Consider the following 72,089-nt stretch of genomic DNA (forward strand, 5'->3'; position numbering starts at 1 on the left):
GGAAATTTCCCACGAATTTTTTCAATTCGTTGTAAATTTTCACGAATTTTTGGAAATTTCCCACTAATTTGAATTTCGTGGGAAATTTTGGTGGGAAATTTCCAATGAATTTGAATTTCGTTGGAAATTTCCCACCAAAATTTCCCACGAAATTCAAATTAGTGGGAAATTTCCTAAAATTGTACCCGTTCGCGGGAAAATTGGTGGAAAATTTCCAACGAATTTGTAATTCGTTGGAAATTCGTACGATTTTAAAATATTTCGATGTAATTCAAGGCAAATTTCCAACGAATTTTAATTCGTTGGAAATGTCGCACGAAATTTCCAACGAAATTGAAGTTAGTGGGAAATTTCCAAAAATTTGAAATTCGTGAGAAAATTGGTGGAAAATTTCCCACGAATTTCAATTTTGTGGGAAATTTCCAACGACTTTGGACGTCGTTGGAAATTTCCTACGGTTTCTCCCACAAATTTCATATTCGTGGCAAAATATTTGCTTATATATTTTTTTGCGGGAAAATTATTTTGAGATTTCCAACGAATTTATAGTTCGTTGGAAATTTTTCCAACAAAATGGAAATTGGTTGGAAATCTTTCCAACAAAATGCAAATTCGTTGGAAATGTTTCCAACGAATTGGGATGTTGTTGGAAACTTTTCCAACGAAAATATAATTCGTTGGAAATTATTCCAACGAATTTCGATTTCGTTGGAAACGGTTCCAACGAATGAAAATTCGTTGGAAATATTTCCAACGAAATTAAAATTCGTTGGAAATTTTTCCAATGAAATACAAAGTCGTTGGCAATTTTTCCAACGAATGAAAATTCGTTGGAATTTTTTCCAACAAATGAAAATTCATTGGAAATGTTTCCAACGAATTTGGATTTCGTTGGAAATGGTTTCCAACGAATGCAAATTCGTTGGAAACCAACAAATGAAAATTCGTTGGAAATGTTTTCCAACGAATGCAAATTCGTTGGAATTTTTTCCAACGAAATGCAATGTCGTTGGAAATGTTTCCAACGAAATGCAATGTCGTTGGAAAACATTTCCAACGAATTTTTACATTTCGTTGGAAATTTCCAACGACATTGCATTTCGTTGGAAATTTTTCCAACGAAATGATAATTCGTTGGAAATTTTTCCAACGAAATGCAAATTCGTTGCAAAATTCTAATATTTTTCCCTACTATTTTAATTCTGTGGCGAAATCTAAGGCTAATTAGTCATGATTCTAATTATAACAACAACGACGACAACAACAATAACAAAAATTTATGAGAAAAAAAAGTACATGTCGCAATAATAATAATAATAATTGCACATAAATAGTGAAAAGTATCAAAAATCATATTCTTCATCTTCATCTTCATCTTCATCTTCATCTGCAGCTTCGTCTTCGTCTTCATCTTCGTCTTCATCTACTTCATGCGCATCATCTTCATCATCTGTCTCATAATCAAGTTCTATACCAACTTCAAAATTTGATTCGCGAATTTCAGTTGGATCCACATCGATCATCGCTCCACATGGATCTCGTAAAGTTGGAATGGTATATTCATCAGTTTCAATCGTGTGACAAACTTTCTCTTGTTGATATGCTGTGTCCTTCCAGTGTTCCTCGATTTTTTTCCGTGCTTTGGTTTTACATACAGCCCACCAATCGGCTTTGTCACGTTTCAAACTAGGATATGATGCATAATATACTTGAATTGCTTGTTGTGCTAAGACAAATGGTTCATATTTCATATATCTTTTCTTGTGATTTACTTCAACCAAATTAAACTTCGTATGCACATTCATTCCTTTGACGGGGTCGAACCATATGCACTTAAATAACACAACCCGCAAAATTAATGGTCCATGGTACTCTATCTCTACGATTTCATCCAACAATCCATAAAAATCATCTTTCGAACTGCCACCATTGGATGACTGAACACACACACCACTATTCATTGTTGCTTTACCCATTCCATATGTTCGAGTGTGAAAATTGTACCCGTTTATGAAAAATGCTGGCCAAGTTCGTACTCTGGACTTTGGACCCCACGCCAGATGATATAGCAATCCTTGCTCCGTCGCATGATCATGATTACTGTGAATCTAAGGTCACATACGTAATGTCAATAATATATATTTTAATATATGATGTATAAAAAATTCGAATAACTTGCATTTCTTCCACATACAACTTACATATGTTGTGAACCATGTTGCAAATTGTTCCTGGCACAAACGGTCGAACTCATTCGGTGGTAGTCCAAACATTGAATTTTGGAAAATCCTATTAACAAATACCATTTATATATTAGCAAATGTTTGACACACAATACATATACTTACAAATGTACACTTACTTGAAGTATGGCTCAACTTCTGGACAGTTCAGTAAAATATATGTATGGGCTGCCTGCTTTTCTTCACCTGTTAAGTGCCGAAACTTACTTGCGCCGCTTGGTTGACCCAAATAATTGAAAATAGAGAATGATTTGCAATTGGGATCAATGGGGCCCTCATCATTTCTTCCTGCTCTCCGCCTCTTGCACTGCACGTGCGGCTCAAAATAGTATAATGCAAATGTTGTCACTTCTTCCACAATATATGCATTACAAATTGAAGCTTCGACACATGCCTTATTCTTCACTTTTTTCTTCAAATGATATAAGAACCTAGTTGCAATACAAAAAAATTTATCGGAACATAATATATAATGAAGTACTTTAAAATTTATTTAACAAAAAACTTACCTCTCAAATGGATACATCCATCGAAATTGGACGGGACCTGCAACTTTGGCCTCATAAGGCAAGTGAACTAAGAGATGCTCCATTGAATCAAAGAACGATGGAGGAAATATCCTTTCTAAGTTGCAAAGAATAATTGGAATATCTCTCTCTAGTTTCTCCATATGTGATGCTTTCAACGCTGTTGAGCAAATATCGTGCGGAAATTACTTAACTCGTAATGGCGCCCCAAACAAAGTTTGGTAAAAGTTCCTTGAAGGCTATTGGAATTAGTCTTTCCATAAATACGTGACAATCATGACTCTTCGGACCTATCAACTTGCATTCATTCAAATCAACGCATCTCCCTAAATTCGAAGCATATCCATCGGAAATCGCACCGATTTCAACCATTGACAAACGACCCGTCTCTGCTCCTTGTCCAATGTATAAACTGCTTTTGGTTTTGGTCCCTTTGCTTGCATCCACATCTAGTGTTGGCCGATCGCAAATATCCCTCATATCTTTTCTTGCGTTCAAGTTGTCTTTTGTTTTTCCGGTGACATCCATCACAGTATTTATGACATTATCGAAAACGTTCTTCTCTATGTGCATGACGTCAAGATTATGATGAATAAGATGGGCCTTCCAATATGGTAGATCCCAAAATATCTTGCGCTTAGTCCATTTATGTACTTCCGTACCCAATAGTTGTGCCGTGAGGGTTTTCAACAACCGTTGGAAACTCCTGCACTCGCTCCCAAATTTGATCACCGGTCAACCTCAATGGTGGATGTGTTCTTTCGATCCTATTCTTGATAAACTCTTTTTTATTCCTTCTGAATGTATGCTTTAGCAGCAAAAATTGCCTATGACAGTCAAAATAGCTGGCCTTCTTACCGTGCTTTAATCTGAATGACTTCGATATCTCCATACATATCGGACATCCTAAGATCCCAGCTGTACTCCATCCAGATAACATTCCATAAGCTGGAAAGTCATTTATCGTCCAAAGAAGAGCAGCCTTCATTACAAATGTTTGATCGGTAGAAACGTCATACGTAGGGACACCTTCATCCCATAGCCGTTGTAACTCTTCAATCAATGGTTACATATAAACATCTATCAACTTTTTCGGATTTTGCGGGCCAGTCACGATCAATGTCAAAAACATATAAGGTGTCTTCATGCACATACCGGGTGGAAGATTGTACGGAGTTAAGATAACTGGCCAACATGAATAACTTTTTCCTGATTTCCCAAATGGGGCAAAACCATCAGCACACAGACCTAACCTGATATTTCGAGGCTCTATCGCAAACTCGGGATATGTTCTATCAAAATGTCTCCATGCCTCTGCATCTGAAGGATGACACATTAGATCCTCTTCTGTTTCATGATTTGCATGCCAAGTCATGTGTTCAGCAGTAGCTTGAGACGCATAAAGCCTTTGCAACCTAGGGATTAAGGGCAAGTAGAATATTTGTTTACATGGTCTACGCTTCTGATTACGACCTTGCCGCCTGTTAATCTTGTACCTAGGTTGGCTGCAGAATTTGCAAGATTCTGCATTTTCATCATCTCTCCAATATAACATACAACCCATACTACATACATCAATCCTTACAACTGGAAGACCTAAATTATCCACTAGCTTTTTCATATCGTAAAAGTCACTTGGCATGATGTTATCACGAGGCATTGTTTCCCGCATTACTTCAACAAAAGAGTTGAAGCAATCCACAGACACATTATGCTCCGCCTTAATATTTAACATCTTCTTGTCACATCGATACCTTCGTGTGGTTGTCACAACCCGCCCATAAAGGTTCATCCGCTGTTTTCAACTCTTCCCATAACCGATTAGATTGAAAAGTTCCATCACACACATTCTCATCAAAACCTGTAACTCCTGCCTCTTCCAATTGTGATGCATGACTAGTTCCCACTTGTTCAAGTGGAGGAGTTGAACTAGTACTTACATGATTCAATTCTGGAAAAAAATTATGGCCTGCTTCATCAAACACCATCCCCTGATATGGATTCAATTGGTCATAATAGCTACATTCTTCCCTAACAAACATTTGGTCGCTTCTTCGATATCCGTCATCAGATATAAATGGTTCACTGTGGTAAGTCCAATTATAATAGTTCGGAGTAAACCCAAATCTACAAAGATGTTCTCTAACTATGTCAATGTCTTGAAATTTTCCATTACTGCACTTTCTACATGGACACCTTAACTTATTTCCATCCATGAACTCATATTTATTACTAGCAAAGTCCAAAAATAGTTCCACCCCGATTCGAAACTCATCGGTCAATCCTTGACGTCCAGGTAGGTTCTTATTATACATCCAACCCCTGTCTCTTTGCATTGTGTCTGTATAAAAATAAAAAAATTCTCGTACAATATTAAAAATATCATATCTATTGTTTAATATTATTAATTAAAACCATAAAATTCTAACAATTACAATTTTCTTTTTTACGAAATAATTACTTTCAACTTGAAAAAAATGAAAAAATTACCATGTCAAGAAAACTTACCAAGTATTTGACTGAAACTTTTGTAGTAGAAAGTGGTCTATATGATGAGAATTGCAACGTTCACTTGGATTGCGAGACCTTCAAATAGACACGTACCTGAAATAAAAACAAATGACTTAAAATTAATTTTTTAATTATCTTTTATATTTTTCTCTTTTTTTTTCTTTTTCTTTTTTTTTTGTCCTTTCTTCTTGGCCGGTCGCCGGTCCGGCGACCGGCAAGCTCGCCTGGGCAAGTTCTGGGCGACATCGAGCTCGCCGGCGGCGAGGCTAGCCCTGGCCGGAACCGACGAGGGCCGAGCTCGCCATGGCCGGCGAGCTCGCCCAGAACTCGCCCAGATCTGGGCGAGCTCGAGCTCGCCGGCCATGGCGAGCTCGGCCCTCGCCCGATCCGGCGAGGGCCAGCCGGTAAGCCGCGGGCGAGCATTAGCTCGCCCGGATCCGGGCGAGCTCGGCCCTCGCCGATCTGCGGCGAGGGCCGGCCAAGCCGCCGGCGAGCTCGAGGTCGCCCGGATCTCGCCGAGGTCTGGGCGAGCTGGAGTTCACCGGCCATGGCGAGCTCGGCCCTCGCCAGTGCCAGCGATGGCCAGCCAAGCCGCCGGCGAGCTCGAGGTCGCCCAGATCTCGCCGAGGTCTGGGTGAGTTGGAGCTTGCCGGCCATGGCGAGCTCCGCCCTCCCCGCCGGCGAGCTCGCCCGGATCTCGCCCGGATCCGGGCGACCTCGAGCTCGCCGGCCATGGCGAGCTCGGCCCTCGCCCGATCTCCGGCGAGGGCCGCCAAGCCGCCGCGAGCTCGGCCCTCGCCGGTCTCGGCGGGCCGGCCAAGCCGCCGGCGAGCTCGAGCTCGCCATGGCCGACGAGGCCCGGATCTCGCCCACATCCGGGCGAGCTCGAGCTCGCCGGTGCCGGCGAGCCGGCCCGCGCCGCTGGCCGGGGCTGAGCTCGCCATGGCCGGCGAGCTTGACCGGCGAGGCTAGCCCGCCTGTGCGTCGGCGAGGTTGACCGACGGCCATGGCCAGGCCACCGGACCTCGCCCCATGGCCGGCGATCGGCCAAACCAGTGAGGAAAGGAAAAAAAAAATTTTAATAACACCAACAAATACAAATCCAGCGAAGAATAATTTTGCGACGAACCGTTTTCGTCGCCAATTATTCATGAAATTAGCCACGACACTTACCGGCGAAAAAGCTTTACCGAGATTGATTTGCGCGTGCACCGATAAGTAAATCGAGAGAAATTAAAGAGAGAGACGGAGAGAGAACAGCGAGGGGATAAGAGGAATCAGTCGACAGAGAGAAATTAGGGGTCGGGACAGATATCAAATACATCATTTTTCGTATTGCAAATTTGCCACGAATAAAATTCGTCGGAAATTTCCGACGAAAATTTTTTCGTCGCAAAAATTCGTTGGAAATTTGTGACGAAAAAAATTTCGTCGCAAAAATTCGTTGGAAATTTGCGACGAAAAAATTTTCGTTGGAAATTTGCAACAAAAAGTTCCACGAAAAATAAAATCGTCGGAAATTTCTGACGAAAATTTTTTCGTCGGAAAATTTCGTCGGAGATTTCCGACGAAAAGTGCTTCGTCGGAAAATTTCGTCGGAAATTTCCGACGAAAAGTGCTCCGTCGGAAATTTCCGACGAAATTTTCCGACGAAAAACGAAATTTCCGACGAAACATTTTTCGTCGGAAATTTCCGATGAAATTTCCGACGAAGCACTTTTCGTCGGAAATTTCCGACGAATTTATTTTTCGTTGGAATTTTCGTTGCAAATTTCCAACGAAAATTTTTTCGTCGGAAATTTTCGTCGGAAAAACCCGGTTTTTTTGTAGTGCACGTCGCGAGACAAAAGCAAATATCAATACTTTGCCACTATTTTTTTTTTGGAGAGAGTAAAAAGCAAAATCATGGATCAAGATAATTTTTTGCTTAAAATCACAAAGATCTATATGCTTTCCTAAAAAAAAGTAGTATGTAAAACCTTCTTCACCTCTCGTAAGTTCGCAATTATATCTTTTCTGACCTTGCTTTATTTTGAGATTGAACAACAGAGTTTGGACCCTTGTAGAAATAGACTACTTCTCTTTCATCGATTGTGAGGATCAATGCCAAGGAACGTTTGGAAACTAATGTAACCGTCATTTCTCAATTTGTGAAAATCAATGCATTTCTTGAAGTTGTTTGCAACATAAATTATGTATACACAATTTTAAGTATCTTGTACCAAAACTTTAAAAACGATCACTTCAATTTTAAAAACATTAAGAACGATCACTTCAGTATTAAAAACTTCATGAACAATTAATTTAGTGTCAAACCATTTTAATAGTGTGCATTTAAGTGAATCCTGTGAGCCGCATTTGATTTTTCATCACTAGAATTACTTAAGTGATCGTTCTTTAAAGTTATGGCCCTTAAATGATTTTTGAAAATTTTTGGAAATAAAATTGGCGTTGTACAATATTTATGGGATGATGCCGTCCTTATCCTCAAGAACTTGAGTCCACTTCAAATTGATGAAGAGATGGATCTTCCCACCAGGATCGTAGAGACTCGTATATAAAACTTTTTATAATAAAAGCATGTACTGCTTCCGCAAAACAGTCCTTCCAAACTTCTCACAAATTTTCGTTATATGGTCCGTTGACTTTTTGCAAATAGGTTCTTCTGAGCAAATTTACGTCATCATATTCTATAGACATTAACTTTCTCTTGGTCCATTGAAGCTTTTAACGGATCCTTGTTCAACAACTTGTTCTCCTTTTACAAAGGTCGTTTCAGATTTAGACACATTTCCTATCCAATAGCTTGTTCTCCTCGTAAAGATCCGAAGCCTTTCCATGTTTTAGATGTCCTGTTGTTGACACGTTTTGTATATGCCTTGCACAATTGAAAGTTATTTATTCTACCTTCTCAAATGCACATATTGGCAATCTTTGATTATTTGTCATTGTCAAAAATCATAAGGGGATTTTCTCAACAGATAATTATCGAAAGACGCTAAGAATAGTTGCGCAAAGAGTTTATAAAAATGATGCTCCATGTAAAATACTTTTGTTTCTTCCAAATTTTGCTTAGCTCTAACTCCAAAAATATCTAATGAAAATAGACGTGATTTGTCTTTACATCTGGCATTGACTGACATTATTTTGTGTCTATATATTTTAAGACTTGTAGATTCATCTTTTTATGTCAATATTATTGATTTTATTGCTACATCGAAGCAAAACCTTTACTTATTCTCAATGCGTATGTTTATTGTTTCGAAAGGATCTTCCATTCCAAATTGAATATGGAGGAACGAAATCACTACAAAAAAACTAGGATTTTGCCACGAAAACTAAATTCGTCGGAAATTAGCGACGAAAAATTTTTCGTCGCAAATTTCCGACGAATTTTGGCACGGAAAGTTATTCGTGGCAAATTTCCCACGAATTTTGCCACGAAAATAGTATTGTACATTGTACAATATTTTCGCCGAGACTTGACTTTTGTGGCAAAATTCGTGGCAAATTTGCCACGAAAATAGAAACACACAAAAAAAAGGGTAAAAATTCTCGAATTTTGCCAGAAAATTTTTCTGGATGTTGATCTTGCTTGTGGGTATAGCTTTCATCATTTTGTATATTAGAGAGAAACTTGCCTGGCCAAGAATTATTATATCCGTGCCATTTAAATATCATATTATATGGTCGACAAAATCAACAAAATTATATAATAAAGGGCAAAAAAAAAAGCGAATTGAAACGTGTTTCCCGAAATACACACAAAAACAAAATCCACGAGCCGAAAAAGAAAATGCTGCTGCTTCTCTTCAGTCCTCTCTTCCTTCTTCTTCTTCACTCGATGTCGCTCGCGACGAAAAACGGGTGAAGTGCGGCAGAAGATAACGACACAGTTCTCTACTTCTCGCCTCGCGCCGAGAGCTCGACATTTTCCTCCCTTCCCCCTGCTGCTACGGGAGCTTCGAGGCGCGCCGGCTCGGCTCGGCTCGGCTCGGCCCGGCCGCTGAGGATGCTGGTCTCCCGGCGAGCCTCGCCGCGGTTCTTCTGCTCTCGCCGTGCCGCCTCCGCCGCCGGATCGTCCTTCGATTAACTCCCCCTGGGCGGAGCTCGTGGTGCCGCTTCTCGCCGTTGCCGCCGTTGCCGTCGCGGCTGCTGCTGCTCGGCGCGCGATCTCGCCCGCTGGTGGAATCCTCGCAGATCTGGCGCCGTCGGTGATGTCGGTGCTCCAGCGGTTCTTCGCCGGAGGTAATAGAGATTTGCTCCGATTTCTTAGTTTCGCCTGTTGCTTTGATTCTGACGAGACTGTAGTCTCCTCGAGTGGCTTGATTCGATGCTGAATGTTTCGGGTCATTGGGAGTTCGCGCTCGGGAGAGGCAATGGACCGTGTTGGTTTTTCAATGCCTAGCATTTGACTTTGCTCTGGTTCTTCAGAGGAACGAGAGCGGAAGCAGGCTGGCAAGTCACTAGTTTCAGTAGGAAGATAAACTTCGCAACATTTTCAATCGTGTACGTGTTTTCTGACAGAATCCTTCGGGTTCGGGGGCCTGTTAGAAGCTTTAGTTGGCGACACGATTTAGATTAATAGGTAACTTGTGTTTGTGCGGGAGTTCGAGTTGAACTAACCCAAATTTCTGAATTTCCCGTTTATGCGAGACCTCTAATCTGCGTGCACCAGGAGTTTCAAGGAGCGACTCGAAGTAAAAGATCCGTTCCCACCACACTTGTTTTTGCAAACCTATTTTCCTTTTAATTGAGAGTTTGGTCCTTGAGCAATCTCGATTCATTGCATGCTCAATTTCGTCACGAGTGCGCATAAATAGACAAATCCGACTTTTGACATCATCCCGCTTCTGTCGACATGGAGTGGAAGTGTAGTTGACAGAAGCATTCACTTGTTGCATGGTAAGTTGCTGACTAAAAACGATTAGAAGGTGATGCCGTTTCAACTGGTTCCAGTGGCCTTGGTCAGAGCATTTATTGAAAATAATCCCATAAGTTGGGTAAGCTGTAGCATTTACTTATACCCATTTTGAGCTCTCAAGTATTGACTCAATGAGCTTGTGATCTTTGATCACTAACCTAAGACGCCTTTACAACTTGCTATGCTCACTCTGTAGGACTAGAAAAGCCTTATGGTTTCCAGTAGATCCAAGACAAGCTTCATTTGTTGTTGGTGTCCTCCACTGGCTATATTGGACAAACAACATTCTGTTGAACACTGAGCTCAATGGTCGACCATTCAGGTGTTGAATCAATATTTAATAAATGCCTTCAAAAATGCCTAATGAATGAGAGACATGTGGGTGTAGTATCACTTTGTCAGTCACTTGTTGGCAAATACTATCTGACACATTCCAGAGTCAGGTTATCTATAATTTGTTCCAGAAAAAGAAAAGAGTTAACACGATCGTGTAGCGAATTAGCCACAGGTTATTTCCATGATTATTGCGTTGGATTTTGTTAAATTTGACTTCTCTTGGTTCTCAAATTGCAGGAAAAAGGATTGATGTCTAACGGTTGTTGCTGAAACTGATCGTCATCTCCTGTCATGTTATTTTCATCATATCTGCTGATTCAAACTACAATTCTGTTCAAGCATCACCAATATCTCCGAGTGCCACCGTGAGCACTCCTGCTATTCCTGATCTTTCCCCTCCAAAGAAGTTACCACACGGACAATGGCGGAGACATATCTCTCCTCAGGCTGCACCTGCACTTGTTTTGTCGCCAGATCATTCACCTCATTATGACCCCTTGATAACTTCTGGTCACCCCCCAACAAGTTCACGCTTGTCCAAGCCATCAATGAAGAGGAGCAGCTTGGTGCCTCCAAGTGCCAGCCTGGCTGATATTGCCCCAACTCAATCCAGTCCTGCTACAGTTCCAGCCACATTGGCTGAGCCACCGCTGTCACGTAATGTCTCAAGTACGTTGCATCCTCGATGCACTCTCCTATCGCTATCTAGTAATTGTCTCTCTCAAAGGTGGGTTTGATAAATGATAACGATTGGAAAGATGCTAGAGTAGTCGTTGATTGTTTTATTACAATATGGCATCGAAGTGATGTTGGGGTAAACAAAATAAATTGGCAACCGGTCCTCTTTGCCTTCTCTTCTTCTATTCAGACTTTTATCATTGTGAGCTAATTGACATTATCATGTTCATTCACCCCTGCTTTTGACAGATTGTTGCCAACCCAACATGGTGCTAAAACGGGGCAGCGAAGGTCGCCATTGTGTTTATCCCATAAAGCTTGACCTTCTGCTGCTAAATGTATCTCAAAATCGTGATGGGAATGTTTTTCTCCAAGAATTTGCTTCTCAGCTGGGCTTGCAAGTTTCTCAAATACAGTTGATAAATTTTTATATGCTCAGCTTTACAAGATTAAATATATCAGTGGATATTACTCCGCAAACGGGATTGAGTTTCTCAGCTAGTGATGTATATGCAACCAACTCTTCCCTCTCTTTACATCGGGTTCGTCTAAGCCCTGCGCTGGTGGTTGATTATGAACTTTTGAACATCACTTGGTTCAAGGCACCTCCATCTTCTGAAGGTAAACCCCGCCCAAGGCACCTGTTTCTCATGTTTGTATCAACTCCGTATACCTTCTAGATATCAAAGAGTTGAAAATGCTCCAATTCCCTGTTTGAATAATCATGGAAGCTTTCTGAAGTTTGATTGCCATTGTATGGTCTAGGCTTACAACAGTGATTATGTAAAAGGAAAATCTAAAGAAGTGATTTGAGTGTATCCGGGTTCTTTGGAAACCGTTAAGAAGTTCAAAGAAGATTCTTTGGCAAAATAACCTTTTAATTGCCACGAATTTAGCCACGACTTTTGTTTTCGTCGCAAATTACCAACGAAAATTGAAATTTTTTATTGCAAAAATTCGCGACGCGACGAATTTTTTTTTGTCCCTAATTTCGTGGGGAATTCGTTGTGCCACGAATTTTGCCACGAATAATTAGCGACGAATTTAGCCACGATTTTTACAACAAGTAATTAGCGATGAATTTTGCCACGAATTTTGCAACGAACTTTGCCACGAATTTAGCCACGAATTGATTTTTGTCGCAAATTACCAACGAAAATTCAAATTTTTCGTCGCCAAAATTTGCGAAAAAAAATTTGCCACGAATTTTTTTGTTCGTCGCTAATTTTGTGGGAAATTCATTTTGCCACGAATAATTAGAGTTGCCACGATTTTTGCAATGAATAATTAGCGACGAATTTTGCAACGAATTTTACAACGGATTTAGTCACGAATTTATCTACGAATTTTGCCACGAATTTGTTTTCGTCGCAATTTACCAACGAAAAATTTAAATTTTTTGTCGCAAAAATTTCCGATGCCGAATTATCGACGAATTTTTTTTCGTTGCTAATTCGTCGGAAATTCGTTTTGCCACGAATTTTGCCACGAATAATTACCGACAAATTTTGCCACGATTTTTGCAACGAATAATTAGCGACGAATTTTGCAACGAATTTAGCAACGAATTTAGCCACGAATTTTGCCACGAATTTTGCGACGAAATTTGTTCGTCGCAAATTACCAACGAAAATTGAATTTTTTTGTCACAAAAATTTGCGACGACGAATTACCGACAATTTTTTGTTCGTCGCTAATTTCGTTGGAAATTCGTTTTGCCACGAATTTTGCCAAATTTTTCGTGGCAAAACCCTTGTTTTTTTGTAGTGAATACTGACCAAAAACTAGTACTAATGTTTCCATTCATATAAAGAATTTTCCACTAAAATTGCGATATGACCAACCCACATGCAACCCACCTATTCCAAAAACTAGTATAATATGTCTTATCCTTTTTCATATGACAAGAAACAATTTGTGTAAATAATAACTAGAAGAAGTGGAGAATTGCCTAAATGATCAATCCAACAGAGTTTACATTCAACGTCCTGTCAACATAAAACCTCTCATAATTCCCATCCATAGATCTTAAGAAGTCTCCAAAGCGTTTCACACAAAGAAAAATTTAATCATTTTTTCATATAGCCTTTAAAGTTGCAATCCCTCAATTTCTTTGAGCCTGTTTGTTTGAACTTCTCATTAGGGAAAAAAAAAAAACAGAAGCAAAACGCACTTATTAGCCTTCCTGCTGAAACAGTAAATTATTATTGAAATTTCAATTTTCACCCATACATCATATCTCAACTTGTGTGTCGATATATTCATTTTGTGAGTGTTTTAAGCGTTTTAGATTAGAAAAGGTCATAGTGTTTGAATGGCAAGATGTAAAATGTAATAGTCAATTCATAAAGATACTTCTCTTTCATGTATCAATTTATAAGAAAAAATTCCATTTTTATTCAAAGCTTCCTTTTACACAGCGGAAAGCACAAATGAAATTCAAGCACATTACTTTTCCATAAGCCTTTATTGCCGTTCTTGCCAATCCTACTTTACCATTTTCATCAATAATTATGTTTTGGACATTTCAATCCTAAAACTCGAGTGCCAAGGGGGACCGCGTACGCTGCGTACACACCTGTTTGAACTTGAGTCTATCGTGACTGTCAATTATGCAGGCCGCCCATGTGGTTCTCACATGATCAACGGCCGCGATGCGTTTCTGTTCTCATAGCTTGGTCAGCGCCCATCATAGTTGTCCACACTTTCTTCCAATTCCATGTGGTCCATCCATCCGACACCACCGCTTATCCTAGCATTTCACAAGCACCGTCTCCAAATAAAAGGACGTGAAACAGTACGCTGATGTCGGTCGATGCAAAGTAATCATTTTATTACCAACGAGAATAAAAATACTATCTTATTGGAGCAATCGCCATTCATCAAGAACGGCTAGCTAAATCAATCGATGAGAAAAGAAAAAGATTCGCTCTTTATTTGGGCAGAGGAGGGATGCTCTGCTCGTTCCTGAAGAAGTTGGTGGGATCAGCCGCAGTTTTCACTTTGACCAACCTCTCGAAATTGTCATTGAAGTAACTGACCCCGTAAACTCGCCCTTCCTCGTAGCTGTTCTTGCCATTGGTGCTAGTCCCAATGTCCAGGTCTCTGTAGTTCAAGTATGCACTCCTTGGTTTCTTTGACACGAATGGAGTCATGAAACTGTGCAGACTCCTGGCTTGCTCCAAGTAATTCTTCTCCAGTTCCGGGTCGTCCTCGCTCCAATTGATGGAGTACTGAATCTTGAACAGATTCCCTGCCCGGTGCGGGAACGGGGTCGCCGACGCCGGGATCTCGCTCATCCGTCCCCCGTATGGATTGAACACGAACCCCACTTTCCCCAGTTCGATCATCTTCTTCCAGAGCAACTCGAGATTAGCCTTAGAGATCGGAGTTTGGACGTAGTCCGATTTCCTCTTGAGGAAGTTGGTGCTATCGACTCGGCTCAGCAAGGTCTCCGGGGCCGGGATGCTGCCGCTGTCGAAGCCGTCCCACCAGAGAACTGACTGGATCCAACTCAACTCCGTGCAATTCTCTTTCTTTAACCCCATTTCGGGTAACTCCTTGTCGGTAATTGCCACGAGCTGATCTGAATTTCCCAGGAACAATGCAACCACTGAGGCCCTTATCGTTTTCTGCCCCTTTTGGGTCTTGGAAGTGACTGGCTGCAATAGAAGCCTCATGAATAGGCCGTGGTCAGTGCTCGGAGCCACGGATTGCCATTTGTACACGAGATCTGTTGCCTGCTGATCGAGCGTCTTCTCGACGCGGAAGACCGTGACCTTCTCCGGGACCGGGACTAACTTAATCTGATAAGCCAGAACGACTCCGAAGCTCGCCCCACCTCCCCCGATGATCGCCCAGAACAAATCCTCTCCCATGGCTTTTCTATCGAGAATCCGCCCCTCGACGTCCACCATCCTCGCGTCGAGGATGTTGTCGACCGACAGGCCGTACTTCCGCAGCATGTTGCCGTACCCGCCGCCGCTCAGGTGGCCTCCGACGCCGACAGTTTGACAAACTCCGGCAGGGAAGCCGTGGACCTTGCTCTTCTCCCAAATCCGGTAGTACAGCTCTCCCAGAGTCGCGCCGGCCTGGACCCACGCCGTCTCTCCCTGGACGTCCACGTCGATCGACCGGAGGTTGAACATGTCGAGGATGAAGAAGGCATCGTCGGAGACGTACGATATGCCCTCGTAATCGTGCCCCCCGCTGCGGATCTTCAGGTGGACGCCGAGCTCCTTGGAGCACAGGACGGCGGCCTGCACGTGGGGTTCCCGCGTGGGCGTCACGATGACGAGCGGCTTCCGCGCCGACGACGAGTTGAAGCGGCGGTTACGGATGTAGGACACGAGGACGCTGGCGAAGGAGGAGTTGGCCTGCGAGTACACGATGTCGGAGACGTGGTCCGACGGTTGAGTGCGGTTCGTGAGGCACCGGAGGAAGGTGTCGTACGCCGAGTCCGAGGCTGCCCATGAAGGAGGGAGATGGAGAGATGCGAGGATGAAGAGGAGGAGAGCAAAGAGGGTAGGAAGAGAGGCCAATGGCTTCATTCCTTCCTGCGTTTTCTTGATGTAAAACTGTCTTTTTGTGGGGTTGTGATGGAGGTTCGGTGTCTATATACCTATATATTTATAAGCCTAACTTTTGAGAGGAAAGTTCGGAGGAAAATCGTCTTGAGATCATATCGAATTATCATTACTTCCCTTTTTGCGTTTTGTTAGCAATATGTATTTACAAAAATTCCTATTAAGGCCATATTTTCTTTAAGAAAACCTAGTCTTTATTTTTTTTAGGAAAAATATCACAAAAAATCCCAAATTATGTCATTTGTGACAAATTTACCTTGAACCTTTTTTCGTGACACGAAAAATCTCAAACTATGCCACTTGTGATAAATTTACCCCGAACTTTTTTTGTAATACGAAAAATCTCAAATTATGCCACATGTGACACATTTACCCCACAATACTTTGGCCCATAGGCATTTTCGTCTTTTTCCTTTTCCTTTTTTTCTTTTTTTTCTTTTTTTCTCTCTTCCCTCCGCCGGCGAGGGCTGCCTTCACCGGATCCGACGAGGGCGACTCTCGCCGGCGTCGAGCGAGGCTGCCCTCGCCCCCCCAAGTGAGGGCGACTCTTGCTCGACACCGGCGAGGGTCGCCCGACGTCGGCGAGGGTTGCCCTCGCCGGATTCGGTGAAGAAAAAAAGAAAAAAAGAAGAAAAAGGAAAAAGATGAAAATGCCCATGGCCCAAAGTATTATGGGGTAAATGTATCACGGGTGGCATAGTTTGGGATTTTTCGCGTCACAAAAAAAAGTTCATGATAAATTTGTTACAAGTGACATAGTTTGGGGTTTTTGGTGGTACTTTCCCTTTTTTTATTTACCAAACTAATTCAAAATATTATTTGAATAAAAATTGCTGGTAAGTAGTCTTCAATTTGAAAGATGAATTTTTTTTAACAAATAACAAAATGAAGTCGGGGAAAAAAATGAAATTCAAGAACGAACCTAACGGAATATTCTCTCTCGAATATGGTGCTAAAGGATTTGGGATAATTTGACACAAATTTGAAAGGTTGGATATTGTTATGATAGGACAAAAATATCGGGATAAAATTAAAAAATCCTCTAAAAGGTTGAGATTTATTGTCAATTTTGGCTCCACCCAATTGACAATGAAGTGTTCAGTGTTATCGAAACCTTTTTCTTTTAGCATAAAAACTAAAACTAATAATTCTCGCTTGAGGTGGCGATCGCGCGAGTTTACTTTGAAATATTTCAGGTGTATTGATCCCGTGACAAATTTACTCAATAAACAGGTTAAAAATAGAATCAATATATTTGGTTTTTAATTTTAGTGTCTAAATAAATCCTTGAATTTATGCTGGAAGGATATATTTAATAGTTTTTTTAAAATTTTCTTCTTTTCCGTACATCACACATTTGACCAAGAGAGTGTTGTCCGTGCCGGCAGATTCTTATACTAATTGGATTGGCTGCCTTTCAGTTTTGCTATCTTATAACTATGGGCGGATGGGCTTCCCATACCAAAATATAAGTCAAATAAATTGGCCAATTGATGGGGCTACAATATCTCGCCATGGTGGTTGATTTTGGTGAATTTTTCATATTTACTATATAAATGTTGCGATCCGTACATTATGACACTTTTAAATTCAAAATTATTGAAACTTTCACAATACCCAAATGTTAGACATGTAAAATCACATGTAATGTTTTCAAATTTAAGAAATAATTTATATTTTGAAACAAAAAAATGTTATTTGCCACTGTTGCTTAAATGTAAACAGAACCTTGGACATCGTTTTCTCTGGAGAAAAATCTCCAATTTCGAAAGGTCAAATACCAAGAAAATTCAGCTGGAGATATTTGTCCAGATTTGTTGTCGTCCGTGTCCTTTTCTTTTCAGATGTGGACACGCTGAACATAGGAATGTGCCAAAAAAAATTAAATTAAAATTCTCACGCGTCTAGAAAAGGGGGAAAGAAAAAAAAATGCGATAGGCAAATGCACAGTAGATAATGGTTCGAACATGCGCTTCTCTCAACCTTTCTAGTAAGAGACAATGATAAAAATGGACCATGAATTTTGTGATCCCCGAAATTTTAATTTATTTAATGTGATTCTTGGATTTTTTGTACATGCTCAATGTAGTCCGCAAAATATATAAACATATTCAATGTAGTCTTTGATTTTGAAATAATTGAAAAACCGCGTTGAATATCTCAAATAGTTCATAGACTAAATTGAACATGTACCAAAAGTTCAAGGACAAAGTTCATGCATCACATTACACATTTGGTCAAAGTTCATGCACCACATTGCATATTGGGTCAAAATTCAGGGACTATTTATATCATTTTTCCTTTTCCTAATGGTGAGGATCAAATGATGTCAAACTTGAGATTTTTCTTTTGGTGCGATGAAGGAAATGGAGTATCCATAGCAATTCCAAAGCCCTTAAATTGATTGGTGAAGTATTGGGAAAAAAAAAAGAAGACATTTGAGATTTCGGATCCTTTCGATTAGATTAATTTCGATAGTACTAGGTTCTTCTCACAAAAGTCCTTATTCAATTTCCAACCTCAACTCCGTGCTATATCAGAAGATCGAAATCAAAAGTGAACTATACAACTCATAGAAAATAAAACCGTAGTAAAATCATAAAGTTCATTTAAGTAATGTTGTAATTATGAAGGGTTAATGAATCAACGAATGTGACCAAAAACAAAATACGGCTCTTCAGTTCATGTATCTCTTGGATTTGTGTATCTACTTAATTCATGTATCTCTTGAATTCATGTGTCTTTTGGATTCGTGTATCTACTTAATTCATGTATCTCTCGAGTTCATGTATTTCTTAGATTCTTGTATCTATTTAATTCATATATCTCCTGTATTCTTGTATATATATAATTCATAGTTCATGTATTGCTTCTATACATGAATCCTAAAACTTTATAAATAGAGTTGAAATTCTTCATTTAAAGCATCACCAAAAAAAATCTACATCTCCTCACTTGAAATTTCTCTAGGTGTAATGGTTTCAATAAGTGTTTGACAGAATCCTATTTGCATAGTGTTAACTCAAACTGGTTTGAGGTATTGTCTTTTGGGAGACATAGTTCGTGAAGCCGCTTAGCACTGTTGGTAGGAAGTAATCGCCTTAAGGAAATTCGGTTAGCTATACCTCACCTCTTGTTTATTTTTGTTATCGCTTTCTAGGATTTATTGTTTTTTTTATTACAACAAATAGTGTTGCTGTATCTTCTTCCCCCATTACGTAATTTGTCTTTTCTTCTTCATCTTCAACAAGTAATCCCACGTTGAGGTGATATTCAACTTATACTTTCTTTCCTGGAATGAAAATTTCGCATACAATATTTTTAAGCTTAATTTCTTCTCAAATACGAATACAAATTATACAATATAAGTTTTTTTTGGTCAATAATATAAGTTATAAACTACAGTTGATATTATCTTTAGAAATTTTTATTAGCTTTATTATTATGTGAATGTCTTTATTCATTGCAATTCAATTGCTACATCGTGTGAACATAACTTTCACATGTGAGATTTTGTGGAAGTAGTGCGAACTATTCTAAAAATTAAAGATATTAGATAAAAACTTCGTTTAATAATTAAATATTTTAACATGTAATTTGGTATAAGCCTAAGCATGGAAATATGTCATTGAGGAGGCAAACGGAGGTATGAAAGAATTAAACTCAAGATTTCCTACTCTGATACCACGTGAAATTTTGTGAGACTATTGCCAACTGTTTAAAATTTTAAATTATTATATGAATGTGTGGTAAAATATTTAAATATTCTAACACCATAGAGTCAAATTTTGATTTGTATCTTGAAACAACCTCGTGACAGTCTATGTCTTGAGCATTTACTATAGCATATGAAGAAACTTCGTGACTTCTGACAAGTTTGTCAACCTTAGATCTTAAGTTCTGGATGTAGTAGTAAATACAGCTCATTGCGGACCGTCATGATTACAATCAGAGGGTTATTTATGCTGATTGCCGCTCTCCACTTTTTTGTCAATAAAAAAATTTATATTTGCAAGCAATGAAATGTTACAACAGCAAATGATCCAAAAGGCTACTTTTTGCAACATTTGGTCCAAATTGCAAAAGTAACTCTTTTCAGGAGTTTAGTTCAAAAAACTCATGCAGCATCATCTTTAAAGAATTCAATGGACCACATGCCTTCGCATAATTGAAAATGTAGCAACTATAAACAATGGCTCAAATTGAATTTCCAATCCAACCAAGTGAAAATTTGTATTGGATCATGATTTTTTCCAACCATTCTATTTAATTGACGAGTTACACACATGGCCGACACTTACATCTAAATTTCATTAAGTTTGTTTGTGGGTAACTTTATAACTCATAATCAACCAATCAAAGATATGATTGGCGAGATAGAGGAAAATATAGCCTATTTATAAATGTTTTATAGAGAAAGTAAGTAGCTCCTCGAATCTCATCAGTTGATCTTTCTAGTTTGCATGGCGACTTCTTAACGAGGAAAATGAAGATGATCCTAATCCTGAAAGCAAAATCTATTCAATCCTCAGATGGAGCACATGACCACTTGTTATCCATTTGATGGAAAAAATAGGGAAACGTGGCCGGGACATTTGATAATTAGCGCGCGTTCAGACCCTCCTTTAGATAGTGGTAAAATTTGTGGTTTATGTCGTGATTTTATGACACAAACTGATTGTCTCAATTTAATCTCCGTACCTTGGTATACCATGAAATAACATCATTTTTCTTATTAAAAAAAATTCACCTGATGCTTTTTGATAACTTATTTCGTGAACATGTAATTCATTTCAACTTGAAAAGATTCGCATTATATAGACCTGTCAAATGATTGAGTTGAATTGGGTTTGAGTCAGGTAATAAATAGTTCGATCCAAATTGACCCATATAACTTGTTTATGACCTAATTATTGCTATACAAATTTCTCGACTTATACCTAGGAGTGAGCGGTTCCCGGTCCGGTCCGGTCCTACCCAAGAACCGGGAACCGGACCGAGAGGACCGGTTCCCATTTTCTAGGACCGAGGACCGGACCGGCTAGTCCTAGGACCGTGGACCGGTTCCAATGGAACCGATCACGTACTTTTAAATTAGGCTTTCTATTTTAAATAAATAAATGTATTTATTTTTCTATTTTCAAATGGAACCAATCACGTTCCAATGGAACCAATTCCATTTTCCAATGGAACCAATCCTTAAAAAAATTGGTAAAGGTAAGAGGGAATAGATTAGGCTTTCTTTTTTTTTCAAAAAATTTAAAAAGTAAATAAATATATATTTATCGGTCCGATCTGGTCCGGTCCGGTCCGGTTCCCACTCTAGAACCGGGAACCGGACCGTCCGGAAATCGGTTCCACTTTTAGGAACCGGGAACCGGACCGATACTCTCAAGAACCGGACCAAACCGGTTGGTCCGGTCCGGTCCAGTCCGGTCCCGGTTCGGACGGTCCATCATGCTCACCTCTACTTATACCCGACCCATATGACTAAAACATTTCCATATTTAATCCAATTTTAAAAACTTATAAAATTTTTTTTCATTTTTCTTTCTAGAAATCTGGCGAGATTGCCTTCTTCCTCCAGCAATCGGTGACAACCAACGACCGGTAATAGCCGGCGATCACCAATGACTGGCAGCGATCGGCTAGATCCTGGCGAGCTCAAGGCTTGATCTCACCTATGGCCGTCGCCGGCTAGTCTTGGCAGAGAAATAAGGAAAAGGAAAAAGAAATAAAATAAAATAAAATAAAATAATTATTAAAAAATTCAAAATTTTCAAAACAATTCGCGGCCCTTGCCTTGTGGCTGGCGACTCTCGCCACCTCTCACCTCGCCTAGTGTCAGCAAGGGTCCTGCCGGCTCTCACCGGATTTCGTAAAAGAAAAAAGAAAAAGAAAAAAGAAAAAAAGAAATTATAAAAAATCACAATTTTTAAAAAATCAGAAAAATTGTTTATGACTCACTTAAGATAGTTAGATAACCCATTTAAAACCATTTAATACCAAATAAATTATTAAGTAACCCATTTATGACCAACTTAAGCTTGTTTTTAAAACTAAGGGTTGATACCATAAAAAACCCCAAATCAATACATCTGTAACTAATTTTTTTATCATCAAAAATTTCAAACCGGTACACTTGTGACAAATTTATCAAAAACTAATTTTTTGACCATAAAAAACCCTAAATTGGTACACTTGTGACAAATTTAATCCAAACTAATTTTTGACCACCAAAAACCTAAATTGATGCATTTATGATAAATTTACCCTTTGTCAGTTTCCATTAAATTGGATTAATATTACGAAAAATCATAAACTGGTAACAAACGGAGGGTAAAACTCCCAACTGGTACACCTGTCAACTGCCACGTGTCATTCAATTCAATAATTTAACGATAAAATTTAATAGAAATTAACGGAGGATAAAATTATCATAAATGTACTAATTTGAGTTTTTCTGTAATATTAATTCAATTAAACATTCCATAACGAGTGCAAACCCCTTACATAATAGTCAAAAGGGTCGATGGCAGGACCTCTCCGCACCCTATAATTATCCAACAAATATACGTAAGGATTCAAAGAGAGATAGTGTGACTCGGCATGGCATTACAATGGGAAAGTTCTTTGGGTCCGTTCTCGTTGTACTTTTATGCCAAAGTAGGCGGCATCTAGGGCGTTTACATTTAGCTTCGAGATACGCGTGGAATTAATGGGGGCCTCATATGCTAAGTCAGCTGAGAAGAAGCCGAAAAGAAAAGTAAACTAAACAACTAGGAATGATCAAATGGTATTGGACTTTTGTTAAGTACCATTTAACCAAGATTCCGACTTTTCTAAACTATCATTTATAACCTAAGATTCCGAGGATTGTTGGGAACGTAGTCGGACAGAAAAAATTTCATGCATTAATAGTTAAATTTTAAGATTTTATGTACTACGACAAATTTTTTTTATAAAAGTTGCAAATAAAAAAATCGAAGAGTTGTAATCAGTCATCACTCGAGAACCTATTTTTCGATGGATCTATTTTTTTTTTTGGATTAGTACCACCAAAAATCTCAAACTGTTACACTTGTGACAAATTTATTTCAAACTAATTATTTGACTACTAAAAACTTCAAACTAGTATACCTGTGACTTACTCTCCAATAAATTGGATTAATACCACTAAAAATCATAAATTGGTAAACCCGTGACAAATGGAGGGATAAAATCCTAAAATAGTACACCCATCAACTACAAAATTTGACGGAAATTTAACTGAAATTAACGGAAGATAAATTTGTCACAGGTGTACCAGTTTGGAATTTTTTATGGTCAAAAAATTAATTTAAAGGTAAATTTGTCACATGTGTACTAATTTAGAATTTTTCGTGATAATAATTTTTTTTCGGACTATTGAGGTGATTTTTTTTTCATCCTTTTTGTTGAACTCAATATCCGTGTTACGTGTCAATTTTCGTTGTTTGGCCAAAAGAACATAAAAGAAAGGGTTAATACCACGAAAAATCCCAAACTGGTACAATTGTGATAAATTTTTCTCAAACTATTTTTTTGACTACAAAAAATTCCAAACTGGTACATCTATGACAATTTTACCCTGAACTATTTTTTTGACCATAAAAAATTCCAAACTGATACATCTGTTATATTTTTACCTAATTTTTTGACAATCAAAAACTCCAAACTGGTACACCTATGACAAATTTACTCTTCGTTAATTTTTATTAAATTTTCCTGTCAAATTGCTAAGGTTTATGACACGTGGTAATTGACAGGTGTATTTAATTTTACATGTGGTAATTTTACCTAATTTTACTGTGATAATTTTACTTAATTTTTTGACCACCAAAAACCTCAAACTAGTACACCTGTGATAAATTTACCCTCCGTTAGTTTTCGTTAAATTTCATTTTCAAATTGCTCAGTTTAATGATACGTAGTAATTGACAGGTGTACCGGTTTGGAGTTACCCCTCTATTCGTCATAAATTTACCAATTTGTGATTTTTCGTAATATTACTCCAATTTAACGGACACTAACAGATCATAAATTTATCACAAGTGTATCAGTTTAGGGTTTTTAGTGGTTAAAAAATTAGTTCGAGGTAAAATTATCACAAGTGTACCAGTTTGGAGTAAAATTGTCACAAGTGTTCCAGTTTGGAGTTTTTGGTGATAAAAAAATAATTCGGGATAAATTTGTCACAGGTGTAATAGTATTGGGTTTTTTTTGGTCAAAAAAATAGTTCGAGATAAAATTGTCACAAATATACTAATTTATAATTTTTCGTGATATTAATTCAAATAAAAAGATTTTAAATTGTCACTGTCAATGACGTCATCGGATGCGCATGGACTTTTTTGGCCTAATTTTTCGTAACTTTAACTTTCTAGATGGCAGAGGTTAACTTTAACTTTTTTCTATATGGTCAATGACTCTACAGTTGCCGCCCATTTTCGGTCAACTTTTGCAACAAGCGGACGGGGACTGAGCACATGGCCCTTTCTGGACCGCTCCCGTTCCGACAGCGCTCGCTTACAAAAAAGTCTTGTCAAATAAAAGCGTTTCATAAGTTATGCAATTATTCATAAAAGTAAATGCGATGAAATCTTAGAATTTAAATTTTTTTAAAAATAAAAACATCAAATCTCATTATTTTTTTCAAATAAATATTTGAAATAAATTTTATCTCAAATAAAAATTTAAAGTGTCTTGTTAGTATCAAATAAGAAATTGAAGTGAATAAATCATCTCAAATAAGAATTTTTGGCTAGTTGGTGATTATTCCGGCGTTGAAAAATAGATATTTTAGTTTAAAAAATTAAATATACTTTTTTACTTTCATTTTCTTTTTTTTTTCTTTTTTTTTTCTTTTTCTCTCTTCCTCTCCTGAGGCCGGTGGAGGTCGCCGGCGAATATTATACAAGTGCCAACTCCTAAAACTATTGGTACAATCAAGAAGACTGCTAAAATACAACCTGAACTTTAAGATTAAAAAAAAAAGGTTAATATCATCAAAAATCTCAAACTATGTCACTTGTGACACATTTACCTCAAACATTTTTTTGTGACATCAAAAACCCCAAACTATGCTTATTGTGACACATTTACCCCAAACTTTTTTTTGTGACATCAAAAATCCCAAATTATGCATTTTGTAACACATCTACCTTCCGTTACAATTCCGTCTAAAATCACCGTTTATCGTCTTCTCCAAAAAAAAATTACACTGTTCATCGTCTTCGAAGTTACTGTTCATCGCCTTCTCGCTCGACTGAAGCTCTTCCGAAGCTCGTCTGTCACTGCCCATTGTTGCCCGGACCTCCGGGAGCTTCGTCATAGTTGCCGACCATGGTGGCCACTCGAGCTTGAAGCTTGGCCATGGCCTCTCCACTCGTGCTCGAAGCTTGGCCATGGCCGCTCCGCTCGAGCTCGAAGAACAGTAAGTGAATATGACCCAAGCCAAGGTGAAATTGGGCTCGGAAGGACACTCTTGGATGTAGAACAAATGCAAGGCACATTCACAACTCTTTAACCAACGTTTCAACAAATTAGAGAGCGCCTCAGTCAATTACACTGAAAAACTCCGTCAGAGGCCCCCTGGTTGCAAATCCACCTCTTTTAAGAAGAGAGAGTGCCAGCTCGCATTCGTGCCATCCCCACAACCCACGGGCCAATCTCCCCAGCGTCTCATGCTTCACTTCTCGAACCCACGCCGGCGCAAAGCTCACGACAAGACCCACCAAACAAGAGATGTAAGCTTTCCAAGTGACGGGATCGCGCCCAAGGGACACACACCCCTCCAAAACCCCCTGCCAGAAAGTCCATGTGCTCCCCGATGATGTGAGATCTCCGAAAATACGTCCACGAGGCTGCTCTCACCCTAACGCCGCATGTGAATGCACCTGTCAAGTATACGAAATATGCCATTCCATATCCCTCAAACATGCGGGATGGAAAACTTCTTTCACCGTGTTTCTCTTCCGGAAGAGCTTTGGCCGAGCGAGAAGGCAATGAACAGTAGCTTCGAAAACGATGAACAGTGCAATTTTTTCTTGGAGAAGATGATAAACAGTGATTTTGGACGGAATTGTAACGGTGGATAGATGTGTTACAAAGTGCATAATTTTGGATTTTTGGTATCACAAAAAAAATTTAAGGTAAATGTATCATAATTGACATAGTTTGGATTTTTTGTGTCACAAAAAAAAATTTGGGGTAAATGTATCACAAGTGGCATAGTTTGGGGTTTTTGATGGTATTAACCTTAAAAAAAATATAAAATGTATTAAAATATATCTCGAGTTTGAGCCCGAAACGAAAATCTAAATATTTCGAATTGATAATTTACGGACGAACGAAATCGAGCAAAAGGAAATATTGAAAATTTGCTTTCCTAATATGCAAGAGTTGGCAGCAAACAAAAGAAAAGGAAAATAGAAAGAATATTTTATTCTTTCCTAATTCTAGTGGGAGTCACAGTCTGCCAAAGAAAGACGAAATAGGAAAGTCCTTGATTTGTTGACCGCATGGAATCCCTTTCCAAGCTGGAGTCGGCCACTGTACGTTCACTTCTTGGGCATACATATATATATATTCTTGAACTTGGCCGCAAGCAGAAGACATCTTGATGCGCTATTATTGATGAAGGAGACTTCTTGAAGCACCGCTGGCTTGCGAGTGCTTGTTGTGCGAAGACGTGCAGAGGAAATTCGCGAATTACATCCATGAAGTTAGTGTTGAAACCGATTAAATTCTTGTGGTAAGAATTTGTGTATAATTCCTTCCGAGATTGAGAGATTATTTCGTGAGGAATTATGGAGCTAAACACTACGTGAGTTATTGGGTGTAATTAGGGCTTGGGAAACACTTAGAGTGTTTGAGTGACTCGAGTGTGGTTGTAATTTCCGTTATATCGCTTGATCTATAGTGGAATTTCGTGCTACTCTCCCCGTGGACGTAGGTCACTACAACCAAACTACGTAAATCCGGTGTCCGATTTATTTTCTTATTCTATCAAATTTATTATCCGATCGCTTGGCTTCCGCAACAATTGGTATCAGAGCCTGGCTTGGCTGAGTTGAAGCGAATTGATGGCGATAGAAGAAGGAAAAGTGAAAATTGACAGATTTGATGGGAAGGACTTTGGTTTCTGGAAAATGCAGATTGATGATCATCTATATCAGATGAAACCGCACTTGTCCTTGTGTGGGGAGAAGCCAGAAACGATGAAGCAAGCTGATTGGGAATTGCTGGATAGACGAGCTTTGGGTGTTATTCGGCTAACGTTGGCTCGTAACGTCGCATTTAACATCGTAAATGAGAAGATCACTGCGGGTTTGATGAAAGCCCTATCGGACATGTATGAGAAGCCATTTGCGATCAACAAGGTCTATTTGATGCGACGTCTGTTTAACTTGAAGATGAGCGAAGGTGCATCAGTTGCTGATCATGTTAATGAATTCAATGTGATTATCAGTCAATTGAGTTCAGTTGATATTGACTTTGAAAATGAGGTACGTGCTTTGATTCTATTATCCTTATTGCCTGATAGCTGGAATACTACTGTTACTGCTCTAAGTAATTCCTCTGGGTCAATAAGTTTGACGTTTGATGGTGTTCAAAATTTAATTCTGAGTGAGGACATCCATAGAAGAAAATCTAGCGAACATGTATTTGCTACTTTAGTAGGTGAAAATAGAGAAAGAACTGGTACACGTGCTAGCAGGAGCAGTATGAACTCGAATAGACGAAGTCAGTTTAGGACTGGTGATGTCGTCTATTGGAGCTGTGGCAAGAGGGGGCATCTTAGAAGGGATTGCCTTAAGCTGAAGAACGAGATGGGTAAGGGAATTAGAGTTGATTCTGCAGATGATGTTGCAGCTATAATAGTCAGTAATTTGGATAGTGCTGATTTTGTCTTGTCTGTCACTGATTATTCGTCGTTTGACGGATGGATTATGGATTCTGGTTGTTCTTTTCATGAGACACCAAACAGGAACTGGTTTACTACTTATCAGTGCATGGATAGTAGCAAAGTGCAGTTGGAGAACAAGGCTGAATGCGAACTTATAGGTGTTGGTGATGTCAGAATTAGATTGCATGATGGTATTGTGAGGACATTGACTAGAGTGAGACATGTTCCAAAGTTGAAGAAAAATCTGATTTCCTTAAGTGCCCTGGATTCAGTTGGGTGTTGGTATACTTCAGAATGTGGAATTTTGAAGGTTATTCAAGGTGCCTTAGTGAAAATGAAAGGAATCAAGTATAGTGGCCTATATGAGTTTCAAGGTGAGACAGTGATGGAATTCACTGCGGAGACATCGGATGCATCTGTTCGAGAGTCTGAATTGTGGCATATGCGTTTGGGGCACATTAACGAGAGAAGCCTGAAGGTTTTAAGTGAAAGAAATTTGCTATGTGGTTATGTGGCTAACGAACTGAATGTATGTAGGTGTTGTGATTTAGATCAACGGCGGAAAGTGCATTTTAGTGCGGTTGTTAGAGAAACCATGGAAATTACAGAATTGATTCACTTGGATGTTCGCAGTTTGTCGTGATTTCCTTTGAGGAAGAGTGTCAGATTTATGCTAACAGTTATTGATGACTACTAGAGGAAGACTTTGGTATTTGTGCTAAGGCACAAGTTTGATGCTATTATCAAGATCAGGCAGTTGAAAGCTTTGATCGAAAAGGAGACTGGTAAAACGATCAAGCATGTGCGGACTGACAGTAGTATAGAGTTTTGCTCGAAACTGTTAAACGAATTCTGCATGAAGGAAGGCATAGTGAGACACCGCACTAATGCCAATGAACCACAACAAGTTGCAGAGTTGATGAGCAGAACATTACTAGAGATGGCTCATAAAATGCTCTCTAGTGCTGGTATGGCTAGGAGATTCATGGCGGATGCGCTTAGTACGACGAGCTACATGAAGAATAGATCCCCATCGATTACGATTGGATGTCGGACTCCCGAAGAAGTGTGGTCAGGTAACGTTGCTAATTATTCTGTTCTTAGAATATTTGGTTGTCCATGTTATATTCGAGTTAGTGATGGTAAACTCGATGGAAGGGCAATAGGGCAATGAAGTGCATGTTCCTAGGTTATGCACAAGGTGAGCGGAGCTATAAGTTGTGGTGCCCGGAATTAAATTCACCTGTTGTCAGCAGAGAAGTTACATTTGACGAGTCTCTAGTACTTCTGACTAGGAGTGTTAGTAGCAGTGTTCACACGGATCTGAACGATGTTCAGCTTGAGGTGGAGTTGTAACCAGAAACTCTTGAGGTAGCGAGTACTAACGAAGTAATCGACACAGATGGTGCTTATAGCGAGGTGAAGCCTATTGAGCCAACAGTTGCTGTAACTGTTGATATTGACAAGGTGAGTATTCGATCTCCGAATAGATATGGATACAACGATGGTTTTGCTTTATCTGCGGTTAAGGAGGTTGTGTCGGAAAATTCTTGTGGAGCAATTAAAGGTGCATGTGGAATTGGTATTCTGATGAGGTCCACGGTTATGGCGAAGTTCAAGCGCAGCTTAGGCTTGAAAGACGTTTGTGGCGGTTGAGCCCATTGGGGCTGTGAGAGAGTAGTAGCGAAATTCTGACAAAGTGATTATTACTTGGCTCAAATGTCGAGTCAAGGTGGAGATTGTTAAAATATATCTCGAGTTTGAGCTCGAAACGAAAATCTAAATATTTCGAATTGATAATTTACGGACAGTCCAAAATCGAGCAAAAGTAAATATTGGAAATTTGCTTTCCTAATATGCAAGAGTTGGCAGCAAACAAAAGAAAAGGAAAATAGAAAGAATATTTTATTCTTTCCTAATTCTAGTGGGATCCACGGTCTGCCAAAGAAAGACGAAATAGGAAAGTCCAAACTTGGACTTGTTGACCGCATGGAATCCCTTTCCAAGCTGGAGTCGGCCACTCTACGTTCACTTATTGGGCATACATACATATATATATATATATATATATATATATATATATATATATATAATTCTTGAACTTGGCCGCAAGCAGAAGACGTCTTGATGCGCTATTGTTGATGAAGGAGACTTCTTGAAGCGCCGCTGGCTTGCGAGTGCTTGGTGTGCGAAGACGTGCAGAGGGAATTCGTGAATTACATCCATGAAGTTAGTGTTGAAACCGATTAAATTCTTGTGGTAAGAATTTGTGTATAATTCCTTCCGAGATTGAGAGATTATTTCGTGAGAAATTATGGGGCTAAACATTGCGTGAGTTATTGGGTGTAATTAGAGCTTGGGAAACACTGAGAGTGTTTGAGTGACTCGAGTGTGGTTGTAATATCTGTTGTATTGCTTGATCTATAGTGGAATTTCGTGCTGCTTTCTCCGTGGACGTAGGTCACTACAACCGAACCACGTAAATCCGATATCCGATTTATTTTCTTATTCTGTCAAATTTATTGCTCGATCGCTTGACTTCCGCAACAATGATTGTACCATAAGTGCTAAATTCCTTTCACAAAAAACCATCAATTATGAAATATCAATTGAAATGTGCAACCCCTAAATCTATTTACTGGTGCAATCTAAGCCTAGACTTTTAATGAGTTAAAACTTTTAATACGTCAAAAAAAAAGGTCAAAACTTTTACGAAAAATATCACAAAAAATTTCAAACTATGCCACTTATGATAAATTTACCCTGAACTTTTTTTTGTGACACGAAAAATCCCAAACTATATCACTTGTGATAAATTTACCTTGAACAATTTTTTTGTGACACGAAAAACTTTAAATTATGTCATTTGTGACACATTTACCCCACAATACTTTGGCCCAAGGACATTTTCATCTTTTTCCTTTTATGTTTTTTTTTCCTTTCTTCACTCTTCCCTCCGCCATTGGCGGAGGGAAGAGTGAAGAAAGGAAAAAAAAGAAAAAAAAAGAAAAAGGAAAAAGGCGAAAATGTCTTTGGGCCAAAGTATTGTGAGGTAAATGTGTCACAAGTGGCATAGTTTGGGATTTTTTGTATCACAAAAAAAAGTTTAGGATAAATTTATCGCAAGTGACATAGTTTGGGGTTTTTCGTATCACAAAAAAAAGTTCTTGGTAAATTTGTCACAAATGGCATAGTTTGGGATTTTTGGTGGTATTTTCCCAAACTTTTAATGAAAAAAAATAATCAAATTTCGTTATTATATCAAAAAGTGCAATTTAAGGATTTTGCATAAACAACTTTTGGTACTTTTCACCAAAATGAGTTAAAATTGATTTGTTTTGAGAAGATTTAGAACTTAATTATACCAATTGATTGGTTTAAGACTCAATTTATAGATAATGCTTAGGACTTTTGATGCACTTTTTCCTCCTTCTATTCCAGTAGTATAAGTATTTGGCATATTAGTCAGTTAAACACCTACTTTAACATTAATGATGGGGACTAAGCCAGTAAAAGATCAATAGTTATTTAAGACTATGGAGAGAAATTACCAAACATACCAAAAATAAGTGCTTGATTTGAAAGATCTCCATGTCCTCATTCTCATCTTCACATATATCAATTAGTGTATCCAAAACATCATCCTTCCTAGCATAATCCGATGCTGCCCTCATCTGCAGCCTTTTTTGTATCAATCCCTCGGATAGATCCAACATTTGCCCGAAATACAGCTTCATTTGACGCCTTGAACCTTACGGGTCAATCTTCCTTAGCACCGGAAAGTAATCTGCGATGTTAGGTTTTCCGGCCTCGACCATAATACGAGAAACGATCTTCTTGAACTCGGTGGTAGAAACAGAAGAAGGGTCTGCTAAATCCAAGGAGAAAATGGTGTTGAACAAGAAGTTAAGGCTTGTCCTGAAAGCCGCTTCACTGATGTCCACTGCATTGCCGACTTGAGTGCTTATCTTGACGTGGGCAAGAAGTTCTTGCACTTTCTTAAGGCGCAAATGTTGAGTCGAGTGAAGCTTATTGTTGGTGAATATGTGTAGGTTGCATACTCTCCTTAAATTTCTCCATAGAGGCGAGATGGGCGCCCAGGGCAAACCGAGCTCGTCTTGCTTGAATGTAGTTAGCGTGTTGGGGACCATGCGGTTCGAGAAAGACATGTCGTGGACTTGGAGGATTTCTTTGGGGACAATCGGTGACGAGACGACTACAGTGGTTATGGATTTGAGCCGGAGCTTGAGGATGGGGCCATAAGTGCGAGCGAGCTTGGCGAGGGACTTGTGCAGAAGATCACTGAGCTCAAGGAGGTTACTGATCACAGGAAGAGGTGGTGGACCGGGTGGGAGATTGGAGGGACTCGTGCTGGCCTTTTTCTTGAGAAAACGAAGACCTTGGAGTAAAACCAAAACGAGGTAAGCACATAGTATCAACGCCAATAAATCCATCTCTCTCTGTCTCTCTGTCTCTCTCTCTCTCCCTATGTATTCTAAGGGTGGAGAACTGGTACGACGCACTCGACATCTTCCATTCAATATGCTAAGAATTGGATATATATATTCGCACTCGACATCTTCCATTCAATATGCCAAGAATTGGATATATATATTCGCACTCGACATCTTCCATTCAATATGTTATATTTAATCGTCGTTCCAAATAATTGAAATATCTAATATATTGAGAAAATAAATAATGGATATGAGATATGCTACTAGTTCTAGCAACGTTGAAAATATATCCTAGTATAAAAGTGCAGATTTCTACACAGAAAACTATTAAATAAATAAAATTAAATAAAAGCGCGAGCATTATAAATAATAAAGAGACCGTAAACAATATATAAAACTATAAGAAGAATTGCAAGGAATTCTAGACCAACCATGTAGGTGGTATTGCTAAGAAAAGGGTAAAACGGTAAGAAGAAGTAAGGATATATATAACAATTGCAGAGAACTGCTTTAATCTAAAGTACAGACCTTCCACAGGCGGTTCGACCTGCCGTTTGTGGGGTATGTAGTATGTTAATGCAAAAAGGAAATTAGAGAAATGACTGGTATATAAACAATATTGAAAGATTACAACAACAGTATTGAAAGGTTACAGGATGTAGATATCAAAATACAAGTGCAGTAGTAAGGAAATTTCTTTGGTAGAAAGTGATGGATCTTATGAAGTTTCGAATGAAACTTTGTGTTTCCTGAGAGTAGTTCTAGCAGATGTCTGCAGACTATATTTCTCGAAAGGAAACTAAGATCTGGAGGGTGATATGAAAATTCTGAACAGGGATCAGAAACTTACTGGTTATGGAAAGGTTATAGAAAGGTTTGAGATGAATGATCTCTTATTCTCTCGAAGGAGGCTTGGACAGATCCGGGGAAGTTGGAGAGGTTTTGAACTCAGAGAGAAAGGGTCTGAAGAAGTTCTGCCCCTCTGAAGTGAGTGAGGTCTGGTTATATAAGAGGGCTGGGTTCCTGTAGAAATAGTTCACGGGTAGTACTGTAGCAAGTAAGTGCACAGTGTTACAGTGAACAGTGACCGAATATAATTATGAAAGTTCTGAGAAAAGAAAAAGTTGACAGACTTCTTTCAGCTTAGAAATTATGAAAACAGCCAAAACAGCCTGGAGTCTTTCGGCGCCTTGTCCTTAGGAGAATCTGGAGAGATCTTCCACCGGTTCAGGCTCTTCTTCTTCTTCATCCTTCACACTTGCCCAGTTGTGAGGAATGGGAGCAAATCCTGGAATCCCATAGTAGTCATCTTCATTGGAATTGCCACTATGATGGGAATGAGAAGAACTGGTTTCTTCAATTTCGGAAATGGCTTGTTTTAGCATTCCTGCTAGCTGTTGATGAGACTTGGCAGATGCTAACTTAGAAAGTACAAGCCCTTTGTCATGTAGAAAGGGGGTGATATCTTCAGAAGTGTTTGGAGCATTGCCCCTAGAAAACAGCCATTCTGAGACGGCTTGCTTAGTGACTCTATCAAAAAATTTGAAACCATCCCACCATTTGACTTTGAATCGTCTTATGAGAATGGGGATGCCAGTTTCAGGGGCTTTTCTATGATCAAAATACCATCCGAGGACCCATGATACTCCAAAATAATAGAAAAAGAGCATTAGTATGGGGAAATTTTTCTCAAATGGAAGTGGTGTGAATTTTTCTAGGAAATGCTCATAACTGGGTTGGATTCTTGGGTGTATTAATTCGTCAGTGGGTCCTAAATATTCCCACCAGCGAATAAACCAATATGGAACTGTTTTGATATCAAAGTCTTCAAAAAAGAATAGCCAAGTATGGGAATTATTGGCATTCTTTCTCCAGAAAGTGTTCCATCAGGCTTGCTGGTAATCAAAATATGAAAAGGATGTCCTGTATGGAAGGGCTTCATTTGTTTTGGTATTGAATTTTTTCAAGGCTAATGGATCAGGTTTCCATTGAGAAGGGTGAATGACCCTATGAATTCTGGCTGTGGAATAATTCACATGGCCCTTATCCGAGAAGTGTCTGAAAGTGACAGATTTTGTTTCTTCCAGAATTTTCTCATAAAACTCATTTGTTTTGTAAATATCATGAGAAGTGCATAAGAACTTTTCAGAAAACATGTTCCTAGCAAATACATATGGATCTGCATTATAAAAACCATTTTCAACATTGCAGATATTTTGAAATATTGTTTTATGGAAAAATTTTGACTTTGGAGGAGCTGTTTGAGTAGACTGAATGACCACCTCACTAGAAATTGTTTTTCCCTTTGCCTTTTGAGTGGCTATGGGAGAAGGATCAGGACTTACCATCGCCATGGATGGTTGTGGCTGGCTATTGAAGGCTTGTTGGAGAAGCTGTAATGCTTCTTCCTGGGATAACTGTGTTATATCAAATTGGGAGAGCTTGTCAGAAGGAGTTCCAGTAAGAGGAACATGTTCCCTTTTGACCTGGCTAGAAATGGTAGTAATATTCAATGGTTGCTGAGCAGCCTGGAGCCAGGTTCTGATGTTAGTTAGACCTGGTTTTTTCTCAGAAGAGGGTTCTGCAATTTGTTTGCCTTTGTCTCTCCTTGTGGGCTTGTTGGGTGGTTTGGGAGGCATTTTCCCTGTAAAAATTCTCTTGTGAGAAAATCTGGGAGAGAGTTTGAAGAACCATTTATGAATTCTATATCAAAATCAAAAACAGATAAAATGGCTTGCCATCTGGCAAAAATCTGTTTGGAAGCAATATTTTGAACATCCTTTTGCAAAACATCTTTTGCAGATTTGCAATCAATGCGTAGAAGGAACTTTTGATTTAAAAGATCTCCTTGAAACTTAGAAATAGAAAGTACAATAGCAAGGATTTCTTTCTTAATGGTGGAGTAATTCTTTTGGCAATCATTCCAGTGTTTGGAGACAAACTGAACAATTTGTTCTTTGTTGTCTTTGGATTGTTTAAGAATCCCTCCGTATCCAATATCACAAGCATCAGTTTCAACAATTTTAAAAGCAAAAGGATCAGCAAGATGTAAACAAGGAATTTCCTTGACAGTCCGCTTGATCTGTTTTACAATATCAGTATGAATTTGAGTCCATGGTGGAGGATCTTTCTTGAGCCTCTGATGGAGTGGTTTATAAATTATATTGATGCATGGGAAGAATTCAATAATATAATTCAAACTTCCTAGAAATCTTTGCAATTGATTTTTATCTCTGATTTCATCAGGAAACTTTTCAGAAAATATTATTGATCTCTCAATGGGAGTGATGGTTCCTTGATGGATGTAATGTCCTAGAAAACGAATCTTTGTTTTAAAAAGGAAATTTTAGTAGGTGAAACTACTAAACCATTTTTCTTTACAATATTGATAAAATGATTGATGTGTTTAAAGTGTTTTTCTATGGATGCAGAAAATATTAAAACATCATCAATATAAACTATAATGTAATCAGAACAATGATTAAAAATATCATTCATAATCCTTTGGAATTCAGAAGGGGCATTTTTCAATCCAAAAGGCATGACATTCCATTCATATTGGCCAAAAGGAACAGTAAAGGCTGTCTTATATCTGTCCTTTCACTAATTTGAATTTGCCAGAAACCTGATTTCATATCAAACTTTGAAAAGATTTTTGCATCATGAAGTCTATTCAATAGATCCTTTTTGTTAGGAATTGGATATCTTATCCATTTTAAAGCGTATTCAAAGGTTTGTAATTAATAACCAATCTCGGAACTCCTCTTTCTAGTTCAGCATTTTTGTTGACATAGAAAGCAGAGCAACTCCAAGAAGTTCCCCGAGCTTCTTCTCAAGAAGTTCCTGTATTTCCTAATAAGCTTCTTCTCAAGAAGTTCCTGTATTTCCTTTTGACAGAAATTTAAAACTTCGTGATTCATTTGAGAAGGTCTAGCTTTAGTAGGAATGTCTTTTTCTGAAAACCCTGGTTCATAAGGTAGATAAACTATGTGACATTTTCGAGACCAGAAGGCATTGGGAATATTAGAACATATGGAATCTTTGATTTGATTTTCAAGATTGAAAATCCTTTTCTGAAGACTGGTTTCAGAAAGATTTTTGTCAATCCTTTTGTATTCAAGGTCTTCTTTAAGAAACTGAAGATGAGTTTCTTTGTCTTGGATTATGCAATTAATCTCAGAAATGGAATGTTCTTGAAGAGTATTCAAATTTCTGGTTTGGGGTTTTGAAATGAAATTAAAGCAAATCCTTTTGCCTAAGGTTTCAGTTTCAATTCCTTTTTCAGAAACTTTAAAAGGCTGGAGTAAATTGATAAAAGGTGACCCCAAAATAACATTTTGTTTGATATTCTTAACAAGGAGAAAGGGAGTTTTGAAAGAAATTTGGTCTTTCACAATCTCGGCTTCAGGAATTTTATAATTAATAACCAGCTTATCACCAGAAGCTGATTTGAGAGATTGGGAAGTTTTTTCAAAATATTTAGTAGGTATAAGACCTTCTTTTATACAATTGAGGTCTGCACCAGTGTCAAAAAGGGCTGTTCTTTCCAAAACAATTTCATTTTGGATCCTTATGGAAATGTTGATAATCCATTTTCTGGTAGTTATTTCAGAAAGCATTAAAAGGAAGTTTGTATCAGAAGAAGAAGGAGGTTGAGGGACATTTTCTTCAAAATCTTCTTCTTTTTGTTTTCCTCTTAAATTTTTCATTTTAATATCCAAAATGTCTTTTTGCATAATTATCAGAGTGGCCTTGAGATCTTGGATTTCTTGTTTCTGTTTATTGATCTCTTGAGTTAGGTCACTTATAGAAATGGGTTTAAAATTTGTTTTTTTGGTTTTGCCAAGAATGGTTGAAATATTGTAAGGACTATCAGTTTGAAAAGTGGGTTTAGAAACTGATTTGGGATTTTGAAATTTATTCAAATATTTAATCTTCGTTTCAGGGTCAGATATTTCATCAAAAGTTTGTAGAAGAATTTCTTCTTCTTTTGTCAAAACATTTATTTCAAAACTGGTGGTTTCTTCATCTTCACTTTCTGAAGTTGATGATGAAGAGGTTTCTAAATCGCAAATTTGCAAACCCTTTTCAAAATCAGATTCATCAGAAGAACTGCTATTAGATCAATCATCAATTGATTGAGCTGGTTAATAGTTTCTTCATCTAAATCTAACTCATTAACCTTTTTGCTAATTTTGCAAAATCGTGAGGTATGGCCTTTTTTGCCGCAGTTATAGCAAGTGATGTTTTTAAAATCTCTTTTAGGTTTTTTGGTTTTATCAAAACTATCATTTTCTTTTCTTTTAGAAAATTTCTTATCAGAATATTTTTTTATCAAATTTCTTTTTATAAGGTTTCTTATAAAATTTCTTTCGATCCTTTTGTTTAGAAGGACATTGTCACGCCCCGCACTCCTCGGCGCGCCACATCCCTCGCAAAGGTCGATTCGTGTGCGACGTCCCAGGACACATCGCTGACCCAACACCCAACACAGAGATTTAAAGCACATGCGGAAGTAATTAAAACCACCCGTACATTAAAATACACCTAACCAAGGATAGCCATACAACAACCAGCACGGATAAATATACACTTGTTTTAATCTCGGGAAACATATACAATATTCATATACAGCCCACACCCAAAAGTCAAAAGCGGGTACGTGGCTCGGCAATCAAACACTATATCTAGCTGGGGCTCCTCCCAAAACGTTTCAATACGCCTGCCATCCTCAGGGCTGGGGGTCTGAAATATTGGGTTTCAACAACAGTGAGAATAAATCTCAGCGAGTAATTCCCTAAACCTAAATTAGGCTAAAGTGCACCTCCTGACGAGTACTAAATCAACACACCAAGCAAATCATAATTGACTTAGGCCCTCGGGCCCAAATCCAACACTCACCTTGCCCTGCAGGTTAGGCACATACAGTTCAAGCATAAAACATAGGACCCAATCGCAGCACACGTACACATCATTTGGTCACAACGCATATCATGCTTATGCTCGTGCTCATACGCGTGCTCACGCCTCATCAACGCATTTTCGCACGCTTGCACTCAGCACACTTGCCATTTATCAATTTCTCCTCCGACCCGCGTTAAACGCATCAGGTCCGATCCGCGTAAAACGCATCAGGTCCATCACTTCGAGATCGATCTCTAGCCCGCGTAAAACGCATCAGGCTCATGGCACAACACCCGCGTAAAACGCATCAGGTTTGGCCATCTTCCGGTAGTCCGGACATCGTCCCGCGTAACACGCCTCAGGACGGGTTCACTACCCCGCGTAAAACGCATCAGGGTTTATTGTGATCACACATTCACAAGCACCCATTTTCATCTGAACCCCGCGTTAAACGCATCAGGGCATTTTAGGTGATCACAATGCACATGTCACTCGAGCACACTTGTAAATGCACATGCCGTGCCAATACTCGTGATGCAAACTCATGGCCATAAACTTCACACTCGGGCATTCACGATTTCACAATGGACATTCAATAGCAGAACGCCAATTAATTAGTTCACAGTGCACCATGTCCAATCAACATTTCAATATGCCCAACCCAGATATTAGCACGACCATGAAATTCAATTCAAGCACTCATGCACGGTACACAATTCACGCGTATAAATCACACAATCAGTTCAGCATGAATCCACAGAAATTGAGGCCCATCACATTACTCCCTTCCTGATAGCATTAGGCACATGTCATGGCACTACAAAATCACTCGCATTTAGGGACAATTCAACCACTAGTTCGGTCAATCCATCATTTCCGGCACTTACACTCCAAACCTCAATTCAATCGCGACTTGTCCGACTAATTTCCAAAGTGGACAGCCACTAATTCAATTGCGCTGGGCCATTTAATGACCTCAAAATGTTCCATTAGACTCCCCAAGACACCATTTTAATCAGCCACCATGATGCCAAATAAGGTGCGCACTAGAATCCACATTTTAAACCCGAAACTTCCCAAACTTGGGCTAATCCGATCCAAATCTGTCCAGCAAATACTCGGCGCTTCTCAGGCTACTAAACCTCCATTCATTTATCGCACTAAGCCCGTAGAACAGCCACCAAAACAGCCACCACCCGGTCTATCAATTTCATCCACTAAGTTCGCCATTTTGTCTAAATCTCGGCACCCATGCTTCGCCACATCACAGCACTATACGGGCCGCTAAACCTCGACTAAATAATCATCCTTGGTCACCAAAAACACCACCGAACCAGCCCATATCACCCTCCACCATTTAGCCCCTAATTACCCTAATTAACCCCTGAAACCCATCTAGAAATGCAAATTGTCCTAATTAGGGCTTAGGGTCAAACTCACCAGATGTCCTAAGCTTGAAACGGCCGAACACGCGATGAAAAGGGGCTGGGCAGCGGCGGTCCCTCGCCGGAACAGTAACGGCGGCGGCGGCTCCGGCGAACGGCGCGAGCGGCGGCGACGGTCTAAGCTAATCCACGGCCTAGAGAGGGAGAGAGAGGGGCACGGTCAGAGATAGAGAGAGAAATGGAACGGCTGGACGGCTGGGCGAGGCGACGGATCTGCGCCGAAACAGTGATGGCGGCGGCGGAGCTCCTCCGGCTCAAGGCCTCTCACGGCCAAACAGAGAGAGAGAAGGAAAAAAGGGGGCTTGCCGGCTACTCGGGGTGGGACACGGCGGCGATCGGCGGCATCGGAGGCGGCGACGGCGACGCGGGGCCAGCCGGCGAGCTGCGGGCGCGCCGCAAGCTCGCTGGCCGGGGCGACGGCCACGACGGCTCGGGCCAATGGCCGAGCGCGACCCGCGGCAATGGGCGGCGAGCCGGCTTGGCGACGACGCGACACGCGGCGGTCCGACGAGCCCAGGCGGTCGGCGAGCTGGGCAAAGGTGAAGCAGACCCAGTCGGCCGGGAGGAGGAGAGAGAGTGGGGGCTTCTGTGGTGGCGGCGACCGGGTGGCGGCAACGGTCGAGCTGGCTAGCGACGGCGGCGGCGCACGGCGGTCAGGCAGCTCGGGAGGCGTCGGCTGGGCGAGCAAAAATCAAGGGCGAAGCAGAACCAGACGGCTCGGGGAAGGAAGAAGACCGAAGCAGAAAAAAGAAAGGAAGAAGAAAGAGAAGAAGAAGGAAGAAGAAGAGAGAGAGGAGAGAGGGTGTCAGAGGAGGGGGGGAGAATGGGCGTGACTGGACTTCTGCATGGGGGGGTTGCGTGCGGTCAGAGAGGAGAGAAGAGAGAGAGGGAGAGAAGGAGGAAAGGACAGACGTGATGATGGGGGAGAGAGGGGTGCGTGCGGGCAGAGGAGAGAGAGGAGAGAAAGAAAGAAAAAAAAAAGAAAAAGAGAGAGAGAGTAGGGCGGACGTGCGGCCAATGGGGGGTGTCTTCGGCACAAGAGAGAACAAAAGAAAAAATAATTTTCATTCAAATATTAATCGCGACCCGAAGGCCCAATCTCAAAATCGAAAACGATCTGCCGGTCTAAAATAAGCCTCGAATATAAAAAGAGACAAAGGCCAAATTAATTAAATCAAACTATAGCGATGGAGATCTACTAGTCCAAATTTGCACCTAGTCAAAAACTCCCCTTTTTCTATCATTCCTGACAATCTCAACGTGGGCTACCATAATATTGACACCGTCCAATTTATTTCGTCCCGACACTCCTGAAAATCGACTGCCAAGTCTGGGGTCTAAATAACGGCCAAATTCGATCGAGTGCGATTCTAACGAAATCTCTATTTTTAAAAACAAAAACCCGAGAGTGATCAGTTGTCACGCCCCGCACCCTACGAGCGCGTGATCATCCCGCGATGGTCGATCATTGAACGCGACGTCCCAGGACGCGTCGCCGACCCAAATGAAACACCCAACAATAAAAGCAAGCGGAAGCGAAACTAATTAACCTAGACAATAAACAACGACAAAGGGATAGTGCGAAACAATAATTGCATACCATCATAAAATAGTCACTATACAAAACGATAACTCAGACTACCAATTTAGAACCACAGTTTTCAAAAGGGGGCGGTGGTTGACAAACTTATCTCCTCTACAAAAGGTACTCAAAAGACGGGGTAAATGATCTATTCTTCAATCCCCGTGGTGCTCGCGGCGTCTCCGAATCGATTACGGTCGCGGATCTGAAATGGTTATATAATAACCGTGAGAACGAGTCTCAATAAGCAACCCCCTAAACCCCACGTAGGCCAATGCGTACCCAGACAAGTCGTACATGCAATCTACCCCACAACATATAAAATTAGCATAATTGTACTTACCTCGTCATCAAGTCCATGCCAACTCTACACGTTAGTCGTCACGTGATAAGGCAATAATATTAATTAAATAACACATCACAAGTCGCTCAAACACCAACCACGCTTTCACTCAATCACTCCAACTAATTCAACCACAATTCAATCACACTCACCCGCATGCGTGGCCGAGCAACTTTCTCACGACCTCCCGGGTCCTTTCACACGGCCCGCGTCAACACGCCTCGGAGCCGCCCTCGGATCAAGCCGGGCTCGGCCCCGCGTAACCACGCCTCAGACATTTCTCTCGACCCGCGTAACCACGCCTCAGGTCCTTACTTGCCTTTCTAGCCACACCCGCGTAACCACGCCTCAGGTTGGCAGCCCTCAGATCAAGCCGGGCTCAGTCCCGCGTAACCACGCCTCAAGACATTTCTCTCGACCCGCGTAACCACGCCTCAGGTCCTTACTTGCATTTCTAGCCACACCCGCGTAACCACGCCTCGGGTTAGCGCCCTCGATCAAGCCGGGCTTCGTCCCTCACTTGGACATTTCACACTTTCCCACGACCCGCGCTACTGCGCCTCAGGTCAGCCCTCAGATCAAGCCGGGCTTTTCTCATGCACATGCACCACAATACAAAATTCACCATGCTCTTAGTCATATAAATCAATTTCAATCACCACCCATTCACCAATGTTAATCTAGCACGCCACATCGGTCAACTCAATTCATGCTCCCGACATCGGTCCACCGACCCGACATTCAAGTCAACACATTCAATAAATTCCAATTCACCCACAAGCGCCACGACAATTCCGGTCATGCTATTTACCTCAGTCAATCACTAAATTAGCCACACAATTATCACCACAATAATTCATCAATTAGGCACACTCAATCTAATTAGCCCATGCCTAAATTAATTCCTAACCCGGTACTAATCACATCCTAAACAAGTCTAAAAATACCCAAAGTACTAGGTAGGATTTAGGAAGTCACTTACCTAAGTTTGGCCCGGGAAAAGTCGGCTCGGGCCCAAAATGGCCCGGTGAACAAGACGGGATCGGGCGCGGCACGGGCCAACGGGCGCGGTGGCCGGCCAAGGCGGGCACAATGGCCGATCGGCGTGCCGCGCGCGGGCGCGATGGCCGAACGGCGTGCCCAAAGGTGGCGCACGGGCGAACTGGACGGGCGACGCGCCTAGTCGGATGGGCAACGCGCCTGGCCTTGATGGGCACGGCGCCGGCGAGCTCGGCACGGCGGCTAGGCCACGGCAATGCCTCGGCCACGGGCACACGCACGGGCACGGCGCGGGAACGGGCACGGCGACGGGCGCGCGGCTTGGTCGCGCGTGGGCGACGAGCCGGCTACTGCCCTGGCCGAAGGGCTTGGGCCTGGGGCGGATCGACACGTGGCGGCTGACAAGCTGGCGATGGGACGCGGCTGGCGACAAGCGGCGGTGAGCTGGCCAGTGGAATTATGATGGAGGACGTGTACGGCATGAAAGCATTAGCAATTTACACGGATCTACTGCCATGGCTGGCACCAGCTGACTGACAAGCAGCAATGGGCGCGGACTAAAGGCGGAACTAATCTGACGAGCTCAGATCGGCGAGCTCCTGTGTGCGCGAACAAACGAGCGGCGAAGAGCGACGGCCGAGCTCCCGCGACGGCGTGGACGACGAGAAAGCGGAGCAAGGCGGCCGGCTGGGCAGCCACGGGCCGAGATAGGTAGTAGCGGCGAGCCGAGCTCGCGCGCTTGGGAAGGAAGGGAGGCAGCGGCGTCGGGCGGGGCTTAGGGCGGCCGCGGCGACGGCGGCAGCGTAAGACGAGGAGAAGCGGCGGCGCTCGGCGGTCAGCGGGCTCGGGCGGTGGTTGGGCGGCGAGAGCGGGCGACGGGTAACCAGACGCCGGCAAAGAACAAAGAAAGAAGAAGAAAGGAGAAGAAGGAAGAGAGAAGGGAGGAGAGAGAGAGAGGGGGGACAGGTCTGCTTTCATGCAGAGACACAGGAGGGGACGTGAGCTGAGAGAGGGACGTGCGCGAGAGAGAGAGAGAGAGAGAGGAGGGACGGAACAGGAGGAAACGTGAGCGGGAAAAGAGGAGGAAAGAGGGAGAGAGAGAGAGAGAGACGTGCGCAGGAGGGGGCGTTGCACGGGAGTGGGTGGCGCGGCGCAGAGGAGAAAGGAGAGAGAGAGAAAGAAAAAGCAAATATTTATCCTCGAGCGCGAACCAACGGACACGGTTCAAACTAAATATTATTCTAACTGTCGCGATTCAAACCAGGAAAAAGATCTAACTGTCCCCGAAAAAATCCCAAACAATAATATAAGACAACGGGCCAAAATAAAATAACTCGAAACACACTACGAGTGATGTCTACCAGTCCAAATTCGCACCCGGTCCAAAAATCCACTTTCTCACTATTCCTAATCACCTCGACGCTGGCCACAATAATATCGACACCGTCCAATTTATTTCGTCCCGAAACTCTCGAAAATCGACTGCCAAGGTCAGGGTCTAAATAACGGCCAAATTCGATCGAATGCGATTCTAGCGAAATCTCAAGATTTAAAAATAATAACCGGGAGTGATCAGTTCCCGGGCGAGATTTTTACTATAAGCGCACTGACGAAATACCCGTTCTATAAATCCCAAAAATGGGTCAAAATCCGGAATGTCACAACTGTTCCCCCCTTACAAAAATTTCGTCCTCGAAATTTACAATTCAACCCAACTATTCAAACAAATGAGGGTGCTGGTGTCGCATCAACTCTTCACTTTCCCACGTCGCACCTTCGGTTCCATGGTGCTCCCAAATCACCTTGACCATCGGAATTTTCTTGTTCCGCAAAGACTCTTTCTATTCTCGCTTCGATCCGAACGGCTTTTCCACATACGACACTGTCGTCCATGTCTATCTCTTCGTAGTTCAGCACGTGGGTCGGGTCCGGTTCATACTTTCTTAACATTGACACGTGGAATACGTTGTGCACTTGAGACAAATTTGGTGGTAGCGAGACGGTAGGCCGGGATACCAATTCTCTCTAAGACCTCGAATGGGCCCACGTACCTCGGGCTCAACTTCCCTTTCTTACCAAACCGAGATAATCCTCTCATAGGCGATACCTTGAGGAAAACGTGGTCCCCCACTTGAAATTCCAAAGGCCTACGTCTCCGGTCCGCATAATTCTTTTGGCGGCTCGAGCGGTCTTAAGCCTATCCCGAATTATCTTGCTTTTTAGTGATTGCTGAACCAACTCGGGACCGTGATGCTCCTCTCACCAACTTCATCCCAACAAACCGGTGTTCGTAAGCCCCGCCATAAAGTGCCTCGAATGGTGCCATTTCGATACTTTCTGGTAGCTATTGTTGTAAAGGCGAATTCCACCAAATGTAACTGTTCCTCCCAACCACCCTTAAAATCCAAAACACATGCTCGCAACATGTCTTCCAAGGTCCGAATCGTCCTTTCAGGACCGGCCATCCGTCAGGGATGATAGGCCGTGCTAAGCGTAACCGTTCCTAATGCCGCATGAAGACTTTTCCAAAAGGCGGCGAGAAATTTGGGATCCCGGCCTAAGTGATTGTCCTTTGGCACTCCGTGCAGCACGAACTATTTGTCGCACGTAAATCTCGGCATACCTTTCCAAGGCGAAGTCCTTTCGCATACATGTAGAAAATGTGCTGACTTTGTCAATCGGTCGACTACCACCCAAATCGAATCATGACCCCTTTGACTTCTCGGTAATCCCATTACAAAGTCCATCGTGATGTGTTCCCATTTCCACTCGGGAATTTCCAATGGCTGCAACATACCACCCGGCTTACAATGTTGTGCCTTCACTTGCTGACATGTTAAACACTTGGCTACGTGCTTGGCTACGTCCACTTTCATGCCGTTCCACCAATAATGCTGTCGCAAGTTCTGATACATTTTCGTACTACCCGGGTGAATACTGTAATTGCTACGGTGTGCTTCAGACAAAATCTCTTCCTTCAGTTCTGTATCACTGGGTACACATAACCGTCCACGGAACTTTAGAATTCCATCCTCGGATACCTGAAAATCCGATTTCCTTTTTGTGGCATCCATACTCAAAATCTTCGAGTCTCCGGTCCGTCGATTGTAAAGTCTTAATCTTAGTCCGTATTTACGGTTCAATCCTCATTGCCGCAAGTAGACTCGAGACATGACTCACTTCAAACTTAAATTCGAATCCCGAACTCCCTCCAACGAGTCCACTCCTTGACCATCATATGCGCGATGCTCGATTTCCGACTCAGTGCATCCGCTACCTTATTAGCTTTTCCAGGGTGATACATAATCTCGCAGTCGTAATCCTTAAGGAGTTCCATCCAACGGCGCTGTCTCATATTTAATTCCTTTTGGGAGAACAAGTACCTTAAACTTTGATGGTCCGTATAAATCTGAAATTTCTCCCCACACAGGTAGTGTCTCCAAATCTTAAGAGCGAAAATAATCGCGGCCAATTCCAAGTCATGCGTCGGATAGTTCTGCTCGTGTGGCCTCAACTGTCGCGATGCGTATGCCACTACTTTCCCGTGTTGCATTAGCACGCATCCTAATCCTCTCAACGACGCGTCACTGTAAATCTCATATCCTCCCGGGCCTGACGGGATCGTTAACACTGGCGCGGTCGTCAATCTCTGTTTTAATTCTTGGAAGCTCCTTTCGCACTTATCCGTCCATTCAAACCTCATCTCCTTCTTTAGTAACCGCGTCAACGGCGTCGCTAATGCCGAAAACTTCTCCACGAAGCGTCTATAATAACCGCTAGTCCAGGAAGCTCCGAACCTCGATTCGTTGTCGGTCTCGGCCAATTCGTGACGGCTTCAATCTTTGTCGGTCCACCGCAATTCCTTCTCCGGATATCACATGTCCTAAGAACGCCACTTGGTGAAGCCGACCCGCACTTACCGAACTTAGCGTAGAGTGCGTGTTCCCTTAAGGTCCGTAGAACCTTTTCCAAATGTACCTCGTGCTCGGCGGAACTCTTTGAATACACCGGAATATCATCTATGAACACGATCACAAACCGATCTAAAAATTCCTTGAATACCCGATTCATTAAATCCATAAAGGCTGCAGGGCGTTCGTCGGTCAAACGGCATTACAGTAAACTCATAGTGTCCATACCTCGCCCTAAATGCCGACTTCGGCACGTCCTCCTTCTTGATCCTCAATTGGTGATAGCCGTCCTCGGGATCGATTTTTGAAAACACCGACGCCCCTTGCAACCGATCAAATAGGTCATCAATCCTTGGCGCGGATACTTATTCTTAATGGTCACCTGGTTCAATTGTGCCGTAGTCAATGCACAACCTCAAGGATCCATCCTTTTTCCTCACGAATAACACCTGGCGCTCCCATGGAGACGCACTAGGGCGAATGAAGCCTTTGTCCAACAACTCTTGCATTTGGACTTTTAATTCTTTCAATTCCGACAGTGACATCCTATAGGGTGCTTTCGAGATCGGTTCCGTCCCTGGGGCTAACTCAATCGCGAACTCCACTTCTCGATCAGGTGGCAGTCCCGGCAATTCCTGAGGAAAGACATCGGAAAGTTGCACACCACGGCTATGTCTTCTAGTCTCGGCTCTCCCGGCCGTCGAATCGATTACATTTGCGGAAATCCTTGGCACCCTTCATCCAATGACTTTGTTACCTCGAGCGATGAAATCCAGGGATCGAGGTTCCTCCTCGGTTTCCCACAAACTCAAATCTAGGATGTCCAGTCGGATTAAACCGGATCACCCCGCTACTACGATCCATAATGCGCTCGCTTGACTAGCTACCCATACCAATAATCACATCGAAGTCATGCATACATAATACCGCCAAATTTATCCTTCCTTCTCTATCACCAATCACTATTTTACAATCGGGACACCCAAACGTAATCAGCACTTTATCATTCAGCGGAGTAGTCACACACAGCATAACATCAAGCAATTTTGGCTCAATCCCAGATAATTCAACGAACTGCTCAGATATAAATGAATGCGACGCCCCCGGATCAAACAAGGCATAAGCGCATGATCACGAGAGAGAGGCCGCACTGTGACCACGCCGGGCGCGTCCCGAGCCCTCCTCCTTGCCATTGCATATACCCGTCCTTGGGCCGGCGGCCGATTCGAGTGGCCAGTGGATAGCTCTAATTTGATTTCCATTCGAGGCGGCGGCGGCGGCGAAGTGCAGTGACCCGGCTCGCTTGTTGTTTGGACATTCTCTCATCTTATGGCCCCTTCCACCACATGTAAAACATGCTCCGCCCCTATTTGGGCAAGGTCCATTCCCGTGTTTTCCACCACACAACCTACACGGGGCGTTCTGGTAACGGTTTGGCTTCCCGATATTCCTCCGAGCGGGTGGAACAAGCGACTATTTCCGTCATGGGTCCTTTCCCAGGTTGTGATTTGTCCCTAGCCAATAGGGCATACTAGCGATCCGAGCTACTGATCCGTCCGATCTCGCTCAATTGCCTGAGCCCTTTCATATATCTCATTGTAGCCTCTCAAGTTCAACGAGATCATCTGGCTGCGAAGGTCCGGCTTCAGCCCATCCCGGAACCTCCTAGCTTTGTCCATCGGGTCCTCCACCATCCTAGGGGCAAATTTGGATAGTCTTGCGAACTCGGCCTCATATTGATCTACCGATCTCGACCTTGGCGGAGCCCATAAATTCAGCCAATTTGTTTCGGGCACTTTCCGAGAAATACTTGCCATTGAAGGTCTCGGTAAAAACAATCCAATTCGGGCGGTACCTGGGAACACTTGACCCCTGGTGGCCCTCCACCAATCACTTGCATTATTCTAGTCGATAGCGCTAGCGTCACTTTCTCTTCCTCGCACACCCCAAGACCTCAAAAGCTTTCTCTAGCTCTTCTACCCATCTTGGTGCGCCTCGGGTCGCCTCTCCCATCAAACTTCGGGGGTTTCAACCTCAGAAATTGCTCAACTAGCTTGGACATCGGCCTGTTCGCATTTACTCGCACTATACCCGGATTTCCACTAATCACATTATTCCCCTGGTTTCCATTATTCCCTATGATCTCACTGGCAGCTGCAGCAGCGACAGTCGCGCTCCTTTCTCCCGTCTGTCTACCCAGATAATAATCCCTTCCTCAAGTACCCTCCACACTTCATCCAACTGGATCCCCCACAACTCCAGCTATGCGGGGCTATACGACCTCGACCTCGACCTCTACCTCGACCTCTACCTCGACCTCGACCGCTCATCTTACCGGTCCTCACAAGGCTCACCTGCTAAATTCCACGCAGGAATTAGAAACCTAGGCCAACTACACCAGTCTAAGCCCTAGGCAGTGCATCACAACACATTTCATTAAGCAGGCAGCCAACCACAACAACACCCAATCACAACCAACAGAGTTCATGCACTTACCTCAAGTCCTGACGCACCTGCACCTCACATAATATTGCATAAAAACCACTCAGCAATCACAATCATACAGTCTGGGGTACGCATGGCACACAAATCTCCTTAACTGTCTACCCCAAAGTCATCGCTCCTTATCACTCCTGTGCTTCGACCATCTTGGTTCGAGCGACCTTGCTCGATACCAAATCAACGGGGATGTCACGCCCGCACCCTACGAGCGCGTGATCATCCCGCGATGGTCGATCATTGAACGCGACGTCCCGGACGCGTCGCCGACCCAAATGAAACACCCAACAATAAAAGCAAGCGGAAGCGAAACTAATTAACCCAGACAATAAACAACGACAAAGGGATAGTGCGAAACAATAATTGCATACCATCATAAAATAGTCACTATACAAAACGATAACTCAGACTACCAATTTAGAACCACAGTTTTCAAAAGGGGGCGGTGGTTGACAAACTTATCTCCTCTACAAAAGGTACTCAAAAGACAGGGTAAATGATCTATTCTTCAATCCCTGTGGTGCTCTGGCGGCGTCTCCGAATCGATTACGGTCGCGGATCTGAAATGGTTATATAATAACCGTGAGAACGAGTCTCAATAAGCAACCCCCTAAACCCCACGTAGGCCAATGCGTACCCAGACAAGTCGTACATGCAATCTACCCCACAACATATAAAATTAGCATAATTGTACTTACCTCGTCATCAAGTCCATGCCAACTCTACACGTTAGTCGTCACGTGATAAGGCAATAATATTAATTAAATAACACATCACAAGTCGCTCAAACACCAACCACGCTTTCACTCAATCACTCCAACTAATTCAACCAGTCAATTCAATCACACTCAATTCGCATGCGTGGCCGAGCAACTTTCTCACGACCTCCCAGTGTCCTTTCACACGGCCGCGTCAACACGCCTCGGTGCCAGCCCTCGGATCAAGCCGGGCTCGGTCCGCGTAACCACGCCTCAGGACATTTTCTCGACCCGCGTAACCACGCCTCAGTCCTTACTTGCCTTTCTAGCCACACCGCGTAACCACGCCTCGGGTTGGCAGCCCTCGATCAAGCCGGGCTCGGTCCCGCGTAACCACGCCTCAAGACATTTCTCTCGACCCGCGTAACCACGCCTGAGGTCCTTACTTGCATTTCTAGCCACACCCGCGTAACCACGCCTCGGGTTGGCGCCCCCGAGATCAAGCCGGGCTTCGTCCCTCACTTGGACATTTCACACTTTCCCACGACCCGCGCTATGCGCTCGAGTCGCCACCGATCAAGCCGGGCTTTTCTCATGCACATGCACCACAATACAAAATTCACCATGCTCTTAGTCATATAAATCAATTTCAATCACCACCCATTCACCAATGTTAATCTAGCACGCCACATCAGTCAACTCAATTCATGCTCCCGACATCGGTCCACCGACCCGACATTCAAGTCAACACATTCAATAAATTCCAATTCACCCACAAGCGCCACGACAATTCGTCATGCTATTTACCTCGCTCAATCACTAAATTAGCCACACAATTATCACCACAATAATTCATCAATTAGGCACACTCAATCTAATTAGCCCATGCCTAAATTAATTCCTAACCCGGTACTAATCACATCCTAAACAAGTCTAAAAATACCCAAAGTACTAGGTAGGATTTAGGAAGTCACTTACCTAAGTTTGGCCCGGGAAAGTCGGCCGGGCCCAAAATGGCCCGGGTGGAATAAGAGACTGACCGGGCGCGGGCACGGCCAACGGGCGCGGCGTGGCCGGCCAAGGCGGGCACAATGGCCGATCGGGCTGGCCGCGCGCGGGCGCGATGGCCGAACGGCGTGCTGGTGGGCGCACGGCGAACGGACGGGCGACGCGCCTAGTCGATGGGCAACGCGCCGGTCGGATGGGCACGGCGTCGGCGAGCTTCGGCCACGCTGCCACGGCACGGGCCACGGCCATCTGGCACGCGGCACTGCACCTGGGCACGGGCACTGGCGACGGGAACGCGCGGCTTGGTCGCGTATGCGATTTGCTTCTGCCGGCTACGGGCCGGCCGGGTTTGGCTGGCGGACCTGGCTGAGGCGACGGCGGATGCCAAGTAGTGAGACCCATGGCGGCATGGACGACATGCATGGCGATGCCGATGGCAAGTGAAAGCCGGTCTGCGAGCCAAGGATGCTGGGAGGAGCCGGCCAAGAGCAAGAACGTACTTGGATCTTGCTGGGCGACGCGGCAACACTGCAAACACTGCGGTGGACGGGCACGGAACGGGACGAGCTCGGATCGGCGAGCTCCCAGTGCGCGAACAAACGAGCGGCGGCGACGGGCCGAGCTCCGCGACGGCGGCTGAGCCGGACGGCGGAGCGGAGCAAGGCGGCCGGCTGGGCAGCGACGGGCCGAGATGGGTAGTGGCGCGGCCGAGCTCGCGCGCTTGGGAAGGAAGGGAGGCAGCGTCGGGCGGGGCTTCCGACGGCTGGCGGCGGCGGCGACGGCGCGAGGAAGACGGCGGTGGCGCTCGGCGGTCAGCGGGCTCGGGCGGTGGTTGGTCGGGCGAGCGAGCGGGCGAAGCGGAACGAGGCCGGCAAAGAACAAAGAAAGAAGAAGAAAGGAGAAGAAGGAAGAGAGAAGGGAGGAGAGAGAGAGAGAGAGGGGGACAGTGCGCTTTCATGCGAGAGACACGGGGAGGGACGTGAAGTGAGAGAGAGGGACGTGCGCGAGAGAGAGAGAGAGAGAGAGGACGGAGAATGAGAGGGAAACGTGAGCGGGAAAAGAGGAGGAGGAAAGAGGAGAGAGAGAGAGAGAGACGTGCGCGGAGGAGGGCGTTGCACGGGAGTGGGTGGCGCGGCGCGAGAGGAGAAAGGAGAGAGAGAGAAAGAAAAAGCAAATATTTATCCTCGGCGCGAACCAACGGACACGGTTCAAACTAAATATTATTCTAACTGTCGCGATTCAAACCAGGAAAAGATCTAACTGTCCCCGAAAAATCCCAAACAATAATATAAGACAACGGGCCAAAATAAAATAACTCGAAACACACTACGAGGGAGGTCTACCATCCAAATTCGCACCCGGTCCAAAAATCCACTTTCTCACTATTCCTAATCACCTCGACGCCGGCCACAATAATATCGACACCGTCAATTTATTTCGTCCCGAAACTCTCGAAAATCGACGCCAAGGTCGGGGTCTAAATAACGGCCAAATTCGATCGAATGCGATTCTAGCGAAATCTCAAGATTTAAAAATAATAACCGGGAGTGATCAGTTCCCGGGCGAGATTTTTACTATAAGCGCACTGACGAAATACCCGTTCTATAAATCCCAAAAATGGGTCAAAATCCGGAATGTCACATCAGTTCCCGGGCGAGATTCCATTATAAGCGCACTGACGAATTACACGTCTTATAAATCCCAAAAATGGGCCGAAATTCGGGATGTCACAGACATTTTCCTGAACATTTGGACTTTTCGAAAGATTCAAAAGATGGATCATATTGGGCACAAAAATCTCCTAATCCCTTTTTAGAAAGTTTTTGTTCTTTCTTGATTTGTTTTTGTAGACGAATGTTAGTGCACAATTGTGTTCCTATTTTATAAATATAAGAGGTTAGTTCACCATAAGAAAGTTGGTCATACGGAATTTGATTTCCATATTCTTCTCTTATCTTACTACGAACTTGTTCTCCTATGAGTTTTGGTAGGCCAGCAAGAAATTTTTCTTTCCAAAAAGACTGATTGCAGTATGTTCTTTGGAAAACTCTTTGCAAAAATATTTCTTTATATTCTCGGAATTCTCCTAAAGATCTACATTTCATATTGGATAAAAAATCTTGGTTTTTATCAACAATATGAGAAGAATCTCCTAGAAAATGTTGGGATATAGAAAATATTAAAGTGTTAACAGCATCTTGGATGGGTTGATCATCTTCATTAAGAATATTTTGACCAAAAGGGTCGAGTTTATAGGCATTTAGAATTTGAGACCTTTGCTCTTCATTCAGGTAGTTATCCCACTATCCTTTGAGCTGGCCTGTAAATCCGGCTATTAAAAGATATGCAACAGAATGATCGGATGTATCAGGTATGGTCTTATAAGTATTAGCAAGCATGACCATCTGAGTCAGAATATTTATAAGGTTTTGCTCTGATACACCATCTATATTCCATTCATAGATAGCATCAGAAGAATATTTGTTCTGAACTTTAGAAAAAGTTTCTTTCGTGAGGATATCGGGTGGAGTAGCACGGGAATAATATAACTTTTGAGGATCCTTCCAAGTGATGCGATTTATTTCTGGAAGGGATTCAGTGTTAGATTTATCTAAAAGATTGATTTGATTAGAAGGCTCAATGCGATCTGGAGTATCCTTGACACTCAAATTTTGTATTAAAGGGGTATCTAAAATTATGGGATTTTTAGGAATTAAAACCGTTTTTCCTTTGAGGAGTCTTCTCCTATCCTCTAAGGCTTTGGCAAAATCAAGACTAGGATTTTTTGGAATTTCAAAATTCCTAAAGAGAGCGGTTTTAAATCCTTTTTCGGAATTGTTATAGAAGAAGTTGAGAAACTATTTTGAGTAAGATTTTCAATTCGATCAAGCTGCTTTCCTATGGTGTGCAGATGTTGATTAGAAAAGTTATTTTGTTCAACAATATTTTTGATTCGTATGCCATATATTTCTGAGGCAGCTTTGAAAGGGGAAGCTATGATTTCAGTCTCCCGATGATCAAATTTAATTTTTCTCAAAGGAGGATGATTAGATTCAATGACATGGCCATCGTCTAATTTCCATTTATAAAATTGATCTAAAACAAAAATCTGTTTTTCTTTTAGAAATACTTTTTCAAACCAATCAAAGAAGAATACTTCGACTTCATGTTGATACATGTAATCATAATATTCCTTTTTTATTTTAAGTGCTTGTTTTTGAAAATTTGCAAAGAACCATTCTCTGATATGTTTATTTTCAAAGGAATTGAATTCTTTATTCAAAATGATTCTGTCAGGTTCAAAGGCTATTTCCAAAACATTGATTTCAGGATCTTCCATTTCGGAAGGAGTTGGGTCAGGGAAATCGGGAGTATGTTGATAAACTGGCCTGGAAATTTCGAACCTGTTATCTATACCACTGATGTTTGGAAGAGGGGGAGCACTAGCAAATGCTTCCTCAGTATTATTCAAAGGGATATTTAAAGGAATATTAGGAATAGTGTCTACTGACCTTCGAGAGGAAGTAGAATGCCAAGAAGGAATTGATCTAATGTCACAAGACCTTCTAGGAATATCTATTGATCTTATGGAAAATTGAATAGTTACTCTTCCTTCAGGGTGTTGAATGATATTGGTAGGATCAGAATTTTGAATGATTGGCTGGGGAATTTGGTTTTCTAATTCCCATTGATCAGGAAGGGTTATCTGATTCCAAGGAATGGTCCTAGGAATGGTGACATTTTCTTTAGAAATGTCTGTTTGCAGAAGAAGGGTTTCCCTATTGGAACTTAATTTAAAAGCTTTGCTACCGAAGGCAGAATTCATTACTTTGTAATAAACTCTGTATATAAGGGCTATGGGAATAGAACCTTCAGCTATAGAATAATTGTGAGTTTTTATTTGAAGAGTGAGGGATTTTAAAATATTTTTGTCTTTGAGAGAAACAGTAGGACCAGGATGACTATCAAAATGGATAGGTCCCACTGCAAAGACTTATTTCTACAGCTCCGAGTATGGATTCATCGTACTTTAGAAGTCTCGCATCTCTCAAAATGAGTAACAGGGAAGTATCTAATCCTTCTTTGGTAAGGGGTTTTGCACCAACCTGTACCAAATCTATATGCATATAATTCCATTTCTGGGAATGTTTCTTTATAGAATCCTTATTCAAAAGTTGTATTGAAGCAAAGGAGTTAGAAAGTGGTATATCTCTTTCTTCAGTAACAATGACATAATCATTGTTTCCAAAGAGTCTAAATTTAGAATGTTCATAAATTTTATCAAGTTTAACTTTTGGAATAAACCAATTTTGGATGGATTTATTGAAATCTTCTATATTAATTTCTTCTCTATTTATTGGTCCTTGATCTGAGGACATTTGTGATAAAGAACTAGAAGAAGACTCAGATCTTCTTAATAAGTTCATTTCAAAAGACTACTTTCTTCTTTTCAATAGATTTCGACGGTGCTTACCAACAGAGTTACTACCCCACTGGGCTTTACTGCCTGGAACACATCCAGAAATCACCTGAAAAGACCTCCACGAAGGAAATCATCTTTACTGAGAATGAAATTATAAAGAATATCTTTATCAACCCCTTGGCTCTGATACCATGAGTAAAGAAGAAAGTAGTCTTTTGAAATGAACTTATTAAGAACATCTGAGTCTTCTTCTAGTTCTTTATCACAAATGTCCTCAGATCAAGGACCAATAAATAGAGAAGAAATTAATATAGAAGATTTCAATAAATCCATTGAAAATTGGTTTATTCCAAAAGTTAAACTTGATAAAATTTATGAACATTCTAAATTTAGACTCTTTGGAAATAATGATTATGTCATTCTTACTGAAGAAAGAGATATACCACTTTCTAACTCCTTTGCTTCAATACAACTTTTGAATAAGGATTCTATAAAGAAACATTCCCAGAAATGGAATTATATGCATATAGATTTGGTACAGGTTGGTGCAAAACCCCTTACCAAAGAAGGATTAGATACTTCCTTGTTACTCGTTTTGAGAGATGCGAGACTTCTAAAGTACGATGAATCCATACTCGGAGTTGTAGAAACAAGTCTTTGCAGTGGACCTATCCATTTTGATAGTCATCCTGGTCCTACTGTTTCTCTCAAAGACAAAAATATTTTAAAATCCCTCACTCTTCAAATAAAAACTCACAATTATTCTATAGCTGAAGGTTCTATTCCCATAGCCCTTATATACAGAGTTTATTACAAAGTAATGAATTCTGCCTTCAGTAGCAAAGCTTTTAAATTAAGTTCCAATAGGGAAACCCTTCTTCTGCAAACAGACATTTCTAAAGCAAATGTTACCATTCCTAGGACCATTCCTTGGAATCAGATAACCCTTCCTGATCAATGGGAATTAGAAAACTGAATTCCCCAGCCAATCATTCAAAATTCTGATCCTACCAATATCATTCAACACCCTGAAGGAAGAGTAACTATTCAATTTTCCATAAGATCAATAGATATTCCTAGAAGGTCTTGCGACATTGGATCAATTCCTTCTTGGCATTCTACTTCCTCTCGAAGGTCAGTAGACACTATTCCTAATATTCCTTTAAATATCCCTTTGAATAATACTGAGGAAGCATTTGCTAGTGCTCCCCCTCTTCCAAACATCAGTGGTATAGATAACAGGTCCGGAATTTCCATGCCAGTTTATCAACATACTCCCGATTTCCCTGACCCAACTCCTTCCGAAATGGAAGATCTTGAAATCAATGTTTTGGAAATAGCCTTTGAACCTGACAGAATCATTTTGAATAAAGAATTCAATTCCTTTGAAAATAAACATATCAGAGAATGGTTCTTTGCAAATTTTCAAAAACAAGCACTTAAAATAAAAAAGGACTATTATGATTACATGTATCAACATGAAGTCCAAGTATTCTTCTTTGATTGGTTTGAAAAAGTATTTCTAAAAGAAAAATAGATTTTTGTTTTAGATCAATTTTATAAATGGAAATTAGACGATGGCCATGTCATTGAATCTAATCATCCTCCTTTGAGAAAAATTAAATTTGATCATCGGGAGACTGAAATCATAGCTTCCCCTTTCAAAGATGCCTCAGAAATAGATGGCATAGGAATCAAAAAGATTGTTGAACAAAATAACTTTTCTAATCAACATCTGCACACCATAGGAAAGCAGCTTGATCGAATTGAAAATCTTACTCAAAATAGTTTCTCAACTTCTTCTATAACAATTCCGAAAAAGGATTTAAAACCGCCTCTCTTTAGGAATTTTGAAATTCCAAAAAATCCTAGTCTTGATTTTGCCAAAGCCTTAGAGGATAGGAGAAGACTCCTCAAAGGAAAAACGGTTTTAATTCCTAAAAATCCCATAATTTTAGATACCCCTTTAATACAAAATTTGAGTGTCAAGGATACTCCAGATCGCATTGAGCCTTCTAATCAAATCAATCTTTTAGATAAATCTAACACTGAATCCCTTCCAGAAATAAATCGCATCACTTGGAAGGATCCTCAAAAGTTATATTATTCCCGTGCTACTCCACCCGATATCCTCACGGAAGAAACTTTTTCTAAAGTTCAGAACAAATATTCTTCTGATGCTATCTATGAATGGAATATAGATGGTGTATCGGAGCAAAACCTTATAAATATTCTGACTGAGATGGTCATGCTTGCTAATACTTATAAGACCATCCCTGATACATCCGATCATTCTGTTGCATATCTTTTAATAGCCGGATTTACAGGCCAGCTCAAAGGACGGTGGGATAACTACCTGAATGAAGAGCAAAGGTCTCAAATTCTAAATGCCTATAAACTCGACCCTTTTGGTCAAAATATTCTTGATGAAGATGATCAACCCATCCAAGATGCTGTTAACACTTTAATATTTTCTATATCCCAACATTTTCTAGGAGATTCGTCTCATATTGTTGATAAAAACCAAGATCTTTTATCCAATATGAAATGTAGATCTTTAGGAGAATTCCGAGAATATAAAGAAATATTTTTGCAAAGAGTTTTCCAAAGAACAGACTGCAATCAGTCTTTTTGGAAAGAAAAATTTCTTGCTGGCCTACCAAAACTCATAGGAGAACAAGTTCGTAGTAAGATAAGAGAAGAATATGGAAATCAAATTCCGTATGACCAACTTTCTTATGGTGAACTAACCTCTTATATTTATAAAATAGGAACACAATTGTGCACTAACATTCGTCTCCAAAAACAAATCAAGAAAGAACAAAAACTTTCTAAAAAGGGATTAGGAGATTTTTGTGCCCAATATGATCCATCTTTTGAATCTTTCGAAAAGTCCAAATGTTCAGGAAAATGTCCTTCTAAACAAAAGGATCGAAAGAAATTTTATAAGAAACCTTATAAAAAGAAATTTGATAAAAAATATTATGATAAGAAATTTTCTAAAAGAAAAGAAAATGATAGTTTTGATAAAACCAAAAAACCTAAAAGAGATTTTAAAAACATCACTTGCTATAACTGCGGCAAAAAAGGCCATACCTCACGATTTTGCAAAATTAGCAAAAAGGTTAATGAGTTAGATTTAGATGAAGAAACTATTAACCAGCTCAATCAATTGATGATTGATGCTAATAGCAGTTCTTCTGATGAATCTGATTTTGAAAAGGGTTTGCAAATTTGCGATTTAGAAACCTCTTCATCATCAACTTCAGAAAGTGAAGATGAAGAAATCACCAGTTTTGAAATAAATGTTTTGACAAAAGAAGAAGAAATTCTTCTACAAACTTTTGATGAAATATCTGACCCTGAAACGAAGATTAAATATTTGAATAAATTTCAAAATCCCAAATCAGTTTCTAAACCCACTTTTCAAACTGATAGTCCTTACAATATTTCAACCATTCTTGGTAAAACCAAAAAAGCAAATTTTAAACCCATTTCTATAAGTGACCTAACTCAAGAGATCAATAAACAGAAACAAGAAATCCAGGATCTCAAGGCCACTCTGATAATTATGCAAAAAGACATTTTGGATATTAAAATGAAAAATTTAAGAGGAAAACAAAAAGAAGAAGATTTTGAAGAAAATGTCCCTCAACCTCCTTCTTCTTCTGATACAAACTTCCTTTTAATGCTTTCTGAAATAACTACCAGAAAATGGATTATCAACATTTCCATAAGGATCCAAAATGAAATTGTTTTGGAAACAACAGCCCTTTTTGACACTGGTGCAGACCTCAATTGTATAAAAGAAGGTCTTATACCTACTAAATATTTTGAAAAAACTTCCCAATCTCTCAAATCAGCTTCTGGTGATAAGCTGGTTATTAATTATAAAATTCCTGAAGCCAAGATTGTGAAAGACCAAATTTCTTTCAAAACTCCCTTTCTCCTTGTTAAGAATATCAAACAAAATGTTATTTTGGGGTCACCTTTTATCAATTTACTCCGGCCTTTTAAAGTTTCTGAAAAAGGAATTGTAACTGAAACCTTAGGCAAAAGGATTTGCTTTAATTTCATTTCAAAACCCCAAACCAGAAATTTGAATACTCTTCAAGAACATTCCATTTCTGAGATTAATTGCATAATCCAAGACAAAGAAACTCATCTTCAGTTTCTTAAAGAAGACCTTTAATACAAAAGGATTGACAAAAATCTTTCTGAAACCAGTCTTCAGAAAAGGATTTTCAATCTTGAAAATCAAATCAAAGATTCCATATGTTCTAATATTCCCAATGCCTTCTGGTCTCGAAAATGTCACATAGTTGATCTACCTTATGAATCGGGGTTTTCAGAAAAAGACATTCCTACTAAAGCTAGACCTTCTCAAATGAATCACGAAGTTTTAAATTTCTGTCAAAAGGAAATACAGGAACTTCTTGAGAAGAAGCTTATTAGGAAAAGCCAATCCCCTTGGAGTTGCTCTGCTTTCTATGTCAACAAAAATGCTGAACTAGAAAGAGGAGTTCCGAGATTGGTTATTAATTACAAACCTTTGAATACGCTTTAAAATGGATAAGATATCCAATTCCTAACAAAAAGGATCTATTGAATAGACTTCATGATGCAAAAATCTTTTCAAAGTTTGATATGAAATCAGGTTTCTGGCAAATTCAAATTAGTGAAAGGACAGATATAAGACAGCCTTTACTGTTCCTTTTGGCCAATATGAATGGAATGTCATGCCTTTTGGATTGAAAAATGCCCCTTCTGAATTCCAAAGGATTATGAATGATATTTTTAATCATTGTTCTGATTACATTATAGTTTATATTGATGATGTTTTAATATTTTCTGCATCCATAGAAAAACACTTTAAACACATCAATCATTTTATCAATATTGTAAAGAAAAATGGTTTAGTAGTTTCACCTACTAAAATTTCCTTTTCAAAACAAAGATTCGTTTTCTAGGACATTACATCCATCAATGAACCATCACTCCCATTGAGAGATCAATAATATTTTCTGAAAAGTTTCCTGATGAAATCAGAGATAAAAATCAATTGCAAAGATTTCTAGGAAGTTTGCATTATATTATTGAATTCTTCCCACGCATCAATATAAATTGTAAACCACTCCATCAGAGGCTCAAGAAAGATCCTCCACCATGGACTCAAATTCATACTGATATTGTAAAATAGATCAAGCGGACTATCAAGGAAATTCCTTGTTTACATCTTGCTGATCCTTTTGCTTTTAAAATTGTTGAAACTGATGCTTCTGATATTGGATATGGAGGGATTCTTAAACAATCCAAAGACAACAAAGAACAAATTGTTCAGTTTGTCTCCAAACACTGGAATGATTGCCAAAAGAATTACTCCACCATTAAGAAAGAAATCCTTGCTATTGTACTTTCTATTTCTAAGTTTCAAGGAGATCTTTTAAATCAAAAGTTCCTTCTACGCATTGATTGCAAATCTGCAAAAGATGTTTTGCAAAAGGATGTTCAAAATATTGCTTCCAAATAGACTTTTGCCAGATGGCAAGCCATTTTATCTGTTTTTGATTTTGATATAGAATTCATAAATGGTTCTTCAAACTCTCTCCCAGATTTTCTCACAAGAGAATTTTTACAGGGAAAATGCCTCTCAAACCACCCAACAAGCCCACAAGGAGAGACAAAGGCAAACAAATTGCAGAACCCTCTTCTGAGAAAAAACCAGGTCTAACTAACATCAGAACCTGGCTCCAGGCTGCTCAGCAACCATTGAATATTACTACCATTTCTAGCCAGGTCAAAAGGGAACATGTTCCTCTTACTGGAACTCCTTCTGACAAGCTCTCCCAATTTGATATAACACAGTTATCCTAGGAAGAAGCATTATAGCTTCTCCAACAAGCCTTCAATAGCCAGCCACAACCATCCATGGCGATGGTAAGTCCTGATCCTTCTCCCATAGCCACTCAAAAGGCAAAGGGAAAAACAATTTCTAGTGAGGTGGTCATTCAGTCTACTCAAACAGCTCCTCCAAAGTCAAAATTTTTCCATAAAACAATATTTCAAAATATCTGCAATGTTGAAAATGGTTTTTATAATGCAGATCCATATGTATTTGCTAGGAACATGTTTTCTGAAAAGTTCTTATGCACTTCTCATGATATTTACAAAACAAATGAGTTTTATGAGAAAATTCTGGAAGAAACAAAATCTGTCACTTTCAGACACTTCTCGGATAAGGGCCATGTGAATTATTCCACAGCCAGAATTCATAGGGTCATTCACCCTTCTCAATGGAAACCTGATCCATTAGCCTTGAAAAAATTCAATACCAAAACAAATGAAGCCCTTCCATACAGGACATCCTTTTCATATTTTGATTACCAGCAAGCCTGGTGGAACACTTTCTGGAGAAAGAATGCCAATAATTCCCATACTTGGCTATTCTTTTTTGAAGACTTCGATATCAAAACAGTTCCATATTGGTTTATTCGCTGGTGGGAATATTTAGGACCCACTGATGAATTAATCCACCCAAGAATCCAACCCAGTTATGAGCATTTCCTAGAAAAATTCACACCACTTCTGTGACATTCCGAATTTTGGCCCATTTTTGGGATTTATAAAACGTATAATTCGTCAGTGCGCTTATAATAAAATCTCGCCCGGAACTGATCACTCTTGGGATTTTATTATTTTTAAATTAGAGATTTCGCTAGAATCGCACTCGATCGAATTTGGCCGTTATTTAGAGCCCAAACTTTGGTGTCGAATTTCTCGGAGTTCCGGGACGAATTTAATTGGACGGTGTCGATATTATTGTGGCCAGCGTCGGTATTACCCGGAGTATGTGAAAAGTGGATATTTGACCGGGTGCGGATTTGGACTGGTAGACCTCCCTCGTGGTGTGTTTTGGCATATTTTATTTTGGCCATTTTCCTATATTATTAATTAGGATTATAGGGGACCGTTAGATCGTTTTCGGGTTTGAACCGTGTCCGTTGGATCGCACTCGAGTGAGAGGTTTGACTTTGAGTCTCTCTCTCTCTCTCTCTCTCGCTCTCTCTCCTCTCTCCTCTGTGCGCCGCGTCTGCCCCCCTTGCGTGCACGTCTCCCTCCCCCCTTCCCCATGCAACTCTCTCTCTCTCCTCTTTCTTTTTCTTTTCTTTTCCTTTCTCTCTCTCTTCTCCGCTTCTTCTTCCTCGTTGGCTTCTCTTCCTCCCGACTGGTTCTGCTCCGCCGTGCCCTGCTCGCCGACCGCCGTTCGACCGCCGTTCCGCCTCCGCCCAATGCCGCCCCACCAACCGCTGATGCTGCCGTCCTCCCCGCGCCGTCGTCGAGCCGCCATGTCGCTCGGTAGCCTCGCCCGACTCTGCCTTCTCCTCCTCCAGAGCGCGTGAGCTCGGCTCGCTGTCGTTCCCGCTGCAGCGAGTCGCCGCCGCGTCGCTTAGCCACCCCCGTCGCCGCTGCTCGTCGACCCGGCTCGCCGTCGCCCGGCTCGTCCAGAGCCCGGCCGCGCCGTTGCCCCCCTTCTCGGCCCCGGCTTCTCTCTCCCTTACCCTCGCCCTCACCCGCCCGGGCCGACCACCATCTCTCCCGGCCATTTCAAGTGTCGCCGCCGCCGTCTATACTCCTTGATTGCCAGCTGCCGTCGCCGCGGACATGCGCCGCGTCGCGCCGATCCGCCACCCCCCATTGCCCAGGCCTCTCTCTCTCCCTCTCGCCCCCCTCCCTCGGCCGACCTCCACCTTCCTGCAGCTCGTCATCGCCGCTCGCCACCACCGCGCTACCGTCGCCATCGCCGTAGTCGCCGCCGCCGTAGTCGCCGCCGCCGCGTCGCCGCCACGACCCAGCTAGCCGCCGGGCCATGGCCAAGCGGCTCGGGCCGGCCCGGGCCATAGCCCAGCGGCCCAGGCCGGCCGGGCCATGGCCGAGCTCGCCGGCTGCCGTGCCGTCCGACTAGGCGCGTCGCCCATCCGACCAGGCGCTCGCCCGTCCGTTCGCCGTGCGCCCCTGGCACGCCGCACGGCCATCGCGCCGCCGCGCCGGGCACGCCGATCGGCCATTGTGCCCGCGTTGGCCGGCCACCGCGCGCTGTTGGCCAGCGCTGCGCCCGGTCCGTGCTTGTTCACCGGGCCATTTTGGGCCCGAGCCGACTTTTCCGGGCCAAACTTAGGTAAGTGACTTCCTAAACCCTACCTAGTACTTTGGGTATTTTTTGACTTGTTTAGGGTGAAATTTAGTACCGGCTTAGGAATTTAATTAGGCGTGGGCTAATTAGACTGATTGTGCTTAATTGGTGAATTATTGTGGCGATAATTGTGCGGGCTGATTTAGTGATTGACTGAGATAAATATGCCTGACTGAATTGTCGTGGCGCTTGTGGGTGAATTGGATTATTTGAATGTGCCGACATGAATGTCGGATCAGTGGACTGATGTGGGGAGTGTGAATTAAATTGGTTGTTATAGTGTGTCAGATTGACATTGGTGTGAGCTTGGTAATTTGATTGTGAAATGTACGACGTGTTAGATGACAGATTGTGTGGTGGTGCATGTGCATGAGAGAAATGTCCTGAGGCGTGGTTACGCGGGACTGAGCCCGGCTTGATCTGAGGGCTGCCAACCTGAGGCGTGGTTACGCGGGTGTGGCTAGAAAGGCAAGTAATGACTTGAGGCGTGGTTACGCGGGTCGAGAGAAATGTCATGAGGCGTGGTTACGCGGGACTGAGCCCGGCTTGATCTGAGGGCTGCCAACCTGAGGCGTGGTTACGCGGGTGTAGCTAGAAAGGCAAGTAATGACCTGAGGCGTGGTTACGCGGGTCGAGAGAAATGTCCTGAGGCGTGGTTACGCGGGACTGAGCCCGGCTTGATCTGAGGGCTGCCAACCTGAGGCGTGGTTACGCGGGTGTAGCTAGAAAGGCAAGTAATGACCTGAGGCGTGGTTACGCGGGTCGAGAGAAATGTCCTGAGGCGTGGTTACGCGGGACTGAGCCCGGCTTGATCTGAGGGCTGGCTTGAGGCGTGTTGACGCGGGCCGTGTGAAAGGACCTGGGAGGTCGTGAGAAAGTTGCTCGGCCACGTATGCGAATTGAGTGTGATTGAATTGGCTGGTTGAATTAGTTGGATTGATTGAGTGAAAGCGTGGTTGGTGTTTGAGCGATTGTGATGTGTTATTTAATTAGTATCATTGCATTATCACGTGACGACTAACGTGTAGAGTTGACATGGGTTTGATGACGAGGTAAGTACAATGATGCGAATTTTATATGTTATGGGGTAGATTGCGTGTATGACTTGTCTGGATACGCATTGGCCTACGTGGGGTTTAGGGGGTTGCTTATTGAGACTCGTTCTCACGGTTATTATATAACCATTTCAGATCCACGACCGTAATCGATTCGGAGATGCCGCCAGAGCACCACAGGGATTGAAGAATAGATCATTTACCCTGTCTTTTGAGTACCTTTTGTAGAGGAGATAAGCTTGTCAACCACCGCCCCCTTTTGAAAATTGTGGTTCTAAATTGGTAGCCCGAGTTATCGTTTTGTATAGTGACTACTTTATGATGGTATGCAATTATTGTTTCGTGCTATCCCTTTGTCATTGTTTATTGTCTGGGTTAATTAATTTCGCTTCCGCTTGCCTTTATTGTTGGGTGTTTCGTTTGGGTCGGCGACGCGTCCTGGGACGTCGCGTTCAATGATCGACCATCGAGGGATGACCGCGCGCTCGTAGGGTGCGGGGCGTGACATCCCTGTTGATTTGGTATCAGAGCAAGGTCAGCTCGATCCCAGTGGTCGAAACCTGGAGTGATAAGGAGCGATGACTTTGGGGTAGTCAGTTAGGGAGTCTTGTGTGTCATGCGTATCCCAGACTGTATGATTGTGATTGCTGAGTGGTTTTTATGCAATATTATGTGAGGTGCAGGTGCGTCAGGACTTGAGGTAAGTGCACGAACTCTATTGGTTGTGATTTGGTGTTGTTGTGATTGGCTGCCTGCTTAATGAATTGTGTTGTGATGCACTGCCTAGGGCTTAGACTGGTATAGTTGGCCTAGGTTTCTAAATTCCTGCGTGGAATTTAGCTGGTGAGCCTTGTGAGGACCGGTAAGATGAGCGGTCGAGGTCGAGGTCGAGGTAGAGGTCGAGGTAGAGGTCGAGGTCGTATAGCCCCACAAGCTGGAGTTGTGGGGGATCCCAGATTGGATGAAGTGTGGAGGGTACTTGAGGAAGCAAGATTATTATCGGGTAGACAGACGGGAGAAAGGAGCGCGACTGTCGCTGCTGCAGCTGCCAGTGAGATCATAGGGAATAATGGAAATCAGGGGAATAATGTGATTAGTGGAAATTCGGGTATAGTGCGAGTAAATGCGAACAGGCCGATGTCCAAGCTAGTTGAGCAATTTCTGAGGTTGAAACCCCCGAAGTTTGATGGGAGAGGCGATCCCGAGGCTGCACCAAGATGGGTAGAAGAGCTAGAGAAAGCTTTTGAGGTGCTGGGGTGTACTGAGGAAGAGAAAGTGACACTAGCAGTCTATCAGCTTCAGAATAATGCAAGTGATTGGTGGAGGGCCACCAGAGGTCAAGTATTCCCCGCTGGTACTGCCCCGAATTGGATTATTTTTACCGAGACCTTCAACGGCAAGTATTTCTCGGAAAGTGCCCGAGAACAGAAATTGGCTGAATTTATGGGGCTCCGCCAAGGTCAGAGATCGGTAGATCAGTATGAGGCCGAGTTCGCAAGACTGTCCAAATTTGCCCCCAGGATGGTGGAGGACCCGATGGACAAAGCTAGGAGGTTTCGGGATGGGTTGAAGCCGGACCTTCGCAGTCAGATGATCTCGTTGAACTTGAGAGGCTACAATGAGATATATGAAAGGGCTCAGGCAATTGAGCGAGATCAGACGGATCGAGTGCCGCCTCGGATCGCGGTATGCCGGCTAGGGACAACCGTCAACCGGGGAAAGGACCCATGATGGGAAATAGTCGCTTGTTCCGCCCGCTCGGAGGAATATCGGGAAGCCAAACCGTTACCAGAACGCCCCGTGTAGGTTGTGTGGTGGAAAACACGGGAATGGACCTTGCCCAAATAAGGGCGGAGCATGTTTTACATGTGGTGGAAGGGGCCACCAGATGAGAGAATGTCCAAACAACAAGCAGGCCGAGTCACCTGCACTTCTGCAGCCGCCGCCGCCGCGGAATGGAAATCAAATTAGAGCTATCGAGCCGGCCAATCAGAATCGGCCGCCGGCCCAAGGACGGGTATATGCAATGGCAAGGAGGGAGGCTCAGGACGCGCCTGGCGTGGTCACAGGTACGGTCTCTCTCTGTGATCATGCTGCTTATGCCTTATTTGATCCGGGGGCGTCGCATTCATTTATATCTGAGCAGTTCGTTGAATTATCTGGGATTGAGCCAAAATTGCTTGATGTTATGCTGTGTGTGACTACTCCGCTGAATGATAAAGTGCTGATTACGTTTGGGTGTCCCGATTGTAAAATAGTGATTGGCGATAGAGAAGGAAGGATAGATTTGGCGGTATTATGTATGCATGACTTCGATGTGATTGTCGGTATGGACTGGCTAGTCAAACAGAGAGCTGTTATGGACTGTAGTAGCAGGGTAATCCAGTTTAATCCAGCTGGACATCCTAGATTTGAGTTTGTGGGAAACCGAGGAGGAACCTCGATCCCCTGGATTTCATCGCTCGAGGTAACAAAGCTGTTGGATGAAGGGTGCCAAGGATTTCTGGCAAATGTAATCGATTCGATGGCTGGAGAGCCGAGGCTAGAAGGCATAGCCGTGGTGTGCAACTTTCCCGATGTCTTTCCTCAGGAATTGCCGGGATTGCCACCTGATAGAGAAGTGGAGTTCGCGATTGAGTTAGCCCCAGGGACGGAACCGATCTCGAAAGCGCCTTATAGGATGTCACTGTCGGAATTGAAGGAATTGAAGGTCCAAATGCAAGAGTTATTGGATAAAGGCTTCATTCGCCCTAGTGCGTCTCCATGGGGAGCTCCAGTATTATTCGTGAGGAAAAAGAATGGATCCTTGAGGTTGTGCATTGACTACAGACAATTGAACCAGGTGACCATTAAGAATAAGTATCCGTTGCCAAGGATTGATGACCTATTTGATCAGTTGCAAGGGGCGTCAGTGTTTTCAAAAATCGATCTGAGGACTGGCTATCACCAATTGAGGATCAAGAAGGAGGACGTGCCGAAGTCGGCATTTAGGACGAGGTGTGGACACTATGAGTTTACGGTGATGCCGTTTGGACTGACGAACGCCCCTGCAGCCTTTATGGATTTAATGAATCGGGTATTCAAGGAATTTTTAGATCAGTTTGTGATCGTGTTCATAGATGATATTCTAGTGTATTCAAAGAGTTCCGCCGAGCACGAGGTACATTTGGAAGAGGTTCTACGGACCTTAAGGGAACACGCACTCTACGCTAAGTTCAGTAAGTGCGAATTCTGGCTTCACCGAGTGGCGTTCTTAGGACATGTGATATCCGGAGAAGGAATTGCGGTGGACCCGACAAAGATTGGAGCCGTCACGAATTGGCCGAGACCGACAACAGTAACCGAGGTTTGAAGCTTCCTCGGACTAGCAGGTTATTATAGACGCTTCGTGGAGAAGATTTCGGCATTAGCGACGTCGTTGACGCGGTTACTAAAGAAGGAGACGAGGTTTGAATGGACGGATAAGTGCGAAAGGAGCTTCCAAGAATTAAAACAGAGATTGACGACCGCGCCAGTGTTAACGATCCCGTCAGGTCCGGGAGGATATGAGATTTACAGTGATGCGTCATTAAGAGGATTGGGATGCGTGCTAATGCAACACGGGAAAGTAGTGGCATACGCATCACGACAGTTGATGCCACACGAGCAGAACTATCCGACGCATGACTTAGAATTGGCCGCAATTATTTTCGCTCTTAAGATTTGGAGACACTACCTGTGTGGGGAGAAATTTCAGATTTATACGGACCATCAAAGTTTAAGGTACTTGTTCTCCCAAAAGGAATTAAATATGAGACAGCGCCGTTGGATGGAACTCCTTAAGGATTACGACTGCGAGATTATGTATCATCCTGGAAAAGCTAATAAGGTAGCGGATGCACTGAGTCGGAAATCGAGTATCGCGCATATGATGGTCAAGGAGTGGACTCTGTTGGAGGGAGTTCGGGATTCGGAATTTAAGTTTGAAGTGAGTCATGTCTCGAGTCTACTTGCAGCGTTGAGGATTGAACCAGAAATACAGACTAAGATTAAGGCTTTACAATCGACGGACCCAGAGACTCAGAAGATTTTAAGTATGGATGCCACAAAAAGGAAATCGGATTTTCAGGTGTCCGAGGATGGAATTCTAAAGTTCAGTGGACGGTTATGTGTACCCAGTGATACAGAACTGAAGGAAGAGATTTTGTCTGAAGCACACCGTAGCAATTACAGTATTCACCCGGGTAGTACGAAAATGTATCAGAACTTGCGACAGCATTATTGGTGGAACGGCATGAAAGTGGACGTAGCCAAGCACGTGGCCAAGTGTTTAACATGTCAGCAAGTGAAGGCACAACATTGTAAGCCGGGTGGTATGTTGCAGCCATTGGAAATTCCCGAGTGGAAATGGGAACACATCACGATGGACTTTGTAATGGGATTACCGAGAAGTCAAAGGGGTCATGATTCGATTTGGGTGGTAGTCGACCGATTGACAAAGTCAGCACATTTTCTACCAGTACGAAAGGACTTCGCCTTGGAAAGGTATGCCGAGATTTACGTGCGACAAATAGTCCGTCTGCACGGAGTGCCAGTGATAATCACTTCAGACCGGGATCCTAAATTTACTGCCGCCTTTTGGAAAAGTCTTCATGCGGCATTAGGAACGAAGTTACAGTTTAGCACGGCCTATCATCCCCAGACGGATGGCCAGTCTGAAAGGACGATTCAGACCTTGGAAGACATGCTACGAGCATGTGTTTTGGATTTTAAGGGTGGTTGGGAGGAACAACTACATTTGGTGGAATTTGCCTACAACAATAGCTACCAGCAAAGTATCAGAATGGCACCATTCGAGGCATTCTATGGCAGGGCTTGCAGAACACCGGTTTGTTGGGATGAAGTTGGTGAGAGGAGCATCACAGGTCCCGAGTTGGTTCAGCAATCAGTCGAAACAGTCAAGATAATTCGGGATAGGCTTAAGACCGCTCAGAGCCGCCAAAAGAATTATGCGGACCGGAGACGTAGACCTTTGGAATTTCAAGTGGGGGACCACGTTTTCCTCAAGGTATTGCCTATGAGAGGATTATCTCGGTTTGGTAAGAAAGGGAAGTTGAGCCCGAGGTACGTGGGTCCATTCGAGGTCTTAGAGAGAATAGGTACCTTGGCCTATCGTCTCGCGCTACCACCAAATTTGTCTCAAGTGCACAACGTATTCCACGTGTCAATGTTAAGAAAGTATGAACCGGACCCGACCCACGTGCTGAACTACGAAGAGATAGACATGGACGACAGAGTGTCGTATGTGGAAAAGCCAGTTCGGATCGAGGACAGAATAGAAAGAATGCTGCGGAACAAGAAAATTCCGATGGTCAAGGTGATTTGGGAGCACCATGGAACTGAAGGTGCGACGTGGGAAAGTGAAGAGTTGATGTGACACTAATACCCCCATTTGTTTGAATAGTTGGGTTGGATTGTAAATTTCGAGGACGAAATTTTTGTAAGGGGGGAAGAGTTGTGACATTCCGAATTTTGGCCCATTTTTGGGATTTACAAAACGTATAATTCGTCAGTGCGCTTATAATAAAATCTCGCCCGGAACTGATCACTCCTGGGATTTTATTATTTTTAAATTAGAGATTTCGCTAGAATCGCACTCGATCGAATTTGGCCGTTATTTAGAGCCCAAACTTTGGTGTCGAATTTCTCGGAGTTCCGGGACGAATTTAATTGGACGGTGTCGATATTATTGTGGCCAGCGTCGGTATTACCCGGAGTATGTGAAAAGTGGATTTTTGACCGGGTGCGGATTTGGACTGGTAGACCTCCCTCGTGGTGTGTTTTGGCATATTTTATTTTGGCCATTTTCCTATATTATTAATTAGGATTATAGGGGACCGTTAGATCGTTTTTGGGTTTGAACCGTGTCCGTTGGATCGCACTCGAGTGAGAGGTTTGACTTTGAGTCTCTCTCTCTCTCTCTCTCTCTCTCTCTCTCTCTCTCTCTCTCTCTCCTCTGCACGCCGCGTCTGCCCCCCTTGCGTGCACGTCTCCCTCCCCCCTTCCCCATGCAACTCTCTCTCTCTCCTATTTCTTTTTCTTTTCTTTTCGTTTCTCTCTCTCTTCTCCGCTTCTTCTTCCTCGTTGGCTTCTTTTCCCCCCGACTGGTTCTACTCCGCTGTGCCCTGCTCGCCGAACGCCGTTCGACCGCCGTTCTGCCTCCGCCCAACGCCGCCCCACCAGCCGCTGATGCCGCCGTCCTCCCCGCGCCGTCGTCGAGCGCCGTGTCGCCGGTAGCCTCGCCCAGGCTGCGCCTTCTGCCTCCTCCTCCTCAGCGGCGTGAGCTCGTCGGCTCATTCACCGTTCCGGTGCCGCGTCGCCTAGCCACCCCGTCGTCGGCTTTCGCCCGGCCCAGCTCGCCCGTCAGTGTTGCTCGTCCAGGCCGGCTCGCCGTAGCTGCCCCCTTCTCGGCCCCGGCTTCTCTCTCCCTCACCCTCGCCCTCACCGCCCAGGCCGACCTCCATCTCTCCTCCAGCTCGTCGCCGCCGCGTCGCTGTCGCAGCTGCCCATTGCCGTCGCCGCGCTGTGCCGCCGCGTCGCCGCCGGTCCGTCACCCCCCTCAGCCCCAGCCTCCTCTCTCTCTCCCTCTCGCCCCCACCCTCGGCCGACCTCCACCTTCCTGCAGCTCGTCGTCGCCGCTCGCCACCACCGCGCTACCGTCACCGTCGCCGTAGTCGCCGCCGCCGCCGATCGCAGCCAAACCCGGCCTAGCCAACCGGCCCTGACCAGCCCAGCCCGGGCCATGGCCCAGCGGCTCGGGCCAGCCCAGGCCGTAGCCAAGCGGCCCGAGCCGGCCGGGCCATGTGGCCGAGCTCGCCCGCGCCGTGCACCCGTCCGACCCGGGCGCGTCGCCCGTCCGTTCGATCGCCCGTGCGCCCCCTGGCACGCCGCACGGCCATTGCGCCCGCGCGCCAAGCACGCCGATCGGCCATTGTGCTCGCGTTGGCCGGCCACCGCGCCTGTTGGCCCGCGCCTGCGCCCAGTCCGGTACTGTTCACCCGGGCCATTTTGGGCCGAGCCGACTTTTCCCGGGCCAAACTTAGGTAAGTGACTTCCTAAACCCTACCTAGTACTTTGGGTATTTTTAGACTTGTTTAGGGTGAAATTTAGTACCGGCTTAGGAATTTAATTAGGCGTGGGCTAATTAGACTGATTGTGCTTAATTGGTGAATTATTGTGGCGATAATTATGCGGTTGATTTAGTGATTGACTGAGATAAATATGCCTGACTGAATTGTCGTGGCGCTTGTGGGTGAATTGGATTATTTGAATGTGTCGACATGAATGTCGGATCGGTGGACTGATGTGGGGAGTGTGAATTAAATTGGTTGTTATAGTGTGTCAGATTGACATTGGTGTGAGCTTGGTAATTTGATTGTGAAATGTACGACGTGTTAGATGACAGATTGTGTGGTGGTGCATGTGCATGAGAGAAATGTCCTGAGGCGTGGTTACGCGGGACTGAGCTTGGCTTGATCTGAGGGCTGCCAACTTGAGGCGTGGTTACGCGGGTGTGGCTAGAAAGGCAAGTAATGACTTGAGGCGTGGTTACGCGGGTCGAGAGAAATGTCCTGAGGCGTGGTTACGCGGGACTGAGCCCGGCTTGATCTGAGGGCTGCCAACCTGAGGCGTGGTTACGCGGGTGTGGCTAGAAAGGCAAGTAATGACCTGAGGCGTGGTTACGCGGGTCGAGAGAAATGTCCTGAGGCGTGGTTACGCGGGACTGAGCCCGGCTTGATCTGAGGGCTGGCTTGAGGCGTGTTGACGCGGGCCGTGTGAAAGGACTTGGGAGGTCGTGAGA

At 42.7% G+C, this 72,089-nt stretch overlaps 3 protein-coding genes across 3 annotated transcripts; 1 reads left to right on the top strand and 2 right to left on the bottom strand.

Annotated features, from left to right (window-relative positions):
- Positions 1 to 10,803: 10,803 nt before the first annotated feature.
- On the top strand, positions 10,804 to 11,998 carry LOC115667375 (uncharacterized). The gene is made up of 3 exons (XM_056319586.1): positions 10,804 to 11,210; positions 11,469 to 11,840; positions 11,985 to 11,998. The coding sequence occupies exons 1-3, from the start codon at positions 11,090 to 11,092 to the stop codon at positions 11,996 to 11,998; spliced, it is 507 nt and encodes a 168-aa protein (XP_056175561.1). The 5' UTR covers positions 10,804 to 11,089.
- A 2,029-nt stretch (positions 11,999 to 14,027) lies between these two features.
- LOC130140372 (berberine bridge enzyme-like 19) lies at positions 14,028 to 15,830 on the bottom strand. Its single transcript, XM_056319545.1, has one exon. It carries the CDS (start codon positions 15,767 to 15,769, stop codon positions 14,153 to 14,155), a length of 1,617 nt encoding a protein of 538 aa, XP_056175520.1. The 5' UTR covers positions 15,770 to 15,830; the 3' UTR covers positions 14,028 to 14,152.
- Positions 15,831 to 31,486: 15,656 nt separating this feature from the next.
- LOC115687128 (geraniol 8-hydroxylase-like) lies at positions 31,487 to 32,188 on the bottom strand. The gene has a single exon (XM_056319587.1). The coding sequence runs from the start codon at positions 32,186 to 32,188 to the stop codon at positions 31,487 to 31,489; it is 702 nt and encodes a 233-aa protein (XP_056175562.1).
- Between the last annotated feature and the right edge of the window lie 39,901 nt (positions 32,189 to 72,089).

This window comes from Syzygium oleosum, unplaced genomic scaffold (genome assembly GCF_021117445.2).
Source record: "Syzygium oleosum isolate NSW1041296 unplaced genomic scaffold, Sole_v2.1 Sole_v2.18, whole genome shotgun sequence".
NCBI classification, from domain to species: domain Eukaryota; kingdom Viridiplantae; phylum Streptophyta; class Magnoliopsida; order Myrtales; family Myrtaceae; genus Syzygium; species Syzygium oleosum.

Excerpts from the sequence above, each read along its gene's own strand:
- LOC115667375 (XM_056319586.1), top strand. The coding sequence starts at position 11,090 with ATGAAGAGGAGCAGCTTGGTGCCTCCAAGTGCCAGCCTGGCTGATATT. Across the intron at positions 11,211-11,468 it reads GCTGTCACGTAATGTCTCAA|ATTGTTGCCAACCCAACATG; the intron begins GTACGTTGCATC and ends TGCTTTTGACAG.
- LOC130140372 (XM_056319545.1), bottom strand. The coding sequence starts at position 15,769 with ATGAAGCCATTGGCCTCTCTTCCTACCCTCTTTGCTCTCCTCCTCTTC.
- LOC115687128 (XM_056319587.1), bottom strand. The coding sequence starts at position 32,188 with ATGGATTTATTGGCGTTGATACTATGTGCTTACCTCGTTTTGGTTTTA.